This window comes from Physcomitrium patens, chromosome 26, assembly GCF_059467195.1.
Source record: "Physcomitrium patens ecotype Gransden chromosome 26, ASM5946719v1, whole genome shotgun sequence".
In the NCBI taxonomy this organism is placed as follows: Eukaryota; Viridiplantae; Streptophyta; class Bryopsida; order Funariales; family Funariaceae; genus Physcomitrium; species Physcomitrium patens.
In genome coordinates, this window is record NC_143435.1 from 11171955 (window position 1) to 11244043 (window position 72089).

General features: G+C 37.0%; 4 protein-coding genes across 13 annotated transcripts; 2 read left to right on the forward strand and 2 right to left on the reverse strand.

Annotated features, from left to right (window-relative positions):
• The first annotated feature begins 10635 nt into the window (after positions 1-10635).
• LOC112277674 (glutathione S-transferase T1) lies at positions 10636-13580 on the forward strand. Of its 6 annotated transcripts, none has more exons than XM_024510268.3 (8): positions 10636-10786; positions 11177-11345; positions 11477-11550; positions 11840-11900; positions 12157-12210; positions 12356-12435; positions 12679-12884; positions 13110-13580. In XM_024510268.3, exons 2-8 carry the CDS (start codon positions 11269-11271, stop codon positions 13329-13331), a joined length of 774 nt encoding a protein of 257 aa, XP_024366036.1. In that variant the 5' UTR covers positions 10636-10786; positions 11177-11268; the 3' UTR covers positions 13332-13580. The 6 variants fall into 6 exon arrangements, with proteins under 6 accessions (XP_024366036.1, XP_024366034.1, XP_024366038.1 ...); XM_024510266.3 differs by having other exon boundaries at positions 11209-11345; XM_024510270.3 differs by having other exon boundaries at positions 11282-11345.
• Positions 13581-26219: 12639 nt separating this feature from the next.
• LOC112278046 (uncharacterized) lies at positions 26220-29688 on the forward strand. Its single transcript, XM_024511056.3, has 4 exons — positions 26220-27217; positions 27478-27944; positions 28075-28512; positions 29184-29688. Exons 1-4 carry the CDS (start codon positions 26836-26838, stop codon positions 29265-29267), a joined length of 1371 nt encoding a protein of 456 aa, XP_024366824.1. The 5' UTR covers positions 26220-26835; the 3' UTR covers positions 29268-29688.
• Positions 29689-32033: 2345 nt separating this feature from the next.
• LOC112278050 (AP-1 complex subunit sigma-1) lies at positions 32034-36360 on the reverse strand. Of its 4 annotated transcripts, none has more exons than XM_024511059.3 (8): positions 36195-36360; positions 35346-35432; positions 34897-34988; positions 34529-34637; positions 34294-34329; positions 33993-34079; positions 33678-33786; positions 32034-33250 (listed from the first exon to the last, which is right to left on the reverse strand). In XM_024511059.3, the coding sequence occupies exons 1-7, from the start codon at positions 36195-36197 to the stop codon at positions 33715-33717; spliced, it is 486 nt and encodes a 161-aa protein (XP_024366827.1). In that variant the 5' UTR covers positions 36198-36360; the 3' UTR covers positions 32034-33250; positions 33678-33714. The 4 variants fall into 4 exon arrangements, with proteins under 4 accessions (XP_024366827.1, XP_024366828.1, XP_090104036.1 ...); XM_024511060.3 differs by having other exon boundaries at positions 32859-33247; XM_090247910.1 differs by lacking the exon at positions 32034-33250 and adding an exon at positions 35626-35688 and having other exon boundaries at positions 33607-33786.
• A 3467-nt stretch (positions 36361-39827) lies between these two features.
• LOC141045009 (uncharacterized) lies at positions 39828-42700 on the reverse strand. Of its 2 annotated transcripts, none has more exons than XM_073531790.2 (2): positions 41344-42700; positions 39828-41126 (listed from the first exon to the last, which is right to left on the reverse strand). In XM_073531790.2, exon 1 carries the CDS (start codon positions 41997-41999, stop codon positions 41391-41393), a length of 609 nt encoding a protein of 202 aa, XP_073387891.1. In that variant the 5' UTR covers positions 42000-42700; the 3' UTR covers positions 39828-41126; positions 41344-41390. The 2 variants fall into 2 exon arrangements, with proteins under 2 accessions (XP_073387891.1, XP_073387892.1); XM_073531791.2 differs by having other exon boundaries at positions 40596-41121; positions 41344-42699.
• Between the last annotated feature and the right edge of the window lie 29389 nt (positions 42701-72089).

Sequence of the window (72089 nt, forward strand, 5' to 3'; positions counted from 1 at the left end):
CCTCGTATTCCTCATGGTTTTCAATTTCGATACTTGGTGGCGGACTTTGTACTCTTTGGGGAAAAGCTGACTCTCGATAAGGTTCCAACAAAGACACGTGAAAGATTGGATGTACCTTCATAGTAGCTGGTAACTCCAAACGATATGCCACCGGATTGATCTGCTTCCCGATAACAAATGGCCCTAATCTCCGATAGTCCAATTTGTCACATGGCCGCTTGGTCTTGATATTCCGTCGAAGAAGCCATACTTTACTTCCAACTTTAAAAATAGGCGCCTCATTTCGATATTTATCTGCAGATGCCTTGTAACTCTCTTGAGCAGATTGCAATTGAAGCTTCAACGTCGCTTGAAGCTCCGATAGTTGCTTCACAAATCCTTCAGCTGCTGGGTTGTTATTTGCTGAAGAACTCAATAAATCGAGCTTGGGGTGGTATCCGTAGTTGGAGAAGAATGGTGTTTGTTGAGTTGACGCATGAAGAGTGTTGTTGTATGCGAACTCAGCAAGCGGTAGATATGCAGTCCAATCATCTTGTTGATAGTTGATGCTGCATCGTAAATATTGCTCCAAAACTTGATTCACCCGCTCCGTTTGACCGTCAGTTTGAGGATGAAAAGCCGAAGAGAGCTTAATATCCACCTTCAATATCTCAAAGAGGGACCTCCAAAACTTGGATACAAACTGAGTACCTCGATCCGACACGATATCATCTGGTAGGCCATGATAACGATATATGTTATCAAGAAAGAGTCTTGCGGTGTCTTCACTTGACGATGTTTTCTTGCAAGGCACGAAATGCGCCATCTTTGTAAATCGATCCACCATAACAAAGATGCTATCAAATGAATTCGATGGCGGTAGGTCCGTAATGAAGTCCATAGAAACTGAAGACCATGGTCGGTGCGGAATAGGCAATGGCTGGAGAAGTCCATATGGACGATGTCGAGGGATCTTGGATCTTGAACAAACATCACAAGAAAGGACGAATTCCTTCACATCCTTCCACATTTGGGGCCACCAAAAATCTCGTGAAATGAGCTCCAAAGTCTTGTTGAATCCAAAATGTCCCGCAGCTGGAAAGTCGTGGCGAGATTGAAGTACTCGGAGTCGAGTTGGTCCTTTTGGGATATACAACCGCTCCTCAAAATACAGAAGATCTCCCTCCACCTTAAACTTATCATTATCGACACGTTGTTTGATGTCAAGAGCTATAGAATCCTCAATGGTCGCAGTACGTACCTCGCTGAGGAAGCCGTCATCGATAGTTGCAACAGTAGCAAAAATCCTGAATTTTTCTGGTTTCAACAATGTTGTACATTGTTGATCAAACGCTGCTTCTCCAGCCTTTGGCGCAAGATACGATCTCCTCGATAATGCGTCAAATAATCCTTGTTGTTTTCCAGGGCGGTAGGTGATAATAAAGTCAAATCGTGATAGAGACATATTCCATTGAGCTTGACGACGATTCAAAATTCGAGCTGTCATGAAGTACTCCAAATTCTTGTGGTTCGTATAAACAGTCACTGGATGTGCAGCTCCTTCGAGGAAGTGACGCCACTCTTGGAAGGCATCCACTATAGCAAGCAGCTCTTTGTCGTGGATCTCGTAGTTGATCTCAGCAGCAGAGAACTTCCGTGAATAGAACGCAACTGGGTGAAGCTTCTTGTCTATGCCCATTTGTGAAAGCACAGCTCCCAAAGCAAAATCTGAAGCATCGGTCTCTAAATAGAAAGCCTTTGCAAAGTCAGGGTGTACCTAGATTGGAGCCGTAGTGAATGCCGTCTTGAGATCTTGAAATGCTTTTGCTGCTTGTGATCCCCATTCGAGCTTGTCTTTGCTTGTTAGACGCGTGAGTGGTGCAGCAACTTGAGAATAATTCTTGATGAAGATCCGATAGAAGTTAGCAAATCCAAGAAAACACTGAACATCTCTAACCGTCTTCGAAACTTTCCAAGATATAATTGCTTCTACCTTTTTTGGATCCATCTTCAAGCCCTCTGTAGTCGCAATGAAACCCAAAAATTCCATCTCATTCTGGTGAAATTGACACTTTTCCAACTTGGCGTAGAGTCCTCGTTCGCGTAGTTTTTCAAGAACCAAACAAACGTGCTTCTCATGTTCTTCTTCATTCTTGGAAAATATCAAAATATCATCCAGATAGATGACAACAAAGTCATCGAGGTACTCCCGAAAGATGTCGTTCATCATATGCTGAAAGACCGCTGGAGCATTGGTAAGACCAAAAGGCATGACATTGTACTCAAAATGGCCATACCTTGTACGAAAGGCTGTCTTCCATTCATCTCCTTCTTTGATTCGCACAAGGTTGTAGGCTCCTCTTAAATCAATCTTTGTAAAAATCCTTGCACGTCCAAGTTGATCTAAGAGGCCGGAGATCAAAGGTAAGGGATAGCGATTTTTCTTGGTCACCTTGTTGAGTCCTCAGTAGTCCACGCACATCCGCAGTGAGCCATCCTTTTTCTTCACGAATAGGATTGGTGCTCCAGCTGGCGACTTTGAATGTCGAATAAAATTCTTGGCTAGATTCTCATCGATGTACTTCCGCAATTCTGCCAACTCCGTCTGCGATAGGTTGTATATTGGACCAAAAGGTGGTTGCGCTCCTTCCTCCAAGTCTATGGCGCAATCATATGGTCGATGATCTGGCAGTATATCGGCGTTCTTCTTCTGAAACACGTCTTCAAAATCCCTATATTGCTCTGGTATATTCGATGTTGAGATATTCTCGCTGCTAGTTGGAGCTGCATAAATGAAAAATGGTGTGCCTTCCTTGGACGATCTTAGGAACGCTCTCGCTCCAATAAACATGGATTTCTTCATGTAGGTTCTACCAACAGGTTTATTATTATTTTTTTCAGGAAATGTTATCCTTCGTAGCCTCCAATCAATGGACGGATTATGATCTTCTAACCAAGAAAGACCAAGGATAACAGGGCTTGATAGGGTTCTAATAATATTAAAAACAACGTGACTACTATGGTCCTTAAACACCACTTCTATAGGTTCTGATTCGTGGGTAACGTTGCCTGACAATAAGGGTCGTCCATCTATCACCTCTACGTGAACAGGTTTGGACTTCTGTACTAAACGGATCTTGTGGCGTTTAGCAAACTCTTCATCTAAAAAACAAGTAGATGCCCCCGAATCCAATAAAGCTAAAGTTTTTTGTTTTTGAGGGCCTAAAAACAAAGAAATTGTAAAACAACGGGCAGGTTGGACAGAGAAGGAGGAACCTGATTGTTGTCGTGATATTAGATTGTCCAGCCGCACGGTTCCTACTGTGGCTGGGCGTCGTCGTTTTCCGGAATCATCGCACTTCTAGTCTTGACAGGGTGCCAATTTTGCTTCTTTGGGCAATTTCTAACCTTGTGACCTTCTTCTCCACAGTACAAACATAACCCTTCCTCCATACGCCGTTTCTTCTCTGTTGGAGTAAGAGATCGGACATGCGCCTTGTCGATTTGCATGTCTGTTGCCTCCGAATGTGAGTTTAAGCTATTTGCAGACATAGTCACGTCGTAACGAGTCATTTGGTGTCTTGGACGTTGGTCTTGGCGACGCTGGAATAGGCAGTTGTCACACTTTACAGCTTGGCTAATGGCTTCGTTGAGCGTTTGAGGATCAGGAAGAGATAACAGCAAGTCCTTCACATCATCCTTCAAGCCCCAATAAAACTGACTCACCAACGCCTCTTCACCCCAATTAATGTCACTTGCCAATTGTCTGAAATCCGAGGCATAGACTGATGTAGAGCGTGTTCCTTGTCGTAGCGATCGGATCTTTGTTGTAGCCCATCGAACTTTATCATGCTCGCCAAATGCTTCTGCAAACGCCTCCAAGAACGTTTCAAAGTTGCTCAGGATTGGCGATCGCTTCTCGAATAAGGGAGTAAACCAAGACAGAGCTTGTGCTGTAAGCAAGGTTCCAACAAGCCCAACACGCGCTTCCTCCGTCGGATAACGTTCGGGCTGTAAAATTGTTATCAACCTGATTTGGTTGACAAAACCTCGAAACTTGGAACGAGTTCCATCAAACTTATCCGGAAGACTAACTCGAGGCTCCTTTCGTTGTAGGACTACTCGATCTTGTTGAACTGAAGGTAGAACTGCTTCTTCTGGCGCAGAAGTTTGAGGCTGATATACTTTAGATGGCGCTATCCCAGATGCTCCATTGTTATGGAGTCCTACCATGACTCCTTCGATCTCTGTTGTCCTATGTGACAATGAGGCAAGAGCATTTATGATGGCGTCTAGTTTGGATTCCAAACTTTCAGCCATATTAACGTCTTAACCTTCGGCTAACCTTCAGAAAGAAGAAAAAAGAGTTTTGACAAGAGGACAATATTGGTTCAGAAGAGAGTACTCTGCAACCTCTAAAACGCCTTAAGACTCCAAGATGAGGGGTAATCCACTCTCTCTAAGAAGAATAAGGCTCCAATATTGAGAAAGAAGAGATATCAGTTTAGAGGAGGGTAATCCGCAACCTCTAAAACACTAGCACACCTTCAAGAAGAGGGGTAATCCACTCTCTAACAAGAAAGAACTAGCTTTGATACCAGTGAAAATGCAGTCTCGACAAACTGTCACGAATACAAAATACAGACAAGAAAACTAGACAAGAAGTTCAAGAAGAACTGGATTAATCAGATGAGTACAAGAACAACACCAGAAAGGTGAGCTAGAACTCCAAGAGATGTGTTGTCGAGACTGAAGAACCCTTCAGCCTCGACTCCTATATATACTACTGAATAGGAAGCTTCTCGAGCTACTTCCGCTAACTAGGACGCTTCTCCAACAACTTCTACTAATTAGGAAACTTCTCGTGCAACTTCCTAGAATCTATCAAAATATTCTAGAACCTTCTAAGAATATTCTAGAACCTTCTATGAGAATCTTTAGGGAATATTCTAAGAATCTTCTAGAACCTTCTAAAGGAATCTTTAGAGAATCTTTAGAGAATATTCTAAAAGAATATTCGAAGAATCTTCCAATGTATGTCCATGACACCGGCCGAAAATCTCGCGAATGCGCCACAAAAGGTACAAGAGTTTCAGCGACAATATCCTGAGAAACCCAAGCCGGTTCGACGATAGCTTCTTACTGAAGCTTGCTCATCCAGAAAACAGAAAAGAGGAGAGGGCACCACCAAAATCCATAGTTGATGTAGTCATTCTCTCCAAGATAGCGTAGAACTTTGTTAGTAGCTCAAGTTTGTTCTTATTGTTTTAGCCTTTGAATATGGATAGCCAAGATACTACACTTGTCATGTCATCTCAAGCAACTAGCTCACGAAGACGACCGCGAGATGAAGAACCGCTTGCACCACAACGATGTCGAAGGATTCCGAGCAACAGATCGCTGGTGATTGTATTTGAGGTCGAGCCTGCCTACAATGGTCAGCCAGAAGGAGTGTTTGCAGGACAATTTCACAATGAAGACATGGAGGTTCATGCTTGGTCAGAAGTTGAAGGCGTGGGCCACTACCGTTGGCTTCAAGGACCATTGAATCACTTGCCTCGTGAACAACAATTGGAGTTCATAGCAGAGGTTATGCGACAGATCTTCATTTTCTTGCGTTGGTATTGACTGACGATAACATTGCTTCTCGGAGACCTTGAAGCTAAAGGAGGAGGTGATGTTAGGGACATAGTCCTTAGACCTTTCTAGAGACAAGTTTCTAGAACCTTCTAGAAAGAAGTCTCTAGAAACTTCCAGAAGATTCCTTGAATATTCTCTTAGAATATTCTTTAAAGATTTTCTAAAGATTCTTTGAAGATTCCCTAAAGATTCCCTTAGAAGGCTCTAGAAGATTCTTAGAATATTCTAATAGATTCTAGGAAGTTACTTGAGAAGCTTCCTAGCTCTTGGGTAGTTGCTCGAGAAGCTTCATAGTTCTTGGGAAGCTTTTTGATGCGCTTCCTTAGAACCATAGGCCAGTAGTATATATAGGAGTCGAGGCTGAAGAGTTCTTCAGTCTCGACAACACACCTCTTGAAGCTCTAGCTCAATTCTCTTGGCGTTGCTCTTGTACTCATCTGATAATCTAGTTCTTGTCATTTCTTCTTGAACTTCTTGTTTAGATTTCTTGTTTGTATTTTTGGTCCGTGACAAAGACATATTCTATCATGTTTTTCATACATGGATCAAAATTTCAACAAAAAATCTTTTAAATTATCCAGTATTTGATCATGTTGTTTAAAAATAATAAAAACTATATTAAAGTAGAACGTGAAAGTAGTATTCTAATAAATATGACTTGTAATCTTTAAATAAGATAACTTTGAGATTGAAGCTCAATAACTAATTATTCATGATTAATAAAATTTTAAAACTTTAATCTTATACCATTAAATTTTTAAGCAAGATAATTTTTCTTTTTCTAATATTTAAGTAATTTCCTACTATAGAAGAAATAATATGATTTGGTATAGATATTCATGTAGTTCCAATTATCTGTATATTCCTATTTTTGCCAAATTTTATTACTTTTTGTAGTAGTAAATTCAATTGATTCATTACATTCATTAACTCCCTCACTTATTCTTACATTTAAATTATTGCAATCTTTATTTCAAGAAACTTTGCTATGATAATTCATTAAAAGAAGAGTTGTCTTTTGTCACTTAAGTCAAGTAAATAAGAAGACATAAGAATTTCTAAAATATTAAAAATAATATAAATTTAAAAATAAATAATCCACAATTTATAATATGTTTATGTCTTAAAAATAAAAAAGATTAATTTATTCTTAATTAGCAAAAAAGAATAATCTATTCTTAATTAACAAAATAAAAAAAGCTCTTATATTGTAAGTTTATCTTTGTCAATCCATGAAGAATAAAATCTCAAAGAATGTAAATAAATAAGTGAAATATATATCAAATAAAGACAATAAAATTGAAATAAATAAGTCTATGTATTCAAGAAGAAATTAGAGTAGCTATTGTCAAAGACTAAAGAACTAGAGACTCTTAAAATTAGACTAGAAGCAAGAAAGAAGTTGTTGAGAGAGAGAAAGGCCTTACTCTTGCATCTTTATATACTATCCAACCAAAAGCTATGTGATGATGTTTTATAGGACCTTCAACATGCGTCTAACTTAGAAGAAATATGTCTAACTTTGTAAAACAAATTTTCTATATATATGCCATATAGCCAATCTATTAGCTAAATTTTCAATCTATCAATCATCTACAAACATGTATAAAGTCAAATTGGGATCTATAAGGCTTCTAAGAAGCTACTCTATAAGATATTATATAATTTTCATAATTTTTTTTACTTCTATTTAATTATTTTTATCTAGATAATTACTAGTTTTTATTGTATTTATAACACTATTTGACATTGGTTATACAATCTTCTTATTTAAATGCCTTAAAAATAAAACTTTTATACAAACATCTATACTTCTCAAGTAAATAGAAGTAAATGGAAGTGAATTATGTGGATAAAATTTCCTTGTAAAACATTATAAAAGCATCTTAAGTGCAATTTGGATCAAGAAATATTGTATAGTTTATCATTTAATTGATGAGACATCTTCTAAATGTTTTATGAATCTAAAAACTATTATAGAAGCATTTGATAACTTAAACACTTGTCTTACAAGCTTTGTAATATTTAAAAAATAACTACATGGATTTTTTATAAATAAGACTCTAATTATTAATATCTTGTATTAAAATATTTAATTTAAAAAAAAATCAATATTTTATAAATATTTTTAATTTAATTATGATTTATATGAATTTAAAGAATCTAAATTATTTTATAATATCATATATTTTGATTTATTTTTAAGTTCAATAAACCATGTCTTTATCACAATTTATATTTAATATTATAAATTTTATAAATAAAAAAAAAATTGGATTTATATGACTTGATATTATTATCTTGTATCAAATAATAGAAGTGTAATTTATATTAAAAAATAAACTATTCTTTTGAAATCAAAGAAATTATATCTTAGAATAATAAAATAAATATGTATATTTTTATTTAATACATCATTTGAAAAAATGAATAAAGAGTACTAATTAATGATAAAATAACATATGATAAAGCTTTAAAAAATTAGTTTGATATTTAATATGCTATTTTTTAATTTTATAATAGTTTTTTATGGATCTTTATTTATCAAAATAAAAAACTAATAATCAATGGTTTCATTGTAAAAAAATCAATTTGAAATATTCTTAAATAAATTATATATGTTATTATGATCTTAAATATTAAAATTTTAATAGAAAATATAGATTATTAAAAAAAAATACATATATTTTATTAAAAAATTAATGATAAAAAAATAAATACTTATTAATACAACTTTAAATTAAATATGGTGCTTGGTAGTATTTCTAGAAGTAGATAGTACAAATAATAAAAAAATTTATTGTCTTATTTGAAAGTAGTCAAAGAAGAATTAACAATAAAAAAATATATTTGGGTATAATTTTTACAACATTGTTAATATTTCAAATGATCCATTAAACACCTTAATATAAAGCACAGAATAGAATTATTAGCAAACTATTTAAAGTATTTAGACTATGTCAAATTGTTAAACATCTTGATTTTTTTTTTTATTTTCTAATTTAATAGAGGCCATTTCTAAAAGAAAAGAGAAGAGAATGATATCAAAAATATCTCTATTACTAAAGAAAGTATAATTAAATAAAAATAGACTAATTAGATAAATTTTCTATTGAAAATAATGTTGAAATTATATAAACATAATTTCGAACTACAAATATTGTGTGGTTAAAGAAACTTCTTCTAATAGTTTTATAAATATAATATGAAATCACTCTATAACTTGTATAATTATATGGTAAATTTTTTCATTCTTCAAAAGATTCTATATGGTATTTTTATTTACTAGCTTATATAATAATAAGACTTAGATTAATAATAGTAGTGGTAAATAGAATTTTTATTTTAATCCACAAAACAAATATAATAGTTATCTTTTATAATTATAAGTACTATAATAAAAAAATATTTTATTTCAAAGTTGATAAATATATTTTTTAAAAAAATTGTATGAAAATATATATATATATATATATATATATATATATATATATATATATATATATTTTAAAGTGACACTTGCAAAACAATAAACACAAGACATAAACAAACATATATAAATGTTTATGAAGTTTTGACAACTAGAGCTTTGGTTAAAAATTGTGATATATTAATATTTTAAATTTGAATTCTACATATAAAAGCTATGAGCAAAAAAAAAAATAAACGAAAATTCTTAATTAAAACTATATTAAATTATAGCAAATAACATATCAAAAAAAATGATAATAATAATATATTAAATGATAGGATTAAAAAAAAAAAAAAAAAAAAAAAAAAAGAAGTAATAAAAGAGAAATGTGATTGAATTGAAAATTATATTAATAGGTTCATACATGCAAAAATATATGTAAAAGTGAGAAATATATATATATATGTATATATAATCCTTGTATTTAATTAAAATTATATTTAAAAAGATAGATAAATATTTTGATATTATTTAAATTTTACTATAGAAATTAAAATACACATAAAATTTGGCACTAAGATTAATAATCAAAATATTCATTTGTAAAAATATGTATAATTTTTCTTAAACTTTTTAAGTATGAAGACTTATTATTTCATAATGGATTTTGTTTTGTTGGAATATAATGCCTCAAAAACTCATTGAAGGTAGTGAAAACATTAATTTGAAAGTTTTATTTGCTTGTTAATCAAATTATAAAAAATAAAAATAAAGAAAATAATTACTATAATTTTTTTTAGAGTTAATTATAATGATTTTATAGTTTTGGAATAAATATTCCGAATCTTCAAGAAACTACTAGATTCTTTTATAAGTTTATTTAAATTTTAGTAAACATTTACAAAAATATTATAGGACATAAATCCATGAATCATATCAAAAGATTTGATACATATGTAAATATATTAAAAATTAAATAAAAGAAATTAAAATAATAATATGACTATAGTTGTAGATAATTTTATATCATGTAGTGATGCTTGTTTGTTCAAATCCCATTTCTGGTAGACTCATTTATCTTAAAAACATGAAGCAAGAATTAGTTTATTCTTATCACACTCACAAAATTAAAACATCTTTAAAATGACATTATAACTATATGTATATTTTATGGGATTTTTTTATCTAAAAGCCTATATTAAAAGGTTATACTATAAATACTTTTTAAAAGGTCCTTTCTTAGTAAAGAAAACTATCTTTTAAAAGCCTTGATCATTGCAGATAGTACAAAGTAAAAAGAGGCCAAATGATTATTTTATTATAAATATAAATATATTAGCTTATATCTTGATTCTAACAATCACAACAAACATTAATTTATTTATTTATTTTTTTTTTCTAGTAATTTTGGACATGATTTTATTAATTATTGTGAAATCGCCTCTTGAGGTGAGCGTATTGCACATTCTATGTAAAAAAAATCTTCATAACATGTAGAAAAAAAATTACAATCCACCTCATTTTGTCCTCTTAAAATTTTGAGCTAATTTTTGAAACGGTGCCTTCAAAACGTATTGGACGTGAGAGAGAGTGAGTGAGTGAGTGCCGGAGAGGAGCATTCCCCCGCGATGCGCCAGCTTTGTTTTATTTCGTGGCTTTCGATCCGGCGCTGGTGTTTCCGATCTGTATAGAAGAGCTTAGAAGGTGGGTTTTTGATTGTGAATTTTCATCTGCCGGGTTGCAGATTCCAACAAGGTTCGAAACACTTTCACCTCTAGTTGCTAATTGAATGGATAGTCAATTTGCCTGTTTCGTCGACGATTGATTTTGGTTTCCAACTTGCTGAAGCATTGGGCCATCATGTTACGCAATTGATGTAGAATTCTGTTGTTCTTGTCGGTTTTTGGGATCGCTGCGTATTATCGTGATACGGGCTTGTGTGTGAATCACGCAGCGAGATTGTAGATGGCCTTTGATAACCTAGGCTGTCTTAAACCCTAAACCCGTGTGGAAGTTAACGGGAGGCAACTACTTCTTGTATGAATTTTCGATGCGAATGTGTATACTTTCTTTTTGGAATTTTTTTGTAGTGTAGAGATTCCGGTTCTGTGAACGGTTTCTCGAATTGTTTTGAAATTGTTGCAGTGTTCCTTGATAATTCATATGTCCTGGAATAGCTATTGCTGGAGTTCTTGGTGAAGGGGCTAGAGAGTTGAAGGCAGTGTTTCGTTGTGGCCATGGCACCATCAGGCAATCTGAAGTTATATGCAGATCTTATGTCCCAGCCCAGTCGAGCTGTTCTCCTCTTCTGCAGGTTTGAGGTCCTTACCTGCAGGATAGTTACATGACGCTGGCATTGACTTGCTGGGTTTTTTTAATCGGTGGCGATGACTTAGCCATGGAGATAAGTTAGTTAAGATCCTCATTGAGTATGGATGATCGCAGGGTTAACAATATTGATGTGGACCAGCAACTGATTAATATCCAGAAAGGGGACCATAAAACGCCAGAGTTCAAAGGTTAGTGATTGTGCATTCTCTGATAACATTGCAGGTCCTTCTACACAATAGTTTTGATTTTGATTCTGATTTTGTTTTTAGGTTTTTTTTTCCAACATCAGACGTAGTTATTTGATTATTGTCACCTGACAGCTCGGTAACCATAAGGTTTCTTTGGTATCTGCAAGGATCACAGCATGTCCTGCAAGAGATAAGTTTCATGGTTTCATTAATAGCTCCTAGCTGTCTTCTCTTTCTTATGATCCTGGTGGCATCATTTCATGGTTTAGTTGATACTTGCAACGTGCAGCAATCAATCCCTTGGGAAAAGTTCCGTGTATTGTTGACGGCCGTTTCAAGCTTGCGGAAAGGTCAGTTGGATCTGATGTTTCCTGGATTTTGAACATCACATCCACTTGGAATGCAAAATTTAGTATGAAAATTATTTAATAGGAGAAGTTTTGTCGATTCATTTTCTTCTGCTGAGCTGGTTCATATTCTTAGAATCAAATTGAAACTTTATGAGTGTCGATTCCCGTCTTTGGTTATTTAACACCTTATCAGCAGTGCTCTTCTTTAGCAACGCATTATTAAAAGTTGTGGTGTCTGATGGCACTTTGCCTGCAGTCATGCTATTATGGAGTATTTGGCAGCAACACGTCCAGGCGTAGCTGACCACTGGTATAGTTTTTCCCGCTCCTTTATTTTTACCTTGGATTATTCTTCAGATAGGAGTGAGGGGAAATTTGTTGTTAGTTGCTTGAACTGCCTTGTGAAGTCTGACCAGGTTTCAATATTTTCCTCGTGCCTTTGTTCGGCTGTTAAGGTACCCAACTGACGTTCAAAGGAGATCAAAGATTAATTCTGTGCTGGATTGGCACCATTTAAATCTGCGACGTGGTTCCAGTACGTGTCCTCTGAGCGAGAACCTGCTCTATTGCAGTTTTTTGTATTGTCTTTGTGTACAATCACTCGAGAGTGAATCGGAAAGGGCTACAATCACTAACACTTTTCTGGAAGTGTTGGAAACACTGGAGCTCAGGCGCACTGACGTCAGTAATGTTCTTTCTATATTAGTAACATCACGAGCCTAGTTTCATTCTAGACCCCAATATTAACCAAGTATATTGGGCATGGGGAGTGTGGCAGTGACCCTGGTGTTCCACAAAGTATTAGCACCGATAGTAGGGGTCAAAGCAGACCCAAGGGCAGCAGCGGAAGGGCTTTCCATACTTCAGCAGTCATTGCAAGTCTTAGAGACAGTGTGGTTGCAAGAAGGTTATCCATTTCTAGCAGGCGGGAGGCAGCCATCTATTGCTGATTTGAGTCTTGTTTGTGAGATCATGCAGCTGCAGGTTTTGACCCACCAATATGTGTAACTTGCTTATTATTCATTTTCATCTTCTTCGTATAGAGTTTCTTTTTCCTGAATCCACGTAATAACTGCTCTTACAAAGAGTGCATGGTTCTTCTTGAAGGAATGCTTGGATGTACTTATCCTGAGTGTAATTAATTTTAGATTCAGAAAGCTTTGTTGTATACAATTATTAGTCCCTTGAGTGTTCAACTTATTTTTGCAGGTCTTAGGTGAGGAGGAAGTTGCGGCGCTGTTGAGCTCCAAGGAACGTGTTACTGCATGGATAGCCGCGGTAAAAAAAGCTACATCTCCACATTTTGATGAGGTTCACAAAATCATTTTCAGAGCTGCAGCAAATGTGTCGAAAGGAACACGGCAAGTTAAAGCAGGTACCGGACCTGATGTCCATAGACGCCAGTCAAAACCTCCGGTGTCTAAGTTATGAACGAAGGCCACATTTAGTTATACTCCCAATACAGCTGTTTTGTGAACTCGTAAATAATGCGCTCAACTCCTGGATTTAGTCCTTTTTGCGCATCCTATGTAATCAAGTCAGTTTGTTACATACTTTTTTTTAGTATGAGCAGTAGATGGCACGTTTTTCATGTTCTTAAAACAAAAAGAATTTCTGTAATGTGTTTGGGATTTTACCTTGCCAAGATGTGGGGTGTTTACCATCCTAGCAAGAAATCAACCATGTGGTAATCCAATGGTAATGCTCTACTCGTCCTAGAACAGCATTTCAATTCGCAAAATGTCCCGAGATTTGCCTTCTTTTTAAAAGCTTCTTGCTATGAAGTTGATAGAAATCCTCAGCAGCATCATATATCAGATCCTTAATTTGTTCGTTTGATAGGCATTCTCATGTAGGATCAGATCCTGTATTTAGGTGTGTTATTTACCATTCCAGTAATTAACTAAATGTGTGACAAAAAGCACCGCACTCTAGACTTGGAAGATTTGTTCTTTTGTGTCTTTTTCTATCGGAGGACGTCACCTTTTTCACTTGGACGGATGTTACAGACGAGCCGTTTCTTCACGCAGTGAAGACCAAATGGTTGAATGCTGTCTCGAAATCTTGCAAACTCTGATGAGTCCAAGCCTTATCTGTGTGCCATCAAGTCCACATGGTTAATGAATTGAGCAGTGTATTCTAGATAATTTAATTTTAATATAATTTCAATACATCAAATTAATCAGATTTCAGATGCATCATTATGGCGGTCTTCCGATCTGGTGTGTGGTCCCCGTCGAGGGCCCGAGTACTTGCACAATGTGAAATTATGGAATATCTACTTGCAGATGGATAGTGCCACAAGACATTTACTCCGCCATTTGCAAGCAATTGTGTTGATTAGCAGTGCAACAAATGCTGCAGAGAAGAGCAGAGGCAAGCGCTTTACATGCGATTATTGCAGGATTTCAGCCCTCTCCACATCTACAAATCTAATTGGTCTTGAAATGATGAAACAGTGGTGCAAGAGATAGATTTGAAGCGAAGCTACGGTGCATGAATATGCCTCAGTCGTGCATCAGTGAAGCCATGATTGGAATCCATGGGATTTGCAGGGTTATGTAATGGTATCGTTTATCGCGATATCCGTCTTGACACATGAGCTCAAGAGATCTTTTATTTTTTAACATCCTCAATTACCTGTTGAAGGATCCGGGTCCACGGTGTGCCTGAGGAAGCCACCAAGCTTGTAATCCCTTTAGCTGACATCACCGTTCTCACCTTAACCAAGAATAAACCTGCAGACGGACCAGTAGGAATGGTACAAATTTGTCCGTAGAACCCAATTGGTGCAACGCACTGTTGCAAATGATCAACATGATTCCAAGGGGAAGTGGGCCCCATCAATCGATCCAATGATTCAAGTGGAGCTATATAAATCCAGTCTACTTTAGTCTAGTTTGGGCTAATCCAATCTACCAGCCTGAGTTCGGAGCAAATCCGATACGCGGGTTGGAACTTGAGATGAAGGTTGCGTAACCCACCGTGAGGGCACATGTGCACATGCCACATCAACAGCCTAAGCAATCCAAACGCCATGGAAAGTCTGTGTAAGAGGAATCGAAACCTCGCGGTTAATAGTTTACTGTCCTGGAGCTGCTATGCAGTAAACTATTCTTGACGTTAGTGCACACTGCAGACATGGAATGGTTGCACATTTGCTACACAATCACAGTAAATAAATAAAAACTGTTCACGGTCGGGGACTGGAAGCCACATAAATGAGAGTATCCACAACTATAAAGTTTTATCTGGGTGAGGTTTGGGTTGGAGTCTCAACGGCAAAAAAAACAGTTCACAGGGTCGATTGGTGTGTATCATTGCGGACTTTTTCGACGATGGAGTACTGGTGGGCAGAGTTAGGGCCTCTCCGTAGTAGGGCAGGAGGCAGAAAGCACCGACAGCTGCTGGGAAGATCAAGTGGGATGGAGCCAACAACACTCCACCAAAACCCAAACCAGAGGAAACACAACCAAAAATACGAGGGTCGGTCTGCTAAAGCAACGGCAGACAAAATCAGGCGCTGATTGCCGTTGGAGGTGCGGAGGGAAGGCGCGAGGGCCCATCCTCGAGGAATCGGAGCCATGTGAAGCAGCAGCAGCAGCTATGGGGTGGTGCCACAGACAGGTCGCAGGGCGGGAGATCGCTGCATCTTCCTTCTGCTTTCAAGGGAGAAATATACGACAATTTTCCCGAAATTGAAGGCCATCCATCGCTGTGCAACCCCCGCCACGCAGCCTTGACCTGTAATTCTCTCCCGTCGTACAACTATGCGATTCCAGTCGGATCGCATGTTGACTTTCCCCAATTTTATACTACCCAATAACCCTCCGAAAGATTTCTCCATCTTCTATAATTGGCATTATCAGCGGAGCCCTACCAGGGGAATGATGCCTGATTCGGCTGCTTCTTCCTTGTTCGCAGCCCAGCCGTGCCGGGCTGTGGAGCAGAGCGGACGGGGGGGGGAAGACAAAATCTCTCGATTGCCGAATCCAACTTCATGAGAAAATGCCGTGTGTGCCAGTTCAGGCAAGTCCAGAGCACTGTGAACGATGCTGCGTGTCCCTGCCCATCGCTCTCTCTCTCTCTGGTTCACTCATGCCTGCTTGCCTGACTGACTGCCAGCAGTTAGATGTGCTCACAGTTCATTCAAAATTCTCTACTGCAGCCCCACAGACACTCTTACACATGCTAATATATATAGATATATATATATATTTTTTTTATTTTTATTTTTTTTTTCTCTGTGTGTGTGTGTATATAAAAGTGTAAGTGTGAATACAAATAAATAGAAGAAACCATAATTATAGATAACTCTATTTTCTGTCAGTGCCAGGGGTCAAGCCGAGTGGGGGAATTTACATGGATAGATAGTGGGTAAGAGTTTTGGCGGAGTCTCCTTTTGCATTTTGACTGACTGCGCAGGTGATGGTTGTTTTTTTCTTACTGCGACCATCGTCTATCCAAGTGTGTTACAGTTTTCACTGTAGATTTTTTTTGTTGAATGAAGTCCTTTACGGGGAATAAGCAAGCCAGGAAATCATCCCCAAATCAAGGGGTGGGAGAAGAAGGGAGAAAAAAAAAAAGGAAAAGTGGGGGGAATGGAATAAGGATGAAAGAATGGGTCTATTTTACTCAGGGTATCAGAAGTGTGCAGAGGTACAAGTGATGCCCAGCATCTACAATCTTCTTCCCATGTCAGCCCAGCGTCTAATTCCATTCTACTAGCAATCCCTATGGCAATCATTTAGATATTTATAAGTACCCTCCTCTCCCCCTTTCTCTGTGCTGGATATAAGAATGTTTTTTATGCGCTGGCTGTTCCTTTCACCCTCTCTCTCTCTCTCTCTTCTTCTTCTTCTCTTATTCTTCTAAATATATACATATATATAGAAAAACATATATATATATATATATATATATATACACACTTGGCCTAATTGTCCTCTTCTCCTTTAACTAGCTCTACCCAGCACAAGGAGGAGGGAGTGAGGGAGGTTGAGAGAAATGAATTGACAGGTACATCATTCTTACACATTCATCCCTGTAACAACACATGCATTCTAACAGCAGCAGTGGTCTAGCAGCAGTCAATGGAGCCCACTTACAGCTCCATTACACATTCCCCCAGACTCACCCACCTAGAAAGTCCTTCCCCCTCCTCCTTCACTTCCTCCTCTGAATGTGTGTATGAGTGTATGAGAGGGAGTGAGGGAGGAGGGCCAAGGAATGTGACTGCCATGAGGTGGGGTGGGGGTCCAATGCCACCCTCTGTTGCCAGCCTATGAATCCACACCAGGCACCATGCTCCTCATGAATTTTGGGTTCTACCCAGATCTTCACTACACAACTCCCCCATTTCCCTAAATAAAATGAAATAGTGGGGGGGGGGGGGCTGAAAGATTTGTTGCATGTAGTCTCCCACATGTTACACTGTTATTCTTCTCCTTTTTCCTTATATATATATATATATATATATAAATCTATTGGATAGAAATTTTTGGGCTATGATTGCATGCAATGGATATCACAAATTTGACCTAAACCACATTTTACATGTGATGAATAATGGATAAGTCACATGTTGGAGTTTCAGCTCTATTCAGGATGTTTCCAAGTGTGCATATAAATCTTAATGTTGGTAACTTTTTATTTGCAGGTTACCATAAAAGTTGAGGTTATTATTTCTTGGCAATTCTTTTCTACTGTAAAAAGCATGATGGAAAATAACAATAATAATAAATCCAGAGAAAGAGTCTTGTAAGAAATTATCAAGTATTAGAAGATAGGAGTGTGATAGACATGGGCACACTTGGATTTGAGTAGTGATAGAATGTGAAACCTTGTTGCAAAGGCAAGTGGGACAATGTCCATTGAGGTACCATCTCTTAGGAGTTACAAGTCAAGGAAGATCCAATTTGAGACATCAAATCTCTCTCTTTCTAAGTCTTTGCACTCTTTTTCTTTCATTTTATTCCACAGCTCCCTGGAACATCAGCCATCAGCTATCAGCCTTGACTCCAGGGTGCCATTGCAGATGAGGATTTGCAGGTCACCACAGAATGAGAGAAAAAAGCAAGAGAGAGAATGAAGCTGATCATTAATGGTCAACAGATGCAGGTCTTATTAAGCCATCAGCAATCAAAGTCTCGGTACTTCCCTATTAAGCATGGCAAGCATTCAGTATTTACCTAGTGATAATAAGCATCCACCATTCTGTGGACTTGGGTGGATAGGTTACCTCTTGTCTATGTCCTTGGGCTGGGGGTGGGGGTTTGTGAAGCCTGGGCCCTGCATGCTTGTCTGTGCTCCCCTTCAGTTGAGAAGTAAGGTTGGTGGTGCAAAGCAAAGAGAAAAAGAAAAGAAAAATAGTAGAGGGAGATGTTCATTTATCATTCATACAATTCTCTCCATTTCCTTACTTCAATTTATCTTTCAATCCATCAATGCATCATTTTCATCTCTGTGGGTTGCACCATCCAAGAAGGGGTGGGGGGGGGGGGTGGGATTCCAATGCAAAACGGCCGTTTGGTGGACAACACTGTAGTGTTGAGAAGTGGTGGTGGTGGTGGTGTTGGCAGTGTGTGTTTGGGTAGTGTTGGGTGGTGGAGTCGCTCAATATCTGTCTGTGGCTGAGCTTGGCTTGGCTTGGCTGATCCCAGGCCATGGTCCCATGAAGAATCTCTCCTTGTTACTCACTCCTCTTGCTTCTTCACAACATTCACTGGCTGTTTACAAGGGTCCCCTGTTCAATCAACTCTCCACTCCTTGCACTCTTGAGCAATCATCCAAGAAGAAAAGGAAGCATAGCTATGTGGTTTAGAAAGGGCTTGCACTTAGGAAGAGTCAGCGGATCTACTTGACTTACAAGTCATTTAATAATAATGCTTACTAAATTTCCATATATGGAACCTGTGGATGCATTGTTTTTCTATGATTGAGGTAAAATTATTGCTAAGAAAATATTTACATTCTAAAATAGATGAACACTATTCTGAATGTTTCAATTGTGACTGATATCTTAAACTATGATTTTAAATATACATAAGTGGGGTGTATAAGAATATGATGTTTAAAATTCAAGCGTACCAGTTACTGTAAATCACAAAGATACTATGGTGCATCTTTAGCTTGTAGACACATGAAATGCATATTCTATCATAGTTTTAGTTTTAGAAGTACAAAACTCATGATAGCCATGCAGTTTGAAAACAATTCAAAGGGACCTGTAAAGTTAGAGAATCATCAAATCTAAAGCATGAAATCAAGTGAAAACTTGGTTTTTATAAATTATTAAGGAGTAAAAGCTAATAATAATATCAAAATGGTTCAACAACTCTGTACTACAAGAACATATGCATTTATGGAATGAACCATACATTGTGAGAGATCTCAGCATCTTATTCATTGATGGTGTAAGAAAGCAAGAAAGAAAGAAAGAGAAAATCACAATAGAGCCACAATCACCCACATCATCCCAACTAATTTACCCTATACCAAGTCCTGATAATGAGGTGCTAATTGAAGGAAACCCACTTTCCTATGTTGAAAACTCTCCCTTCTCAAGTCAGTAAGAAGCCACTTCTTTCTTTCTTTCTTTCTGCCTGTTGGTACCCTTCACTAATAGTAAAGTCAGGCATTGTCATTGTCTCAGGCAGTTAGGTTGGATTGGGATTAGGGTTGGGAGGGGGGGATGAGAAGGGGAGAGAGGATCTTATCCTGGTGCTGTGCTGTGCTGTGATCGGATCTGGTATCTCGGATGTGCAGGGGATGTTTTCCTTGTAATCCTCCTGAGCTCTCTCTGTCTCTCTCACCCTGCTTCTTCTTCTACTGCCTGGGGATGAGATGGGTAGGGGAAGGAGGTGGGGCATGGAACAAGGGGATTGGGGGGAGGAAGACATGGCACAGGGGGTGTGCACGTGAAAGGAGTTGAGGATGAAGAAGATTTGCAGGAAAACATGAAGGATCCATTGCTACATTAATGTTACATTGCTCTCTTTCCATTGTGTCTCCTTCCTTCCCTCCTTCCTTTCTCTTCTCCACACTGGCTCTCCTTGCTTGCCCTGTTTTTATGGAGATTGCAATCTGCTGGGTTGACTCCTCCAGATGCTACTTTTCCAGTGGTTTAGGATTAGCTGCCTAGCTAGCTAGCTATCTAACTATGCTCAAGTTAGAGAGCCAGAATTGAGGGAGGTTTGAGCCAGTGGAGAAGGATATCTGGAAGTGAATCTTGAGGAACATTCTGCAGCAACTTCTGCAGCACTTTGGGAGGGGGGAGGAATTTTGTCATTCATTTTAATGGACACATTGTGTGTGTGCATGGGTGGGAGGTGTGCTTTGAATATCTTTATCAGGATGGGTGCTTGCAATAGTGTGGGGATCATGCAAGAGTTAACACTGTGTGGAGGATAAACTACAGAGATTACCACCAATATTAGAGTTTGAGAATATGCAGATTATAAAAAAATAATAAAAAATAAAAATAAAAACTTACTGTGAGCACCCATCCAGTGGAGATCTTCAAACTTTCAATATTTCTTATAGTTGAACGTGCAACTATTCAGACTTAAGAAGCTTCTTTGCATCCCTTCCATAGAGCTGTTGGTTGTGGCCTTATTTACTATTAAATGTGATATGATGAATATGTCAAGTTTTTGAGGAGTATTAATTTTCTTCGAGTATATATATATATATATGTATAATTTTTTTTAGCATAATTTTTGATTCATTTCTTGTAAAAATAGCTTTTTACATTACCAAATGAAGGAACATACCTTGCAATGGCAAGAGCAGTAGTATACAAATGGACATTAGAATGTAGTGATTTAATGAAATGCTTGATGAAATGTTTGAACCAATGTCATCTCTGTTACTGGACATCACATGAAAAATAAAATTAAACAAAATAATAAAATGGTCCTAAAATTAAATCTTTAAAAGGATCCATGTGGCCAAAAGGAAGTGGCATTAGTTTTTCACCTTCCTAACACCTTCTTAAATTTATAGCAATAGAAATGAGTGTACAACTTCAAAGTTGTTCAGTTGTGTACAATAAGTCCTTATATCCTCTTTGACATAGTCAATGTAGTTGATTGTCTTCACAATGGTGCTTTCATGCCGTCAAAGAGAGGCAAAGGAAGAGTTGAACAAGAAGATTTACAACCTTTGCAACATAGCATACTAGGATTATGGGAGGATTGTGAGAACTTTGAGGGTAGAAAAGCCAAGAGTTCAAGAGGTGGTGAAGAGAGGGGATTCACAAGGAGGACGAGGAGGGGAGGGGGGGAGATGAGGGTCATATTGAGGATGTTCATATTGATGATGCTCAATATTGAGGTCATATTGAGGATGCTCCTTGCAAAGGTCATCTACAAAAAATTACAAGAGTTATGATAAGAATAGAATATGAGATGATAGATGAAGATCTTAGGTTATCTTTACAAGAGATTATAAGAGAAGCAAATGTTAGGCTCTCTTTCTCAACTATTTGCAAGATTGTTTCTACTAGTAGCTTCTACTTGAAGATACTCCAATTGAAATCCTATTGGAGGTCAAGATATAAAGAAAAATGTAGAGAATTTTCTCATAGACATTGAGGGTAGAGTTTGTAGCAATAGATTAGGATTTGTTTCATTGACAAGGCCACTATAGTCTATGATTCATGTCATGCAAGGAAGAGGGTCCATATGTGTCAAGGTGAGAAATTACAAGAGAACAATTTGAGACCTAATTTTAAGTCAAGGAGGATAAATGTTGGGATTTTTGCATGCATTGCAAAAAGAGACCGTTTTAGGTTAAGACTAGTGAGAAGGAGGACAAAAAGGGAGTGTATTACTTCTTGTGATAGACTTAGTTAATGTTGTAGAATTCACTCAAGAATTGTATGAAGCTTATATTGTTCATTTCATTTGCATTCTAAGTCATGAACCATGTCACATCTACTTAGCTGCAGATGGAGTAACTTAGCACCAAGAGCATAAGAATGCAAGAATCTAGAGATAATATGACTATATACAATACCTTAGCTATCCAATTCTCTAGAGCTCAACCCAATTGAAAATTGTGGATTGATTTTAAAATGATGCCTTATAAAGTGTTTCTTGTAAAGAGAGAAGACACCTCATGAAGTCCAACAATTGATTCAAACAACACAAGAAGATTAAAATCTCATTGATAAGGGCATTATAGAAAAATAGATAGATGAGATACCTAAAAGATTGTAGGCAATTATTAATAGAGATCACACTAAGTGGTTGTAAAGCTTAGATAGTACTCTTGTGGTTTTGTAAATTTTGTAAATACTTGAACTTGAATGTAGTTGTGAGTCTCAACAAAGCAGACTTGCTTTTCATTGGCAGAGGTACAAAGACTTATTGCATATGATTGTACAACATGAAAAAATGACTTTTAAATTTATCATGTTTTTTGCTTTGTTGTTAGAAGATGTAGAAAAAAATTGGGTAAATATTTTAAATTAAAAAAAGGAGATCTTTAACATTATTATTCATTATGTCATGTCAATTGTTAATTTGAAGTTAAGACTTTTACCAATTAGATTAGTAGGTTTTATATATTTGATCTTCTTGTGGTAAATAAATATAAAATAAATTCTATATCAATAGCATGGATCATATGTTTTACTTACTAGTTTGTTGTATTTATTATTAATATTTTTATTAAGAATAAAAGCATAAAACATCACAAATAAATTGGGCAAAAGGAAAAGAAACAAAGTGAAAGAATATATTATACATGTTTCCATCTTTTAGAAATAGAAGTGATTACAGAAACAGATGTTGCATATACAAAGAATATTATTAGACACTATTCTATTTGACACTTAATTTTTTCAAAAAAAAAAAAAAAAAAAAAAAAAACTTCAATAGTTTGCAGAATATGCCTTTTTGGTAATTTATGACACTCCAAAAGAAAAGTAAATCTTTCAAGTTTTTCTCTATGGTTGGCATCTGTTCTACTTTTTACAACAATAACAAGTATTAAAAATCTACCCAATACAAGAAACAATGTAAAAAGATACCAATGTTCATTAATGTGGCACTTATGTAGAAGATAGGAGAAAAAAGATGAAAATTTAAAGATTAAAAAGAATACAAAGTTATTCATATTTGTAAAATTTAAGCCACAAACATTACGACTTGCTAATCCTAGTGTTGAAGTAGTTGCAGTGTCTTCTACTGTTTTAGTTCAAAGGTTTTGGTTTTTATATGTTTTTTTGTTTGCTGTTTTAGTAACGACCATCCCTTGGTAAGATGATCTAGTTGAGAATATCCTATCAATGTTCACACCAGGACGTATGAAAAACATTTCTATAGATTCTTTGCCCAAGATAAGCATTCTTTAATTATTTACTAACTCCATTTATTTCTCTAAATAAAAACTTTGACTTGAAATTGAAATTTGAATATAATATTGGAAAAGAGAGGAGTAAGGGAGAAGGGGGAGGTGCACAGTTTGATAACATGTTTCTATTATACATTTATAATAGAAACATAATAATAGACCCTAATGTATAATTACAACTAAAGAGTAAAAAAACATGAAGTGCATGCAATGCTATGAATAAACATGTGTTGCATATTGTACATCATTCTATTGCATGGTTATTACAATTGGTATTAGTATAATGTCAAAAAGTGTCATTATATATTTAGATGATGATACAAATTATGTGATTCTTTCTGAAGTATGTAAAGACTATAAAAAGAATTTAAAAAAAATTGAGAGTTTTTGTAAACTATTATTGTCAATTATTGTAGTTGTATATCACATGTATTAAATAACTTCAGTTTAGTAATTTTCATATATATATATATATATATATATATAGATATATATATTTTACATTCTAAACATTGTGTTATCATGTATTGTTTGATTTTTTTCTACATTGGTCACTTAATTTAATTGTAGGATGGTTTATACTTTCCTTGGTATTTAATAATATAAGACATATTCAAGCACTAGTAAAATTTCCCTATTGGCATTTGAATATTATATAATTAAATTGTATATATTCATGAAATTAAGAATTAAATCATACAATGGCAAATTATATTAAAATCTCCTTAGATACAATATCAATTATAATGCTTGCAATTTTTTCAATTGAGTTCATATCTATCTATATATATATATATATATATACACACATACATACATACAGTTAAATATTAAAAATGAATAGAAGATACATTACACATAAATATATCCAATTAATGGAATTAATAGTATTTTATAAGTATCTTATCATGAATTGATTGAAATTTTAAAATAGAGTGTATTTAAAGCATTACCATTATTTCTAATATATTTATATTCTTCTTAGTATTTAATTCTAAAAAAGTATATATGTAAAGCCAACTTAAAAATTGAAATACTTAAAGAAAATCATTCTAAAAACCTTTTGGAGATAAAACCAAAGTACAATATGATGGAAGATTAAGTTTTTTACAATAATGTTATATAATATATTAGTAGTGTTTTTAACAGTATAAAGTAAAGACTTTATTATCTTCATTGTTATCTAGATATTAATTAATGGTGAATGGTCTTGAGTTGTCCCACTTTCTTGTATTACAAATATTTTTCATCTATCCTTAACTACATACTTTCACTTTATTTGAGAACATTATCAACTATTGTAAAAAACAGTAAGAACGTTGAAAGTGGTGGGTTTCAATAGCAAAAGTAAAACAATAATTTATGACATAAAAATCTATAACAAACAAATAAAAATTCAAAACAAAAAAAAAAGGTTGTATAACACATTATTTATGTTACTTGATTTGTGAAGAATGAGATTGCCCAGCCATGTAAATTCATTAACGAAACACACAAAATTAGTGTGATCTGTAATACATTAAAACCTACTCCTGAGTATGAATGATTCTATTAATGTAGAAATATCAATTCATATTTTGTGCAAACACAAATTATGTACATCAATCACCACAATGTTTGATTCATTGACAATGTCAATGAAAAATTTTAAAAAATTTACTTCACACATGGTTGCACAGAAAAGTAGCACAAGTCAAGTACAATACCAACACCTAGCGTTGCAAAATCAAGAAGAAAGTAATGCGAAAAATAAGAACCCATTTACCATATGTAGATCCTTTTCTCTCAAATGATACCCCTGTTGAGGTACTATCTCTACCACCGTACTAATTCCATCTCTTTTACACCAATGGAAAGATCAACATTGCAAAATTTAATCGTGTGATTCTCAGTGTAACTTACTATTATTGCCACCCTAGAGTTCTCCCACGCTGTCTGTCACCTCTTTCTTCGTCTGTTTCCTCTTCGTTTTTCTTTCTTACTTCTGACTTTGCATTTAATTAGTTTCCTTTGATTCATTCGATTGGGGAGGTTTTCTTCCTCGTGCGCATGATGGGAAGAAGAAGCCACTGTAGAGCAATTCGTATCCATTCTTCATCTGATTGCTTGTGAACTAAGCCTCTTTCCCCAGCCAGCCATTGCAACACAACGGGCATGGACTCGTGTGGATACGGTAAGAATGAAACTCCACTTGGGCACAAGATTTTTGAATTCTTCTCGCCCACCTCAGAAGAGGAGGAGGAGAAAAAAGAGAAAGAAGAGGGAAAGGAAATGAAATGAAAGGGAACCAGAAGGAAAGGAAGGACAAAATGGAGAAGCCAAGCCGAGGAAAGAGCCATTCAATGTACCCAAAAAGGAGGAGAGAAGGGGGGGCTCCATGGCCTAATCAGATCAGCCGAGAGTGCTACGTAAAGGACACAAAGCGATAATGATGCAGTCGGCCGCCTCTACAAATGAGGAAAATCTCAATGCCTGGGCTTTTGTCTTGGGTGCAATGAGAGTAAACCTGAAACCATTCACGGTGTGCCTCAGAAATTTGCTTGTATCAGCCCGGAGAAGAAGAAGATAAAAACAAAATTTATATTTTTTATCATTGCGACCCACACTACGCGTGCTTACAGGATTGGAAGTGGAAGTGGAGAGAAGGGAAAAGGAGAAGGACCGTGGACACAAAACAATGAAGGGGATTGTGGGGATTGTACAGTAGTACAAAGTGACAAATGCAGGCGGGGGATGGGTAACTCCAGGCCAAGCCAGTTCAGGCATTCCAGAATTCCAGGATGTTGTCGGAAGCCCTTGTTTGCTGCCTGATTCCGGCCAGACCGATGCCGTTGCCTTCTGTGGAACTGACGGGATCGTGAGTTGGATCCTTACCAACGAGCGGGATCTGTAATCATCCTTGGCTTGATGCGCGCGGCGGCGATTATAGTTTGACGACTCCGGACGCCATAGTGAACTTGGTTACCCCACCCCACCCTCCTCCCGGACCTTTCGAACCTGAGGATGAATAATAATTTTATGGGCTGAATGCATGCCTCCTTCCTGCAAGCCCGCTCTGCTGATGTTAGTAACTGTGGGGGAGGGACCCTCCGGGTTTGCTTGATGGTCTCGCACCATGCACCACCGGGGTTCTTATATAATTCGCCCACATCGCCGTTGTTCTCTAATGTTGATTTCAGAACTCCTAGTCGGTTGAGTCGACGGAGAGAGAGCCCTAGCTAGCAGCAGCAGCTTCACAAGATTTAGGCGATTTGCTTCCACTGGGATACCTTCAGTCGCTTGCGTCCTTTTAATTTTTATTATTTTTCTTTTGTTTATTTTGTTTTCTCTTATTTTATTGTATTAGATGTTCAACGAGAATACGTTTTTCACTGAGGCGAAGCTTTGATCGGCAGCTGAGTTCTGATTCAGGTTGGGGTTTACGCGTCGAGTGAGATACAACTCATTTCTTGTCCCGAGAGTTAAAGCGGTTCCGAGGGATTTATGATCCATACAGTTGTTATTGCGCTTCGTAGAGAAGCAGAAGCAGCAACCTCGAAGTTCGAGCGTTACAGTCACTGTCGAGCATCGAACCATGCCTTCTCATCGCCATGAACTAGACGCAGGAGGACCAGCTCTGCAGTTACGCGCAGCTGCTTTGTTCCCTAATTACTTGTTGTCTTGCACACCTCAGGCGCACTGCAGATCCGACTCACTGAATTCATACCCTCTCGCGTCCCTCGTTGACATGGACACTTGGTTAACAGCGTCTGGATTAGAGACGACGACTCGCAACTGTGGATCTCCAACTGCCTTACACAATTATCAGCAGCAAGCCGAAAAGCCGATGGGTTCTGTTGACACCAACCCTGGGATCGGCACTGGAAATGTCTTCCCTCAGATCGGGGGCTATCAATCTGATACATGGTGGCCACCCATCAATGCGCAGATGTTTCCCAGGGATATATCGACCCAGCGTATGCACCAACCTTCTCTACATTCCAATTTCTTGATGCAGCAGCAGCTTTCCACCAAAGCGAACTTCCTGTTTGTCGTTTGGATTTTCAGTAGATTCGTTCAGCTGTAGATTAATTTACGTTGGCAGTTGCTGAATCTGTCCTTGACCGATCGCATGTTTGTGTCTAGGTACTGAACTTTTTTTTGCCAACATGAATTGATTTAAAACTAACCAGTGTTCGAACGTTACTGTGTTGGTTTATTTTTCTCTCTCTATCAGATGGAATCAGCGGCACCAAACCCGGAGCAGGTAATTCGATGACATTCACAACCAACAACTACACCATGGATTCATCGTGGTGCCACAATATCGCCAACACGGTAACTACAGTTGCCAACGCCGACATGTGCGATTTGAATGCACCCGGCGAGCCCCCATCCGCCATACCTGTGGCGAGCGTCGCCCCGTGCATGGCTATAGTTGCTGCTGCAGGAGCGGCATCGACACGCGCCACCAAAATCAGCAGGAAAGGGAATCAATCCAAAGGAGGGGCCGTCAGTGCACCCACAAGCCCCTCTGAGTTGAGACCCCCCAGGGAGAAGAGCTTAGGGGTGCAGAAGAAGTGGAACGGGAAGAGGCCCGTCTCGCAACGGGAGAATCACATCTGGTCCGAACGGCAACGCCGCAAGGGCATGAATTACCTTTTCTCCACCCTCCGCTCTCTCCTCCCTCATCCCACCTCTAAGGTACCAATCTCTCTTGTTACAAAAAAAATCCTGCTGTTGATCGCAGAGTTTTGTCCATGATCTGATGTTTAAATGCTTCGTTGAAATATTAAATTGGGTATTAATAGAGAATGCTATGTGGTGGGTGCAGACGGACAAATCCACGGTGGTCGGGGAGATCATTAAGTATATTGAATCGCTGCAGGTGAAACTGGATATGCTGACGAAGAAGCGGCAGCAAGTGATGGCAGCGCGGACACTGAGCGCGTTCCACAGCATTGACACACTGCCGAAGGCGTTTGTGTCGAACGGGCTGACGCTGGTAGACCACAGTAGCGACCCGATGTCCATGACGGCCATTACGGCGTTGCCTCCGCCCGGTAGTGAATCGTGTCTGCAGTCCTACTTGGGGTCCAACGTGGGCCTTCATGTGTGCGGCTTGAATGTGTTCATCACCACCAGCAGCCCTCGCGGGCAACGCGGGTTGTTGCAGCAGCTGCTGGTCACTATCCACAAGCACGCCCTGGACGTCATCAACGCCACCATCTCCACCAGCAACGCCTCTATTTTCCATTGCTTGCACTGCCAGGTGACTCCTCCTCTCCCCTTCCCAAAAATGAAATAAGTAAATCAATAAATCAATAAATCAACAGATTGATGTTTCGAATGTGTTAACATGAGGGATATCATTTTGTGTTTGTACTGTTCCACTGGAGATCCGCATCGGGTACAGAATAACCTGCCTTCCAAGTTTTACAACTTTTCAAAGATTAATGTACCCGAGCTTCAACATGATTGTCGCCGGAGATAAAGAGCACGTTTCTTCATCTAAGTCCTGATAAGAAGTTACACTATACCTTAAGTTACACAAACCCACTGTACTGGTAATCAAGTAGTACCCGGCCCTTCAGCCTGCTTGCCTGCCTTAGCTGATCTGTTGTGTGGTGATCGAATCGAGTGAATCAGCGGAGCTGGTACAGCGTGCAGCTCTCTTGATGATGGCATTTGGGAGAGAATTATGATTATAATTCAAGGAAAATAATTGTTCTGTAAATGTAACGTCTGCACATGGACTGCTATTCTTATGATTATCATCTAGTGTGTGTCCTTGTGAATGATTAGTCCCCTCTTTTACTTCAACGAATTATAATGGGGTACAACGTCTCTTCACCCCAACTTCGGTTGATCTGAGGTGCACGTAAGTGATGTGTTTTCCAAGCCTCTAATTCCTGTGTTGAATGTTGAAACATCGTGTCGCAGGCATCGCAGGATGCGGAGCTTCTGAACAACGACCTCCACAGCGCCTTGCAGAGTGTGATCACCAACTTTGAGCCACAATTTTAGACCTTCGGTGTCATAGCAACACCCGTGAGAAGTGAAGTAAACTTTCCTCCGAGTATTTCAAGCCAGCTTCGTTTCATTCTTGTGAGTGTGGTGAGCAGAGGCCAAGTAGACATACTTTGTAGGTAAGGTCAGGACAGATGAAACTGAAAAGAAGCATAGCATACTTTGGTGGTGGTGTTTTTTTTTTTTTTTTTTTTTTTTTGATTAACTAGGTTTTGTTCGTGATAGACAATTGTGTTTGGCCTGATTCGTTTGGGCGAGAGACATATCGAAGAAGAACATGAGTAGAAGTGTAGATTTACGGGACGATCGTGTTTTGTCAAGGTGCTCGGAGCTCCAACTGTTTCTGACAGACAATTTGTATATTTACTCAACCCCAAATTTTCTCAAATTTTATTTGATTTTTCGAGAAAATAGCAAAGCCCAAATCTGAAACATTATCATCATCCACGAGATTTTCATGGTTGCAGTCGCTGCTTTTCTAGCAGCTGAAACGAAACCTGTGAGAGCTCACATTCTTTTAAGCATGTTGTGTCAGCTTACAACATTGCTGCTGCATATACGTGTGAGACCAGTGAACCTGCTACGGCTGAATCACAAAAGCGGCTGGTAAACTTTATTGTAGTTCTTAGCACGAAAGTTTAAAAAGTCTCGAAGAAGGAACCATAAAGCACCAATGAATCTCAGTTTCGCTGCTACCCACCCATGAGAGTGACTACGCACACGTTCCTCTACAGTTGGATGCCCTGTGTGAGGTTTGAAGCAGAAGCAGGCTTCGCCAAGTAGGACGTAGTTGTTTCCACATCGCATGTTGTTGCGCCTTCCACGCTGCCGTTGCACAAGGATATTGTGCATTACAACAACATGATCATGTTACTATAGCCTAGGGCTGTAAGAATTTAGAGAGGTGAGACTTGCCACGATCATGAGACCAAACGTTCCTTGGGAGGGGTTGGCTGCTCTACAGGTTAAATAGAGTTGGTTGGCACCTGTTTTACAACGAACGATGATGAGTCCGTGAGGCAGGGCAGTTGGTCTACATAAATCCAACAGCATGTAATCAGGATGGTAGGAGGAGTTGAACGCACAAATGTAAATGAATGCTGCATGCCACTAGACTTCATGTTTAGAGGCAGTAATGTCCATCACCAGCTAACCTAACCCAATATGCCTGCACAGCAAGACTGAACATAATTGTTGCAACAGACGGGGTACTAATTCCGAGAACAACAACTACCTTCAGTCAGATCAGCAGTCAGAGTCTTTGTGAGTGACGGTATGCATATCTACCCCCGAGGTGACTCTGGTAAGCCCGACTTGCAGGAGGACGTTGAAGCATGCAAAAGTATCACTACTAGTTCAGAGGCTACCGCTATATTAGTTTTGATCTTCGCACTGATGCAGGGCTTGTCGGTGGTGGCAGTGGTTGATAAATTCAAGGGCTGGATATTAATGTCCTACAAGTCAGAAGTCCGTCAGAATTCAGCGACTAGCTTGTTTTGGATGGTTAAGAAGAAGGAGAAACCTGTACCGGCAATCGTGTGCCACCATTGTATTTCAAGTTGACAACAGATCGACTTGGCCTCTCATCGTCAACGTCGGTGAAGGGCTTGTTCTTCACTGAGTCCAATTTCCATCGAGTGATCCGGTTAGATTACAGCCTGGAACGGCGAAAGCGATTTAGCAATACGTGCCTCCACATTTTCAATTCGTTTGCGCAATTTGCCGGGATGGCCAGTAGAGTAGTCTTCGAAGGAGTGTGTCAATTTTTGTACAAGATGCCGGGTAAAAGAAACAAGAGGGTCTCGACCACCTTTTCTTCGCGTGCAGGAGAGTTGATCTCTGTTTTGCCAAATTCACGTCATTCGGAGAAACTGGACACCACAGCGAGTCGGAAACCTGGAGAACGTCCGCGGAGGAAGCTGAAAACCTTTAGAAGGGCTTCTCTGGCCAATATGGGACGAGACCTAGCTCTGGAGGAGCACGTGACCACGCGTCACTCTTGGAGGAGCGAAAGCAGACCAATGCTAGCCCCAGGCAGAACGCCACTGAAACAAATTAGGTCCGGAGTAAAGGTCATAGTTCGGAAATTGCGAAACTCATTGCGGCGCTTCAGGGAGATGGCGAAGGCTACAAACCTGCAGATTTGTGATCTGTTTCCTAATAACCGAATGCTCATGCATGTCACTGCCACTCCCCTTTGTCGAGCCAAGGTATCCTCGTCGTGGCAGATGAAGCACCAGCCCTCCCCAGGGCTTGGTCGATCCCTTCCTCATCGGTCCTCATGCTTCGAGTAACCATGCTTTCATTGACTTCCGTGTACATTGCACCCCTTCTAGCCGTCGCACTCTCTCGCTCTCTCTCTCTCTCTCTCTCTCAATTACTTCTCCAGCTCCCAGAAATGTGCAGCGATCGTATCTTAGAAAACCAGGTATTGCACAGTGTGAAGCCCCTTCAAACAACACAGTACACTATTTGGAAGTTGGCATTTCCGCCGAAGATAACTTAGTAGCCAGGTGTATGTCAATAAAAAAAAAAAATTGCTACACGTCACGGCAATTCCGAGAGAGGGTCGAAGCTCAATATTTCTACTATATTTCCTGTGTTTATTATGGGAGGGCACATTGGGTTGATATAACAGTGGTGCTCCTTCATATTTTCTGTACTCCGCACTTGTGTTCGGTTGATGCTGCTTGCACAAGCTAATTGAATTAGTTCTGCATCCTGAATTGATTTTGCCTGCCGGCACCCAGAGGAAAGCATCAGTTTTCTTTGCGTTCTGAATTGAATAGGATCAACTGTAAAATGTGACATCATAATGCCATGATTCCGGCTCCAGTGATCCTCGAATGACGTATGTGAAGATCAGCATATTCGTCACGTATTCATGGTCTTTGTCCAGTTCGTTTCGGCTTTGGAAGATTCAGTAAGGCCAATGTTCCATATTCAGTAAGGCATCGTGTTTGTTGTTGCACTCCCATGTGGCTCGAGCGTTAGAATGAACACCGATTTCGGCCTCGCCGAGAAGCAGTTAAGCTCTGCCATCCATGAATTAAAGCGCTTAGGTTGGAATAAGCGAGGTGGCAGAACATGGCAGTGAAGGTGTGCATCTTCACACATCCCCACAGCGGATTGCTGGTGCTACCTGTTCTTTTAAAAGACTACAATCTATGTTTTCGATGACTGCCACCAGATCATCTTTGCACGTTTAGTCGGCATGCTTCTACTGCTATGTACAAGGGCTCTGATGCACATCGGTCGTAATCGGTGAGAGAGACGGAAGTTGTCAAGGTCCGTTCTCTGTAATTGCTTTTGGGTTACGGCCCTCCTTTGACCATGAATCGCTGGGTACTCTTTGGATTCGTGGGAGCAATTCAGAGTGGTGGGAATGCCACGGGAGAGTAGCGCAATATTCAACGCCACACCTCCGCTGGGGTTGCCTGCAGAGCTCAGCCTTGCTAAGCCAATGTGTTTTGTGATAACTCCAGGTATCAATCACCCTCAACCTCTTTCCCAACGTTCCATACTTTTGTGCCTGAAGTATGATTCCCTCTTCTTAAACTGTCATGTTACTTCTAAAACAAAGCAATGTGACGGTGAATCGAGATTCATAGTTTATCTAATTTCCATCTCATGAGAAGCAATTCCAAGTCCCACACCTCAAATCACCCGTGGTTTCGACTTTGCGAACCAGACCAGTGACACATGCTACATTCCTGGATAATCTGGATTAGTACCTAACACTTCGAGATGAAGTCTTCCTCCATCTGACTGTTGTTCTCCAAGTTTCAGGGCACTCTGAACCAGACTTCTTGGACGGTTTACTAACACGTTAACTTACAGAGTCTTGCAGCACCACGAACTGTTATTTTCGCGCACTTCGTAGGTGAAAATACTGGTGAATAGATACGTCGGAAGTAACGGGAAGTATAGCACTAAATTGATGATGTGGCCACACGGTTTGTAACGTTCCACGGCAGCTACTGTGTGCATAGCAAAATTCGGAACATAATTAAAAACCAGAATCATTCTTTGAGATAATTTCCGTTGGCAACACTATCTTTATATTTATATTTATATAATTTCTTACTTAATTCATAGGGATGGAGCACACCAACAATAGATGCACACAGGGAACCCGTGTTGGCACGTAAAGAAGTGTAGATAAACAGTAATTTGCCACGTAATTTACTCCATCAACACTGCATAATTGATATGCGCACCCTAAAGCCTAGGACCACAAAAACAATCACAAAGGCAGAGCCAATCGCCATTCTCGAGCTCATTGCAATTCGGAGTCGTCATCATCTAGGGATAATGCAGTGGCTACACATTTAAATTGACTAGAAAATCATTCAGAATTACTGAATTAAAAGAAATGTTTACAGAACAGGGCATGTCACATCTTACATCTCGCATAACAAACAGCCTCACAAACAAAGTGCTTCTACTTGGTGGCTTGAGCAATGATGTTGGATAAAGAATTTGATTGCTCTTTCGCATGCTCGATCAACGTGTCCTGCAAAGCAATTGAACCAAATAAAGCTAGAGCGCCAAACAGCCCACAGTCATCCAAAAAATAAATACAAGTTTTTAACAAATTGATGATAAAAAAAAAAGTACCAAGCTGCTAGTTAAGGTCTCCATTCTGAATGCTAGGGTGCATTAAGACGAAGTGAAGAGCTCATCAGTTTTGAAAGACAATCATATGAAAGGCAACCATACCTGGGCAGCAATCACACGAGCCACAGATTTTTTACTTGTCTCTTGAAGCTCCCCAGCAATGAGCACTTCATCTAGTATGTAATACGCCTGCATGTGCAAAAGAATAAAAGGAAAAACTAATTAATACAGTCTACAACTTTTTGAATTCACAGATAAAATATGATTAAGCATGGCTTCAGGCGTTTGACAAGGTTAGCAATAAATCCATGATATCGACGATAAAGAATTATTGGACACTAAGGTGATTCTCAAGGAGAACCAGAACGATCTCCATGTTTATGACTGTTCAGGCAGAACAAACCTTGTGGAAGTTGAAGATGAGATCTAACTCGCAAACCTGCAAGGTGAAACCGAATTGAGCTTAGCTACCGAAGACATACAAGCAACCCTGAAACTTCCTAAAAAATTATGACTATAATATTTACTTGAACTCACTTTGTTACCTGATCCTGATAGATTAAGAATCGACTTCAATTATAATACAACGAAGGTGACTATATTAAAGCATTCGCCAGTAAAGAAATAAAGTAACTTACATTCCCAAAGTAGCGATCAAGAATTTCAACGAAGTGGTGGATTATCTCTAGAGTTTCCAACTCGTTATCGTCTGCATCGACACACATGCAAAAGTACAAGCTCGCATACCTGTTCGTTCAAACGTAACACGGTAGTTAATATACTCCTAAATGTTCCGTAAATCGATGACACTGAGAAATTGAACCAAGAATGGTGACCCCCATACTAAACAATATAAAACAAGATAATATAACACGTTAAATGTAATGACGGCAATTGTGCACCGAAAACTTGAATAAAAACACACCAAACAGATGGTACGGAAACAAATGTTTCACTAGCTAAAGCAAATGGCTGACGAAAGTTCCGAGAACAAGCAAGTAGATACCGTTTATAAACAACTTTGAGACCTCTCCATTCCAGGAAGTTGCAAAGTTTCGGGCCACGAGAAAGGATCATCCCACTCAGTTCACGGATAACCTGCGGCAACATGCTTTTGTAATCAATGCATACTCTCTAAGACTCTCGTTCATAAAGGACATGGAATTCTGTGATCATGATCAACATGAGCTACAGCTTTGCTGAGTTCAAAGCGACTTGTGCTAATATGAAAAAAAATAAGTATTTAGCCCCTACTTCTGCAAATTGCAGGTATACAAAAATACTACCGCGGGATCAACTAGCACCTGCTAAAAATCCACCTGCAGGTCCTTATCATACAATAGCTGAATTAAGAAAAAACTGAAAGTAAACACGATCTACTTAATAATTCTTACAACACATCAGAAGAAGAATCTAATTATTCCATAAGACGTTATATAGAACGTGAACACGTACCTTGGTGCGCTCCTTTTGAGTATATGGTGAGTACCATTTTGTAAGTCTTACTTTACCCTGACGGCTGATCAGCAATACGAAATGAATCTGCAAGGTATGCCATGGCATAGATTCAACAATGCATTAACAAAAAAAGAAAAAGCACATAGTGGCTTCAACCGAATCCTATTAGTGCTTACGGAATTCTCAGCAGTGTCAGTCTCGATTCGATTCGAACTGTCAAGAGAAAATAAATAAATAAATAAAAATAAAATAAAATAAAAGGTAATGGCATGGTTACATGAGAACGATTGTCTCGATTGTGATTCACTCAATTCATGCACCACTACCTACGTCATCCAAGCTGCAACCGCATTTCCTGCTCAGCTGAGCTCTTGCAAGGAAAGCTCATTATGTACAAAACCATTGCATCAAAGCTTCCACCGAATCACAGGTTACCATACAACTTCTAGGAGATATGGAGAGACATAACCCTAATGCCACGTCCACTCTCGTCGGCTAATACTTCAACGTCGACAAATTCAAACATGTCGCAACTCACTCCGTCATTAGTAATAGCTCATGAGATCGGCAGAACGCATCGCATGGCGAGATGCCAGCAATTAAGGGGAAGAAAGAAAAATAAAATAAAATAAAATAAAATAATAAAATAAAATCTCATAAGCTGATCATTGTAAGAAGCAAAATGTGACGAACTCCAAATCTCTGAGAAAAATCCGATAAGTCTAATTAATATCAGGGATCGTGGAATCGACTAGCATTTGCTCACGACACAGACAAACCCTCGTAGGCGAAGGACATGTGCAATAGGGCTACAAAATCCGGGATGAAATAGCAGGCACCGCGTACCATTGTGGCGACAGCGCAGAAGGCAGCGATCAAGCTCAGGAAAAAGCTATGGCGAGGTCAGTCAGGGTCGGAAGGATTAGATCTCCATCTCGAATGAGCGGCACCTCCAACGACGAGCTCGATCTGAAGAGCTCGGGCAATTTCGGTCATCTGCGACACACAAATCCCCTCTCGCAACACCGCGACACCCACGGGGGTCAGTGCGTATGATTATTCGCGCGCACCGCGTGGAACCCATCACCGCGGATGATGAGCCAGGCGCGGATGAAGAGACATATATATCATCCGTATCGTTCTTCATTCGTGGGTTTGTTGTCTGATATTTGTTGTTGAAATTTGTGGATCACCATTCAAAGAGTTGTTTCTAAACAATGATCACCAAACATTGATTTCATAGCAAAATTTATTGTGAGACTTGTATGGTGTTGAATGGCGTGACTTCAATGGTCACCAGGAATGAGATTGTGATTCCATCTTACTATCTTTTTTCGTCCTTTTAACAATTATTAAAGATAGCAATGGCACTACTTCATTTATTTATTTTGTAATTTTGAATTGTAAACTTTCCTTTAAAAATTGCTCACAATGCTCAATTTTTTTACAAAAAACAAAACAAACAAAACCCAAATAATGGGTAAGATTTGTGAAAATATGGTGAAGGGATGTTTAAGGAAAAACAACTAATTTACTTCCATATTTGGAGTTATATAAGTTATTCTTGCATAAATTCAAAATAAAAAGTTATAGTTACGAAATATAATTTTTAAAATGAATCAGAAACATCCCTCCACCTTATTTTCACAAATCTTTTGGATATATGAGAAGTTACGGATTTGTTCATTTATTTATTTTTATACAAATTATAAAAACATAAAACCTTTCAAATTTAATGAAAGAATGAGAAGAGATTATCTCACAATATCTACACAACACATATATGATTGCGTAGTAGCTAACTGATCTAATCAATACCATTCTAATGAGGATTAAAAAGCATTAACTAAGGTTTTAAAAATGATATTAACTATAGGCAAGTGGTTTAAAAAAAACAATATATATATATATATATATATATACATATACATGAAATCAATTGTTCTAGGTAGAGGATCTTCACTATCTCATTAAAAATAATGTAGGAAGAAAAGTGTGTTTGTTCATTCAAAAAGAGCTTCACAAAGCATTTAAAAAGTCAAGAAGGAAAGACTTTGCAACAAGACTTTGTACTCAATAATTGCTTTAAATTGATAGCGTGATGACATTGTCAATGTCCTTGAAAAATATAAGTTTGATCTTTAAAAAATATCACATTTTCCTACGGCACTGCAAGGATATTAGGCATTGAACAAGTCACACTTGAATTAATTTTTTAAATTATAGATTTGGGTTTATACTATTTTAATTAAATATCAATAAATTCTAATTAAAAATATGTTAAGAAGCAATGATGTCTTCTAAAGACTTGTTACTTCTAAAAGGATCATGTTGCTATAGTACTATTAATCACTATAACCTTTTCTACTTGTAATTTCTCATCAGCACCTCTAAACAAAATGAAGACCACAAAAAATCATGATCTTATTTTGTTACAAGTTACATACATACACATGCATATATATATATATATATATATGTATACACCAAAATCTCACAAGTTTTGCAAGTTGAAATTCCATAACCTTCTCAATGTCACAATAAGTTATGGAATTGCAACTTCCAAAACTTGATTTCTAAAAATTAAATATATACAATAGACACATTTTAATTATCCATATAAACTATTTAAAGACCTATAATGTAATAATAAAAATATTTAAAATTAAGAAATTAATCCATACAATTTAAAAATTTCCACATGGTATGTATCCATGTATATGTATTTTGTATTCATATTTTTATACGTGTTTATTTATGTACAAAATATTTTTATACATGTTTATTTCTGAAACCACAATTGATAACTTTCATTTGACCGTCTTTTGAAAAAATATTAGTGTGATGTTGAAGTTATTACTATTTCTTACAGAAATAATATACATGATTTATTTATTTTATTTATTTTTCATAAAAGGTTTTGATTCATTAATGCAGAGCTCTCTCTCATCTTATTGGATTGCTTTTCTCTTTATTCTTTTCTTTTCTGTTTTTTTATTTTTTATTTTTTATTTATTGTTATATTAAGAGTATATATATATATATATATATATATGTATGTGTGTGTGTGTGTGTGTGTGTGTTTTGTAAGGGGAGCACCCCACCCTTGACAAATGCGTGGATTTAGGGCTTTTAACATTATTTAGAAAATTAGTTGTAAAAAAAATATTTTTATTGTATTGGTTTTTCGAATTTAGGGCTATTGATAGATTAATCAACTATAAGAATTACTATTATACTGATTTTTTTTTGTTTCTATTTTTTAAACTCTTTAAATTTAAATAATCATATTCATTTTCATTTATTTGCATCACTTTATTTTTTTGTGAAAATAATTGTAGTTTTCTACTGTAATTATAGTGAAATGAGTGCACGTACAAATTGGTGCTTGATGTTCTGTGCTTTCATATTCTAACTTTTATGTGACTGTTGTGTTGGTATGTTGTAATACTGATCTTCTTAAACAAAATTGAATACAATAAGCAAATTGTTTTGAATCAATATCAGTGGAAAGCAAAATAAAATATTCTGTTTGTATATATAACAATAGGGTGTTTGTAATGCCACCCCAACTTGCCATTCACCACATGTCAACAAAGTTTTTGTCAATGCCATCATAAGTTGCTCTAAACTTGTGTTGCATATCACAATGCATTTTATAAAACATTGCTAATGCACATCACAATGGATAAAGTGCACATTCTTTATAAATGTGTATTTAAGTGTTCCAGAAAATGCAATGTAGAGTACAACACAAGTTTAAGTTTAAGGTAACTTGTGGTAGTATTAGCAAAAGCTCTAGTGATAATAATGACAATCATAAACATGATAAAGGAATTAAATATTTTAAATTTACACTAATCATCAATTAATATAATTTGGTCAAAATTAAGAGTCGTCATTTATAGGCTCTTCTTTTTTCTTTTTTTAGAATTTAGAATTTTTTAAAAATACAAACAAATAATATAGTTTTTGCAAATTAACTATTTGTTAATGTTTTCTTTCTAAACTCGTGCTTTTCAATTTTTCGGTTTTTTTTTTTTTTTTTTTTTTTTTTTTTTGTGCACAAAAATGGCGTGTACCCAGTGCATTGATAAATTCTCAACTTTATTTTTAATACAAGTTTAGTTTGCAACAAACACTATACATTTTTCAAAACCTCTCTCTACACATACATCCATACATACATACATAATGTGATTGCTGAAGTAATAACATTCACAAATGTTGATTCCAATACAATAACGAATCTATATTTGTTAAAAACAACTAAACAATCTTTCAGAATTCATACAAAAATCATTTTTGAAACATGTTACATGCAAAGTTTAGTCAACAAGAAGTATGGCTGGAATTGTACAAAACATGTAAAGAAGTCATTTCAAAACTTATAAAATACATGTTATGTTTAAAGCATATTCAATCAATAGAAAAGAGAGGTAAAAAAAATAAAATAAAAAAAAAAACACAAAAATCAAAGAAGAGCGAATAGGGTTCAACTGTTTTTATAAATTTGTCAATGTATGTTCAGCTTTTCCTTCCTTCTTCCAGGACACGCATTTATGATATACCAGAGCCACAAAAATGGCTTCGTTCGGTAAAAGGAGGGCGTGATCTTGGGTCCCAGTAGCCCAATTCTGTTTTAGAGTTACGGTGGTCTGCTTCTATCTCTGCTGCTTTATTGTATGTTGGTCGCTTACGAAGCTACATGAATGGGATCCTACTGCTTTCCAGTGCATCTTTCCAAATGGACGTACCTGCCTAGTGCATTGTACAGTTTGGTACAGTTTCCACGACCCAACTCTTACACTCAGGCTACCGGCACTGATGTTTTAAAAACCTTTGATTCCGTATGTAGCGATCGCCCACCTTTATCACGGCAGCGCATATACACGGTACAAATTTGGCATGCAGGCTGTTTGTCTTTGTCTGAAGACGTGAAGTTTGGCCAACTGACATATTTGTGTGATCGCTAAGTTGCTACAATATTAAATGCCAACTTGGGTCCCCCTCCCCCCTCCAATAGTACACGTTCATCAAAGTGGTGCCAAAATCTACCTCGCTCATTCGCAATCGGCAGTTGTAGACTAGGTTGACAGCATTCCTGATTGCCAATTTAGGTGCAGGTACCCCAATTTTCACACTGACTTGACTTGAATCCAACGCTCGTCATCGAGGGATGTGCCCTTGGTCATCCTACAGAAAATATGTAGTAACCCTATGAACTCAACGAAGAAAATCAGCACATTGAATCCAAATTTCTTCGTAAATCTAAAATCTCCCACTACATCATTCAGTTCACAGGAGCTCCACAAGTATCACGCTCCTCAATTGAATCACATCTCCAATGATAATATGAAGTAATCTTTCAAATATTCTAAACAGCTAGCGTTTAATCATTATCATGTCGGATCATGCCGATTCTCTGCTAGCCAAGAGAGACTTCTGCGCGTTCACACATCAGCCCTGGAATTGTGGAGAAGCTCTTTAGTGTGCGCTCTCATGTCCACGCTCAGAGAACCAATCACAAGTGTAGAGCCTCAGCAGTATTAAATTGCAGGCTTTCTTCAGTAGAAACAAAGGACGTCCAGAGCATAAATTTGCAGTGTTTTCAAGTCCGTAATTCCTGCTGGGAAATACATGTATACATGTAGAATTGCATGTTCCAGTGCTTTGAGGGTAAACAAAGAGGATGCGTCCAGATGTCGTGCACGGTACTTTTCAACGAGCTCCGCCAACTAATCTAACTCCTGCCGCAGTTCTTTCCAACTTCCTGCTCTACAAAACGATGCCTCAACTTAATACTCTGCCGCGCAAGCTGCACCGAGTGATCCAAATCCTCTATCTCAAGCTCTCAAATTAACCCACTGCATGGACTTGCTGCTCTAAAAACATCTATCCTTGCAGAAGCTGTGCACACAATCAGGGCTCCAATATTGGGCAGAACGTTACAGTCCACAAGCAGTCCAGTGCATTTTTCTGGCAGAATTCTTACCAAAAACTTCTAGTGTGTGCCGCGTAAAAGGGTATTCATTCCAATTCTCAATGTGATCTTCTTGAGGTGGGCCTCATTCTAGAGATAAAATGTCCGAATGCTTGCCGGAAACGACTACTTCGGAGGGCTTCCCGCATCTTGGAGAACCGCGATCGATGCTTTGGAGTAGTAAAGTCAGTATACTCGGATGGCAAAATTGGGCCAGACATGCTCACGCCACATCCTCCAGGAAGATAGTCCCCTTGCCCATGTCGATAGCTTGGTAATTTGTTCAGACATTGTAGGCCTTGGAAGCCATGACCCGTACCATGTTCCTTCGGAAACCTATTTTGCGAAGGGAGAGATTTCGAGCGCTGCAAAAAGTCCGGCTTTGCATTCTCAGGTTTGTCCTCCTCAATTGTCTCCAGAGTCAACTTCAACGGCGGTGCCCTATACGAGTCTATTCGAGTCATCCTCGGTGTTGGCTGATCAAATTGTTGCAAAGACAGACCGGCAGGCAACATTTTTTCCACAAGTTTCGTATTCATCTCTGGTGTCACGCGCTTCATATTCAAGTCTGCTGTGCACATGCTTAGGTCCACGTGATTTATACACGGGGACCTTTCCTTCCTCAAATCTGTCTGAAAGTACTCCCTGTGTGCCTTATTTTTACCCATACTACATCTAAATCAAAGCAACTTCTGCACAGACACCACACCAGGGGGGCAAACACCAACGGAAAACCTCTACATGCATGAGAAACCTTTACGCAGCACCACCCAATGCACCCATCTGATAAATTCTGCTAGTAGCACCAGATTCTCATCACGAGCTTCAAGAAGGTCCATTCCAACTTCGTTTAAAAACCCGACCCAACAATGATTTCGAATTCGATCGTTCGAATTTTGGCACATGCGGCCATGGTTTCGTGCTAGCAATCACTCCCGACCAGGAACTAACTCCTGTGCTGTCTACGAGAAAGATTCCGGAATCCGAATTTCCGTCACCAAAATCTCGAAAAAAGTAGCCGCTTCATCAACCACGGGATAAACTACGCAACTCCGGAGCCAGTTTTAAGGTTCACAAGTACTTCAATCGAATCAAACTAAGCATACTATCCAGTGACTCCAGGGCCACTTCAAGCCATGACAAACTCCCCCTCCCCCTCCTACCTCTATCTACCTGCAACCTTGGACGACGACGACACGACTGACGCCAAATATACACAATACGTGCTAATCTGATCACCGTGAACTACACTTGGAATCCCATTCGGAACACAGCAAAGTCACCATCATCAGGGGTCGACAAAAGTAAAGGGGTCTTCGACGATTTCTGAGGCGAGAAATCTGGAAAGAGCTCCAGTTCGCACAGCGAAGCGAGCGCGATGCCTAGATCCACGATTTTCATATCGGTTTTCAACCCAATTCAAGCATGACCCACCTCCAGTCCCAGTCAGCGAATTCAGCATCGAGGAAAAAACCTCGTCGAGAACAACCCCCCAGGGACACGCGCACAATACACACTCCCCCACCCACCCCATCCATCATCCTCATCATCATCCCAGCTGGCCTCAATTTTCTTCCTCTTCATCCTTATCTGGATGGATGTCGGACTAAATGTACTAATATTATATAGATATATATATATATATATATATATATATCCGCCCTTGCCCGTGGGCTGAGGCCAAGGAGGGGGGGAAGGCAAAGAGGGGGAGGGAGGGAGAGTTGGGGAGAATGCTGCGACCAGGTACTTCCTCATTTGCTTGCGAGAGAGAGATAGAGAGAGGGGCCTACAAGTAAGTCCATTCAGCGCAGGCACGCAGGCAGGCAACCAGGAAGGAAGGAAGGCTGGCCCACTGCCCTCCATGCAGATCATAATGTGGATGGATGGATGGATGGATGGATGGATAGAATCTATTATTTTACATGGATGGTCCGGTTGGGGGGGTTTTTCCTCCAAACCGCTCCCTCGCAGCCCTATTCACACCACCACCACCTTCACGGTGGCCTTCCTTCCCTTCCCTTCCTTGCAACGCTGCATGCCTTCCAAACCCACCCACGGCTGCGGCGACACTTCGTGTCCCACCCAGCCAGAGAATGAATGAATGAATCCTCTACTGCGGAGGACGGGAGTGGGGGTGGGTATTACCGCGCTTGCTTGCTTGCGTGGATGCAGTCGTCATAGGGCCCGGGTGCAACGCACACATGAGCGGATTCTACGCAGGAAAGGAAGGGAAGGGAAGGACGATGAGGTGACTGAGACTGGTCCCAGGAGGGAGGGGAGGGCACGGTGTAGCGGTGTCACGCATCCACGGTCATGGATGAGGGTGGTGGTAGGGAGGGAGTGAGACTGAGCTGAGCCTGGTGGGGGGAGGAAGGAGGCAGCAACGAAGGTTCAGTTGAAGTAAGTAGTAAAGGAGTCCATGGCATGTCAGTCCCCACGTTGCCATGGAAAGAGAGAGATTCTGTGGTCTACACACCCCACCCCCCCTCCACGGCGGCGGATTCTTTTCTGGATGGATGGATGGATGGTGACGTCAAGAACATGAGTCTCTGACTGCTGTCTGTGTAGTGGGGTTGTAATACCCATTTGGGGGGTGGGAGTGCACAGCATTGCTTTTCTAAGATTTCTCTCCCTCTAGAACAAAGAACAACAAAAAGGGCTCAAGGAAGGAGCAACATAGTAGGCTGAGATGGGCAAAGCAGGGAAGGGGGAGGGGATGATTGGGAGGTGTTCCATGCTCTGCATACAGAGTCCAATGGCAGGCAGTCTTTGGTGTTCAATCACTTTTTTCATTTGTGGGGGAGTCATTGGTCAAAAGCTAAAGAAGTGGATGTGGGGAAAAACCATACAGCCAACCACCTCCACAAAAACCTCAACACACACACACACACACATATTTCTTCTGCTTCTCTTTGACTTTCTGAAAGTGCTGTTGAATGGCACTTACTGAACCCATAGTGTTCCCCATTGGTGCCTCCCCTTCACACAAAACCTATTTTAATGTGTTGCCTTTCTTTCTATATCCACTTATCCCTCTTCTTCCCCAAATAACCCACCACTGTGCACTAAATTTGTGTCTTATATGTGGTTGTAATAAAAAAGATTATATATATATATATATATATATATGAAAGCACTTGCAACCTTTGTCATATCTGTTGGTGTACACCTAATTACTATTTTTGTTTTGGTGAATTAATGAATGTTCTTAAATGTTTAAAAGGTTGAAATTCCTGGATTTGAGGTAATGCAATGATCACAGAATAATGAATCTTACCAGGTGTTGCATCAGAATGAGAAAGCAGAGGAATGTCAACTCACTTCCATTTACAGACTAGCAAAGCCAACTGAAAAAACAAAACAAAACAAAAGAAAAAAACACAGAATATTTCCTTCCATGGCATTTTAAAAATACATTTGGGAATCCAGATGCTCAGTGTGCATGAGAGTGAGATCTCTCCTTTAAACCTTGGAAGAATTAATGGGGATATGTAATCCCAAGTGTTCTCCCCTGCATTCACTGGAAGGGGGACATTTTGTTCTTCTTTTTGAAGCCTTCTGTGATTTGGTGGAGGTGAGTTCCTATGTTAATTTTTTGAATTCCCAACTCACTGCTGCTCATCTGAGGATTCCTACAACCTAAACAAATATACCAAAATGTGGTAAGTTTAAAATTTTAAAAATTGGGGAGAAGGGAGGGGGTCTATGGTTCTCCTATGCATTCTCCCCATAAATGCTACCAAAACCTTAAAAACATACAAGCATACATACATTTACACACATGACTGCATGTATGAAAAAGGCTTTTTGTAAGGAGGATGGATTAAAGGAACAACATAGTGTTGTGTCCAATAATCAAAGTTGGCAGCATTGGATGCAAAGTGCACTACAATGAAACTAACATGGAAAGTCTTTGGAATGGAGCTATTTGCTTCAGTACTTGTGGGGTACTTTAAAAATAAAAAAATGCAATCCACATCATCTTTCCTTATTGGGGTCTTTGTATATATATATATATATATAGTTAAAATTTAAAATTTTAAATATTTTTTTTGGAAACCTTGTAGTGGATGGAGGAAGGGATTTGGAACAATAGAGTTCAGTGAAATGCAGTGAGAGGGAGAGACCCTAAAGAAAGATGACTATTGCTTGCATGTTTTGTTGTGTGGTCAACTTGATAATCTTAGTGTAGTTAGAATAACATCTTTTCTTGCCAAAAGTGAAGTTTGCTTCACATATATGATAGTTTTTAGGATTAGCCTTCATCATAGTACAAATCACATGAGGATGAATAATAATAAGATATAGTGGTTGGGGATAGGATTAAAATTAGGGCTTGTGAAATGCAACAGCTTCTACTAACTATGTTAGCATAGTTGGATTAAGGATAGACAATGAATTCATAGCCAAAGAAGTAGGAAAACACATATCAAGCTCTAATGTGCAAATGTAGGATGTAGAATATTTGGATCTTATTGAATCACTTCACAACCAAAGAACACAATTAGAGATCCATTCGACATGGCTTAGAGAAGGAAAATTCCTTCTGTTGAGATATTCTAGGAATTATATACAATTTTTAATTAAGAAACTACATAAACATATCTATGTATCTAAAGATGTTGTTGTAGCTGAAGTTCAATATATAAGAGGGCATAAAGTCATCATTTTTTTCATTGGTAACAAATCGACTCTAACGATCTTTCCAAAGTGGCTAACAAATCTCAATTCATGATTACAAAATAAAAAAATCACATCTAATAACAAGGTGGATCTCAAGTTTATTGTCTTTGAACACCAAATCAAGATGTAGATCAATAGATCCTAATTTACACATCCTATTAAGATTGTAGTCTCTTTTGTATTTTTCAACCCTATATACTACAATTTGACCTTAAGAACATCAAAGGTATGATGATTCATATTTAGATAATATTTAAATATTTACCTTGGCAATTCAATATAATTGCCATAAATATTACAAGAATTCTTTAGAAAGTTTTAAGATTGGATATGAATAACAACATATTCACCAAACCTTGATTTTGTGTGGCCCTTGATATCAATAATAGATGAGAAACAAAAGTGGAAATCAAAGACAAAATCTTTGAGAAACTTGCAACAATATTAGTTGTGAAACATGATCAGTCTATCTCAAGTATCAAAGATCCTTCTAATCGACAACAACATAAAACCTCATCACAACATAAGACAAATTAGATCAAAATAAAATTGAACAAAACTAAATAAAGTCGAACACAAAAGACAAAAGTGAATAATCAAAATTAGAACAAAATAGAATAAAATAAAAAGTTATAAAACCTAATTATATAAATAAATAGGATTTGAAGCCATATTTGACCAGATATTCTAAAAGGCCTTGGCTAATCCTATTTATACTTTTTTCTACCACCTTAGAGTTTCTAGAATGTTCCTAGATGATGGGCCCTACTTAAATAATTATCCTAAAATCCTTCTAAAAGGTTCTATAGTAGGTCCTATATAAATAACAATCTTAAGTCTTTTTTATAAGGTTCTATGATGGACCCTACTTATATAGCCACCCTAAATTTTTTCTAGAATATTCCACAATGGGTCCTATTTGGTCTAATAATTTAATCTCAATTCTTGAAACTTCCATAACTTCTCAAATATGGTTATAATTATTTATGATTATGTGTCAATAATACAAATATCTTATCTATATCTTGTTATAATTAATCCTCCTCAACTAATATAGAACGTCGTCATTTTGCTCCCGATGGTATCTTCAAATCATCTCTTGGTAATAAATAAGGTTTTGTGTAGGTTTCTACGTTGCATTGTGGATGGGATAATCTTTTCAAAGAATTTTGTACTGAAGTTATGAACGTTGACTACTACATCAAAGGTAGCGATGCTATAAATGTTGTCTATATCATATTCTTGTTGGTCATCAACTACAACTAGTGGTGGTGGTAGTTGGTATCAATCTAAAAAGGGCTTTGGCTTGATATGAAATTCTTTCAGTTGCAAAACATGAAAAAATAGAGAGATCCAAATATGTAGGGGAAGCTTGAGGAGGTATGCAGTATCAAAAATCATTGCAGATATGTGGAATGGACCAAGCCATTGAGATGCTAGTTTATGGATTTGGGTTCATGTAATAAGTGGCAAGTTGATTTTGGAGAGTAATATTTGATCACCATTTTGGAAGATCTTGTATTGCCGATGGTTATCTGCATACTACTTCTGTCAATTTTATGTAGTAAAGAGGTAGTGCCAGGCGTCTTATAAGGCCATTATAAGCCATTGTATAAATTCTTTTGTTGTTGGGTCGTTATTGTCAATGAAACAATAGAAAATTATTAGTATAATTGAATGTTGATTGATGTTAAAGAAGAATAATGAATGATTGGAACTTGCTTAAATACTATCATTGTAAGTAAATTCCAAGGGCTTCAAGTATTCATCTCAATCATTATGATGAACCATCATAAATGCCTACAGTATATCTTCCAAGGTCTGATTTGCACACTTTGTTTGTGTCAAGGACAAGAACATAATAAAGAAAAATAAACAAGTGAGACTTTTTTCAAAGAAAGATGAAAAAATAGAAATAACTTGATATATATATTAAAAAAGAAACTGGAATGGCTATTGCTAGAAGATAAAAAAATTAGAGACCCTTGAAACTAGATTGGAAGAAAGAAAGGAGTTGACAAGAGTGAAGAAGGCTTTACTCTTGTCTCTATATATACTATCTAACTAAGGGCTATATGGAGACGTTCTATAGGACCTTCAATATGTGTTGACTTTATAGGACATATGCCTTGACTTATAAGGCAAGTTTTTCTACGTGTGGGCTACATAGTTAGCTTGGCCTTCAAGTTAACAACATGTGTGACACATGGCCAACTTGTTGACCACATTTTTAATCCAAAAAGTCAATTAAAGACACCTATAAAGTCAAAGCAGCGTCTATGAAGCTTCTAAGAAGCTTTCATATTAAATACTATAGAATTAACTTACTTTTACCTATTTATACATGTAATTATTGGCTTATATGTATATGTCCATGATATTACCTGCCTTCTAGGGACGAGTTCTACGAAGAGCGGTAATCATATGTTAAGAAAATATATGATGCGACGAATTATATTCGCCACATACTCTGATCTTTGTTCTCTTTGAAGATGATTGATAGGGCCTCTCAACCATCGATAGTGTCCCATACCAAGGCGGGAAGACCACCCAGTTATCTGATCATTGTTGAAGCCTTCATAACTTCCTTCGAATAAAACATTTGGAATACCATCAGAAGTTGTTTCCACCTCTAGTAAAATCACCAAACATCGGGAGTTCCTTCCAAGGTCGTGATACCAAACGCATTGTATTTTGCCATCTATTCAAGGAAGAATATGTCGTTCTTGAAGATCTTCATCTCAATTTTGTCGTCTTGAAGGTTGAGACAATTATAATGTCTCGTCTAGCAAGTCAGCAAACGAAGGCTCTTGAATCAAATCTGTTGGTTCTTGGTTCTCCATCTCATAAGCATCACAACTACAAAGAAGCTACAAACAAGGATTGAAAGTAGAATGATATCTTGCCTAAATCTTGTTTCTTTTATAAAGAAGGTTTTCATCTTGATTTTGATGGATGTCGTCAATGAAAAGGCTCTACCGTCTTAGCTGTATTTGTAAGATTCTTTACTGGCTCCCATGTGCATTCACTAATATCATATCCGCACCAATGAATAAGATATTTCAATTTATTTTGGCGCTGCCTTGAATCTAAGACTTCTTCTACTTCAAACTCTTCATTATTTTCCACTTCTATAAGAGGAGGTGGAGCTTGTCTTCTTCTTGGTATGTCTACTGTCTTGTATGGTTCAAGAAGAGACACATGGAATACTAGATGGATTTTCATTGACTTCGGTAGATGTAAATGATATGCAATTGAATTGATTTGTGAAGAAATAGAAAATGGTCCCAACCTTCGATAGTCCAACTTGTCACAAGGACGAGTGGTCTTGATATTGTGACGAAGTAACCATACCTTATCATCCAAGTGAAATGGTGGTTGTTCCTTTCAATAGATATTTACATTGACCTTTTGTTGTTCTTGAGTTTCTTTTAATTGCGCCTTCATCGTTGCATGTAGCTCCGAAAAATGAATTGCTAAATCTTTTGCAACAAGATTATTAACTTTTGAAAAGTCAAAAATATCAAATTATGGATGATAATCATAATTAGAAAAGAAAGGTGTTTGTTTTGTAGAAGAATGTACTATATTATTGTAAGCAAACTCTGCCAATGGCAAAAGAGTTGTCCAATCATCTTTTTGGTAATTAATGGTATATCTTAAATATTGCTCTAAAACTTGATTAATATGCTCCATTTGTCCATCAGTTTGAGGATGGAATATCGAAGATAGTTTTATATCCACTTTTAGAATCTTGAAAAGAGTCCGCTAAAATCTTGATACAAATTAAGTTTTTCTATCTGATATAATATCCTTGGATAATCCATGATAGCGATAAATATTGTCAAGAAAGAACTTAACTATTTCTTCACCTATGATAGATTTTATACATGATACAAAATGTGCCATCTTGGTAAAATGATCCACTATCATGAATATAGAGTCATAAGAACCTGAGATTAGAAGATCCATGATGAAATCCATAGAAATAGAAGACCATGGTTGTTTTGGAATGGGTAATGGCTGAAGAAGTCCATAAGGTCGATGACGAGGAGTTTTTGATCTCGAGCAAACATCACAAGATTGTACAAAATCTTTGATTGCTTTCCACATTTTTCGCCACCAAAAGTCCCTGGATATTAGTTCCAAAGTTTTATTGTATCCAAAATGTCTTCTTGCTGGAAAGCCATGACGAGCTTGAAGGACATGTAATCGAGCTTCACCTTCTGGAAGATATGGCATTGTTCAAAATATAGTAGATTGTTCTTGAATTCAAACTTAGAAATATCATGAGACTTTGAAGGATTTTCCTTAATATCACGAATAAGAGGATCAGAAGATATACTTGACTGAACTTGCTTAATGAAAGTTGAATCAACAGTTAGTGTTGATTTCATTACTCAAAGATGAAGATGCTCTGGCTTTAAGAGAATTATCTATTGTTGATCAAAAGTAGCATCTCCTTCCTTTGGTACAAGATAAGATCGTCTAGAGAGTGCATCTCACAAATCTTCTTGTTTTCCTAGTCGATAAGTAATCTTGAATTCGAATCTTGACAAAGACATACTCTAATGAGCTTGGCGACGATTCAAAACACGTGTTGACATAAAATATTCAAGGTTCTTGTGATCCGTATACACTTTGACTAGGCTAAAAGCACCTTCTAGATAATGGCACCATTCTTAAAACAAATCCACGATTGCAAGAAGTTCTTTGTCATGGATCTCGTAGTTGATCTCAACTACTGAAAAATTTCTGGAATAAAAAGCTATTTGGTGAAGTTTATCATTTGTTTCCATTTGTGACAATATGGCATCGAAAGCAAAGTCTCATGCATTTGTTTTCATAAAAAATGACTCAAAAAAATCGACAAGATACAAGATTGGTGAGAAAGCAAAGGCTGTCTTGAAAGCTTCAAATACTACTTCTGCTTCTTGATTCCATTAAAGTTTGTCTTTACAAGTCAAACGTGTAAGTAGAGCTGCAACTTGAGAGAAGTCTTTGATGGAAATTCGATAACAGTTGGAAAATCCCAAAAAACATTGGACATCTCTTACCATTTTTGGGATCTTCCAATCTATAATAGTTTGTACTTTCTTAGGATCCATCATAAGTCCATTATTTGAAATGATGCATCCTAAGAAATCGACTTGAGTAGTGTGGAATACATACTTTTCTATCTTGGCATAGAGTCCTGTATCTCTTAATTTTTGTAACACATGACGAACATGAAGTTCATGTTCTTCTAGATTCTTAGAATAGATTAAGATGTCGTCTAGATAACCAACCACAAAATCATCCAAAAACTCTCAAAAAACATCATTCATAAGATGTTGAAAAGCTGCTGGTGCATTTGTAAGTCCAAAAGGCATGACGTTGTATTCAAAATGTCCATACTTAGTATTAGGGACATAGTCCTTAGAACCTTCTAGAGACAAGTTTTTAGAACCTTTTAGAGACAAGTTTCTAGAACCTTCTAGAGACAAGCTTCTAGAACCTTCTAGAAGCAAGTCTCTGGAACCTTCTAGAAGCTTCTTAGTTAGTAGAAGATGTTAGGGACATAGTCCTTAGAACCTTCTAGAGATAAGTTTTTAGAACCTTCTAGAAGCAAGTCTCTGAAACCTTCTAGAAGCTTCATAGTTGGTAGAAGTTACTTGAGAAGCTTCCTAAATAGGAGTATATATTGAAATCGAGGCTGAAGAGTTCTTCAGTCTCGACAACACATCTCTTGGAGCTCTAGCTCACCTCTCTGGTGTTGTTCTTGTATTCATCTGATTAATCTAGTTCTTGCCAGTTCTTCTTGAACTTCTTGGTAGATATCAAGTCTGTATTCTGTGTCCGTGATAGTTGGTTGAGACTTCACTCACCTCAGATATCAGAGCTAGTTTCTTCTTTGTTAGAGTGTGGATTACCCCTCTGCTTGGAAGTGTATTAGCACTTTAGAGGTTGCGGATTACCCTCCTCCAAAGTGATACTTCTTTTGTTACAATATTGTAATCTTATTCTTCTTGGAGAGAGTGGATTATCCATTTTCTTGAAGCTCTTAAGGCATTTTAGAGGTTGCGAAGTACCCTCCTCTAAACCAATATTGTCTTCTTATAGAGTCATTTTTGTCCTTCTCTTAGAATGGTCGGGGGCCAAGATATTACTATGACGGAAAGTTCAGAGTCTAAGTTAGATGCTATCATGAATACCCTCGCTACGTTATCGCAAAGAACTGCAGAGATTGAAGGAGTCGTGGCAAGGCTTCATAATGATGGAGCATCTGGGATGGCACAATCTAGGTTGCACCAACCTCAAACTTCTACACTTGGAGAAACAACTTTACCTCAGGTTCGACAAGCACCGCTGGTTCTACAACATAAGGAACCCCGAGTTAGCCTTCCGGACAAGTTCGATGGTATGCGTTCCAAGTTTCAAGGATTCGTCAACCAAGTCAGGTTAATAACAGCTTTACAGCCCGAACGCTATCCAACGGAGGAGTCACGTGTTGGGCTTGTTGGAACCTTACTTACAAGACAAGCTCTATCATGGTTTGCTCCTTTGTTTGAGAAACGATCGTCCATACTAAATAACTTTGAAACCTTTTTGGAGGCATTTGCGGAAGCATTTGGTGAACACGACAAGGTTTGATGGGCTACAACAAAGATCCGATGACTACGACAAGGGATGCGTTCTACATCAGTCTATGCATCAAACTTTAGGTAATTAGCATGCGACATCAATTGGGACGAAGAAGCGTTGATGAGTCAATTCTATTGGGGTTTGAGGAACGATGTGAAGGATTTGCTGTTAACTCTTCCTGATCCGCAAATGCTCAACGAAGCTATTAGCGAAGCTGTGAAGTACGATAACCGCCTATTCCAACGTTGCCAAGATCAACGTTCAAGACAACATACAGTTTGCCACACCCCAACTATATCAGCAAGCAGCGTAAATTCACATTCAGAGGTAGAAGACATGTAAATTGATGCGATACGTGTCAAATCTCTTACTCTAGAAGAAAAAAAGCGACGTATGGAGGAAGGTCTATGCTTGTATTGCGGTGAAGAAGGCCACAAAGTTGAAAACTACCGCAAGAAGCAAAATCGATGTATTATCAAGACTAGGGGCACGTTTATTCAGGAAAACGAGGATGCCCAGCCACAATAGGAACCGTGCGGCTGGACAGTGAAATATCGCAATAACAACCTGGTTCCTTTCTTTCCACTCAACTTGTCCTTTGTTTTACAATCCCTTTGCTTATTGGCGCTCAAAAATTGAGAACCTTAGCATTATTAAATTCAGGAGCATCTGCTTGTTTCTTAGACGAAGAATTTACGAAGCATCATAAGATCCCTTTAGTACAAAAATCCCAACCTGTTCACGTTGAGGTCATAGATGGACGACCTTTATTGTCTGGTAGTGTCACCCATGAATCAGAACCTATAGAAGTGACGTTTAAGGACCATAGTAGTCATATTATTTTCAATATTATTAGAACCCCATCAAATCCTGTTATTCTTGGTCTTTCCTGGTTGGAAAAGCATAATCCATCCATAGATTGGAAGTTGCGGAAGATGACCTTTCCCACAAAACCACCCAAGAGCAAGCCTAGTAGAAAACCCCGAATAGAGAAATCCTTATTTATTGGAGCAAGAGCGTTTATAAGATTGTCTAAGGGAGGCACACCGTTTGTTATCTGTGCGGCTTCAACTACCGGGGAGAAGATCTAGACAACAAGTATACCAGAGCAACATAAGGATTTTAAAGACGTATTTCAAAAGAAAAATGCCGACATGCTACGGAAACACAGACCATATGATTGCGCCATAGACTTACAGGAAGGAACACAACCGCCTTTTGGCCTAATGTACAATCTATCTCAGATGGAGTTGGCAGAGTTGCGGAAGTACATCGACGAGAATCTAGCCAAGAACTTCATCCGTCATTCAAAATCGTCAGTTGGAGCACCCATCTTATTTGTGAAGAAGAAAGATGGCTCGTTGCGGATATGCATGGACTATCGAGGCCTCAACAAGGTAACAAAGAAGAATCGTTACCCGTTACCCTTGATTTCTTGCCTCTTAAAACAACTTGGACGTGCAAGGATCTTTACAAAAATTGATCTTATGGGAGCTTACAACCTCGTACGAATCAAGGAAGGAGATGAGTAGAAGACAGCATTCCGTAAAAGGTATGGCCATTTTGAATATAATGTCATGCCCTTTGGTCTTACCAATGCTCCAGCGGTCTTTCAACATATGATGAATGACATTTTTCGAGAGTACCTTGACGATTTTGTTGTCATCTATTTGGATGATATTTTGATATTCTCCAAAAATGAGGAAGAGCATGAAAAATATGTTCGTTTGGTATTGGAGAAACTATGCGAGCGAGGACTATATGCCAAGTTGGAGAAGTGTTTATTTCACCACATAGAGATGGAGTTTCTAGGGTTCGTTGCGACTACGAAAGGCTTGAAGATGGACCCCAAGAAGGTAGAAGCAATCGTGTCCTGGAAGGTTCCGAAGACGGTTAGAGACGTACAATGCTTTCTTGGTTTTGCCAACTTCTATCGGATCTTTATCAAGAATTACTCTCAAGTTGCTGCTCTTCTCACTCGGTTGACATGCAAGGATAAGCTGGAATGGGGACCTCTAGCAGAGAAGGCGTTTCAAAACCTGAAGACTGCTTTTAGTATGGCTCCAATCTTGGTACATCCAGACTTTACAAAGGCCTTCTATTTAGAAACTGATGGTTCGGATTTTGCTTTGGGAGCTATACTTTCAGAAATGGGAGAAGACCAGAAGCTCCATCCGATTGCATTCTATTCTTGAAAGTTCTCTACTGTTGAAATCAATTATGAGATCCACGATAAGGAACTTCTTACTATAGTGGATTCTTTCGAAGAATGGCATCACTTTCTTGAAAGAGCTGCACATCCAGTGACCATATACACAGATCACAAGAATTTGGAGTATTTCATGTCGACTCGAGTTCTAAATCGACGTCAAGCTCGATGGAGTATGTTGCTATCTAGGTTCAATTTTATTATCACTTATCGACCTGGAAAGCAGCAAGGACTATCTGATGCCTTATCGTGGAGATCGTATCTTATACCAAAGGCTAGAGAAGCAACGTTTGATTAACAATGTACGATATTGTTGAAGCCAGAGCAATTTCAGCTTTGCGCTACTATTATGCCAATTGATGCTGACTTCCTGAATCAGGTATGTGCCGTAACGATTGAAGATTTAGTGGCCATTAATATTAAGCAGCATGCCAATGATGACAAGTTTAAGGTGGAGGGAGATCTTTTATATTTTGAAGAGCGGTTTTATATCCTAAAGGGACCAACATGACTCCAAGTTCTTCAATCTCGCCACAATTTTCCAGCAGCGGGACATTTTTGATTCAACAAGACGTTGGAGCTTATTTCTCGAGATTTTTGGTGGCCCCAAATGTGGAAGGATGTGATAGATTTTTTCCTCTCCTGCGACATCTGTTCAAGATCCAAGAATCCTCGGCATCGCCCTTATGGCCTCCTACAGCCATTGCCGATTCCACGTCGACTATGGTCTTCAATTTCCATGGACTTCATCACAGACCTGCCATCATTGAACTCATTTGACAGCATCTTTGTCGTGGTAGATCGGCTTAAAAAAATGGTGCACTTTGTCCCTTGCAAGAAGACATCGTCTAGTGAAGTTACAGTAAGACTCTTTCTCGATAATGTATATCGATATGATGGACTACCAGATGATATCGTATCAGATCGAGGAACCCAATTCGTATCAAAGTTTTGGAGATCTCTCTTTGAGATACTGAAGGTGGGTAACAAGCTTTCTTCAGCTTTTCATCCTCAAACTGATGGTCAAACGGAACGGGTGAACGAAGTCTAGGAACAATACTTATGATGCAGCATCAACTATCAGCAAGATGATTGGACCACATATCTGCCGCTAGCCAAGTTTGCATATAACAACACCCTCCATGCGTCGACTCAATACACACCATTCTTTTCCAATTATGGGTATCATCCAAAGCTTGTTTTATTGAGTCCATCAACAAATAACAATCCAGCAGCTGAAGGATTTGCGAAACAACTATCAGAGCTTCAAAATACATTGAAGCTTCAATTACAATCCGCTCAAGAATCCTACAAAGCGTCTGCAGATAGATTTCGGAATCAAGCATCTACTTTCAAAATTGGAGATAAAGCATGGCTTCTTCGACGAAATATTAAGACCAAGCGACCATGTGATAAGTTGGACTATTTAAGATTGGGACCATTTATCATCTAAAAGCAAATCAATCCAGTGGCGTACCGTCTAGAATTACCAGCTTCTATGAAGATACATCCGGTCTCTCATGTTTCTTTGTTGGAGCCTTATCGAGAGTCATCTTTTCCTGGAAGAGTGCAATGTCCGCCACCTAGTATTGAGATCGAGAACCACGAGGAATATGAGGTTAAAAAGGTACTAGATTCTCGGCGAAGGTGGGGCAAGTTGGAGTATCTTGTTCATTGGTGCGGCTACGACAGTAATGAGCGAACGTGGGAGCCAGTTGAAAATCTCACCAATGTGCCACAAAAGATACAAGAGTTTCATCAACAACATTCTCATAAACCTAAGTCGGTTCGACAATAGCTTCTTTCTGAAGCTTGCTCACCCAAGAATATAAGAAAGGGGGAGAGCACCGCCAAAATTCGTAGTTGATGTAGTTATTTTCTCCAAGATAAAATAGAATTTTTTCAGTAGCCATAGTTTGGTCTTCTGATATGGATAGCCAAGAGATAGATACTATGCTAGTCAGATTATCTCAACCAACTAGTTCACGAAGGCGACCCCGAGATGAAGAACCACCTGCACCATGACGACGATGGAGGATACCAAGTAACCGATCACTAGTGATTGTATTTGAGTCCGAGTCTGCTTACGATGGTGAACCAGAAGGCATATTTGTAGGACAATTTCACAATGAAGACACGAAAGTTCATGCTTGGTCAGAAGTTGAAGGAGTGGGCCACTACCGTTGGCTTCAAGGACCAATGAACCACTTACCTCGTGAACAACAGTTGGAGTTCATAGCAGACGTTATGCAACAAATCTTCATTTTCTTGTGTTAGTACTGATTGACAACAACATTGCTTCTCAGAGACCTCGAAGCTAAAGGAGGGGGTGATGTTAGGGACATAGTCTTTAGAACCTTGTAGAGACAAGTTTCTAGAACCTTCTAGAGACAAGCTTCTAGAACCTTCTAGAAGCAAGTCTTTGGAACCTTCTAGAAGCTTCTTAGTTGGTAGAAGTTTCTTGAGAAGCTTCCTAAATTGGAGTATATATTGAAATCGAGGCTGAAGAGTTCTTTAGTCTCGACAATACATCTCTTGGAGTTCTAGCTCACCTTTCTGGTGTTGTTCTTGTATTCATCTGATTAATCTAGTTCTTGCCAGTTCTTCTTGAACTTCTTGGTAGATATCAAGTCTGTATTCTGTGTCCATGACACCTAGTTCGAAATGCAATCTTCCATTCATCTCCTTTTTTGATGTGTAGTAGATTGTATGCTCCCCAAAGATCTATTTTTGTATAGATCTTAGCTTGATTCAACTGATTTAGAAGTCAAGATATCAAAGGTAGTAGGTATTTGTTTTTGATAGTGATTTTGTTGAGTCCTCAATAATCAACACACATCCACAATGATCCATCTTTTTTCTTCACAAATAAAATTGAAGCTCCTACTGAAGATTTGGAATAGCATATGAAGTTCTTGGCCAAATTTTCTTCAATATATTCCTTGAGTTCAGTCAACTCATTTTGTAATAAACTATAGATTGATCCGAATGGCAGTTATGCTTGTTCTTGAAGATCAATTGAGCAATCATAGGGACGATGTTCCAGGAGTGTATCCGCATTCTTTTTTTTGAATACATCTTAAAATTCTTGATATTGGCTTGTAATGCTACTTAAAGTCTTTCCACTAATAGAAATAGATGTGGCATAAATGACACAAGGTGATCCTTCTTTTGTATCATGCAAGAAAGCACTTGTACCTACAAATATAGGTTTAATTATATTAGACTTATGACTTTTTACTTAATTAACTACACTCTTAGTTATACTTTCAGAAAAATCAAGACTACGAGAAGTCTAATCTATTTTAAGATTATATTTTTTTAGCCATGATAAACCTAAAACGACTGGATTAAAAAGAGATCTAATGATATTAAATACTACAAAGCTATTATGACCATTGATTATTACTTCTATGGGAAGGATTTCATGAGTAATATCTCCAGAAGATAATAGATGACTATTTATGACTTCTACATGAATAGGTTTAGTTTTCTTTACTAAAGATATGCTATGTCTTTTGATAAATTCTTCATCTAAGAAACACACTAAGGCTCCTGAATTTAACAAGGTAGAGGCTTTGTAATATTTAAGTCTTAAAATAACATTTAATGTAAAACAAGGAGAGGGCTTTGAGGAGAGAATAAGACCTTTACTAGATGTTGTACAAGGTTCCAACCGCACGGTCCATATTATAGCTGGACAAACTCGTTTTTTGACATATTGTCTTCTTTCACAACCATACTCCTCATTTTGTGGTTGCGTCATTTCTTTAGACAATGTTGAGCAGTGTGTTTTAGTTCTCCACAATATAAACATAATCCTTCTTGATGACAACAAGTCTTTTCTTGCTGAGTAAGAGGTTTAAAACATACTGCATCAATTTACATGTCCTCTACTTCCGAATGTATGTATTGGAGAGATGTTGGTATTGCTATTGAATTATAGTTACGTTGAGGTCCACTTGTACGATTCTCAAATTCAAATTTGAAAAGGCGATTGTCGTACTTTATAACAAAGTTAATTGCTTGATTCAATGTTTGAAGATCATGTAAGTTAAGCATTATTTTTTTTCCTTATATTGTAATCCATAGAAAAATTGGCTAATTAGTGCAATATCATCCCACTTGATATCAGTTGCAAGTTGTCAAAATTGTGAAGCATACATCATTACTGATCAATTGTCTTGTTGTAAAATACGGATCTTATTGGTTGCAACAAAAATTGCATCATATTCTCTATACATGGATCAAAACTCTACCAAAAAAGCCTCTAGATTATCTAATATTGGATTTCATCGTTCAACAAAAAATGAAAACCACGATAGTGCTGAACCTAAAAGAAGTATAGCAATGAATCTAACTTACGATCTTGGAGTTAGATAGCTTTGGAGTTGAAGTTCAATCATAAGTTGTACTTGATGGATAAATCTTTTAAACTTTGATCTGGTGCCATCAAACTTCTCGGGTAGGATAATTCTTGGTTCTCTAACAATTGAAGGGCATTCCACCAAAAGAGAAAGGATATGATTTGGTGCAGATGTTGAAGTAGCTACAACCATTTCTATATCTTCACTTCTTGCCAATCTTGTTGTTTCTTGTGGTGGTAAATTGAATTGATGCATCGCAAGCATTAACTCCCTCAATTGCTCTTACATTTGTGCCATTGCACTCTTCATTTCAGTAAGTTCTACCATGATAACACTTAAAAAAGAGAAGATGTTTAATATCGCTTAAGACAAATAGAAGAGAGGACTTGAGAATAAAAAAAATACTAACGACAATATCAGTTCAAAAGAGAGTAATCCGTAACTTCTAATATGCTTATGTCTTATCAAGAAAAAGGGATAATCCACTCTTAATGAAGATTATACAGAGCTCTGATATTATAGGTGTACTCTTGTCAATCTATCAAGGATAAGAATATAATAAAGATAAATAAACAAGTGAGATTTCTTTCAAATAAAGATAAAAAAATAGAAATAACTTGATATATATATTAAAAAAGAAGCTGGAATGGCTATTGCCAAAAGACAAAGAAACTAAAGACCCTTGAAACTAGACTGGAAGCAAAAAAGGAGTTGACAAGAGTGAAGAAGGCTTCACTCTTGTCTCTATATATACTATCTAACTAAGGGCTATGTGGCGACGTTCTATAGGACCTTCAATATGTGTTGATTTTGTAGGACACATGCCTTGACTTACAAGGCAAGTTTTTCTACGTGTAGGCCACATAGTTAGCTTGGTCTTTATGCTAATAACATGTGTGGCACATGGCCAACTTTTTGACCACGTTTCTAATCCAAAAAGTCAATTAAAGACACCTATGAAGTCAAAGCAGTGTCTATACACCTATGAAGTCAAAGCAGTGTCCATACAGCTTCCATATCAAATACTATAGAATTAACTTATCTTTACTTACTTTTACTTACTTCCATCTATTTGTATATATAATTATGTGTATGTTTGTGATAAGAAGTCCGTAGAATCTAGCATTGTGTAAAGTAGACTACTAGAAATGACAATTAATTTTAGAGAATTTCAATGATTAGATTATAGAATATTTTATGCAATCTTTTAAAATAGTGTAGTATTATATATTATTGTTATAAGTTTGGAGAGGAGAAGAAAGAGTAAATGCATAAGATAAGATTATCATTTGAAATATTTTATTTGTTAGAAGAAGAATTGATACAATATGGAAGGCATTGTAGCATTCTTGGGTGTATTTAGCAGATCATAAGATGATTAATTGTGTGATCTTAATGTGTAACTCATGCAGATAGTCTTTCCTTGTTTTCAAACTCCTCTTTATAGATTTATTTTGAGAAGATATTTGAAGAATAAGTAAAACGACAATTGAGCATCAATCTCTATTGGTATTGATTGTTATGCTATAGTATTAGATAGTGGCATAAGTATTTTTGCTACAGGTCATTATAATTCTCGTTTTACTTATTCTTCAAATATCTTCTCAAAATAAATCTATAAAGAGGAGTTTGAAAACAAGGAAAGACTATCTGCATGAGTTACACATTAAGATCACACAATTAATCATCTTATGATCTGCTAAATACACCCAAGAATGCTACAATGCCTTCCATATTGTATCAATTCTTCTTCTAACAAATAAAATATTTCAAATGATAATCTTATCTTATGCATTTACTCTTTCTTCTCCTCTCCAAACTTATAACAATAATATATAATACTACACTATTTTAAAAGATTGCATAAAATATTCTATAATCTAATCATTGAAATTCTCTAAAATTAATTGTCATTTCTAGTAGTCTACTTTACACAATGCTAGATTCTACGGACTTCTTATCACAAACATACACATAATTATATATACAAATAGATGGAAGTAAGTAAAAGTAAGTAAAGATAAGTTAATTCTATAGTATTTGATATGGAAGCTGTATGGACACTGCTTTGACTTCATAGGTGTATAGACACTGCTTTGACTTCATAGGTGTCTTTAATTGACTTTTTGGATTAGAAACGTGGTCAAAAAGTTGGCCATGTGCCACACATGTTATTAGCATAAAGACCAAGCTAACTATGTGGCCTACACGTAGAAAAACTTGCCTTGTAAGTCAAGGCATGTGTCCTACAAAATCAACACATATTGAAGGTCCTATAGAACGTCGCCACATAGCCCTTAGTTAGATAGTATATATAGAGACAAGAGTGAAGCCTTCTTCACTCTTGTCAACTCCTTTTTTGCTTCCAGTCTAGTTTCAAGGGTCTTTAGTTTCTTTGTCTTTTGGCAATAGCCATTCCAGCTTCTTTTTTAATATATATATCAAGTTATTTCTATTTTTTTATCTTTATTTGAAAGAAATCTCACTTGTTTATTTATCTTTATTATATTCTTATCCTTGATAGATTGACAAGAGTACACCTATAATATCAGAGCTCTGTATAATCTTCATTAAGAGTGGATTATCCCTTTTTCTTGATAAGACATAAGCATATTAGAAGTTACGGATTACTCTCTTTTGAACTGATATTGTCGTTAGTATTTTTTTTATTCTCAAGTCCTCTCTTCTATTTGTCTTAAGCGATATTAAACATCTTCTCTTTTTTAAGTGTTATCATGGTAGAACTTACTGAAATGAAGAGTGCAATGGCACAAATGTAAGAGCAATTGAGGGAGTTAATGCTTGCGATGCATCAATTCAATTTACCACCACAAGAAACAACAAGATTGGCAAGAAGTGAAGATATAGAAATGGTTGTAGCTACTTCAACATCTGCACCAAATCATATCCTTTCTCTTTTGGTGGAATGCCCTTCAATTGTTAGAGAACCAAGAATTATCCTACCCGAGAAGTTTGATGGCACCAGATCAAAGTTTAAAAGATTTATCCATCAAGTACAACTTATGATTGAACTTCAACTCCAAAGCTATCTAACTCCAAGATCGTAAGTTAGATTCATTGCTATACTTCTTTTAGGTTCAGCACTATCGTGGTTTTCATTTTTTGTTGAACGATGAAATCCAATATTAGATAATCTAGAGGCTTTTTTGGTAGAGTTTTGATCCATGTATAGAGAATATGATGCAATTTTTGTTGCAACCAATAAGATCCGTATTTTACAACAAGACAATTGATCAGTAATGATGTATGCTTCACAATTTTGACAACTTGCAACTGATATCAAGTGGGATGATATTGCACTAATTAGCCAATTTTTCTATGGATTACAATATAAGGTAAAAAAAATAATGCTTAACTTACATGATCTTCAAACATTGAATCAAGCAATTGACTTTGTTATAAAGTACGACAATCGCCTTTTCAAATTTGAATTTGAGAATCGTACAAGTGGACCTCAACGTAACTATAATTCAATAGCAATACCAACATCTCTCCAATACATACATTCGGAAGTAGAGGACATGTAAATTGATGCAGTATGTTTTAAACCTCTTACTCAGCAAGAAAAGACTTGTTGTCATCAAGAAGGATTATGTTTATATTGTGGAGAACTAAAACACACTGCTCAACATTGTCTAAAGAAATGACGCAACCACAAAATGAGGAGTATGGTTGTGAAAGAAGACAATATGTCAAAAAACGAGTTTGTCCAGCTATAATATGGACCGTGCGGTTGGAACCTTGTACAACATCTAGTAAAGGTCTTATTCTCTCCTCAAAGCCCTCTCCTTGTTTTACATTAAATGTTATTTTAAGACTTAAATATTACAAAGCCTCTACCTTGTTAAATTCAGGAGCCTTAGTGTGTTTCTTAGATGAAGAATTTATCAAAAGACATAGCATATCTTTAGTAAAGAAAACTAAACCTATTCATGTAGAAGTCATAAATAGTCATCTATTATCTTCTGGAGATATTACTCATGAAATCCTTCCCATAGAAGTAATAATCAATGGTCATAATAGCTTTGTAGTATTTAATATCATTAGATCTCTTTTTAATCCAGTCGTTTTAGGTTTATCATGGCTAAAAAAATATAATCTTAAAATAGATTAGACTTCTCGTAGTCTTGATTTTTCTGAAAGTATAACTAAGAGTGTAGTTAATTAAGTAAAAAGTCATAAGTCTAATATAATTAAACCTATATTTGTAGGTACAAGTGCTTTCTTGCATGATACAAAAGAAGGATCACCTTGTGTCATTTATGCCACACCTATTTCTATTAGTGGAAAGACTTTAAGTGGCATTACAAGCCAATATCAAGAATTTTAAGATGTATTCAAAAAAAAGAATGCGGATACACTCCTGGAACATCGTCCCTATGATTGCTCAATTGATCTTCAAGAACAAGCATAACTGCCATTCGGATCAATCTATAGTTTATTACAAAATGAGTTGACTGAACTCAAGGAATATATTGAAGAAAATTTGGCCAAGAACTTCATATGCTATTCCAAATCTTCAGTAGGAGCTTCAATTTTATTTGTGAAGAAAAAAGATGGATCATTGTGGATGTGTGTTGATTATCGAGGACTCAACAAAATCACTATCAAAAACAAATACCTACTACCTTTGATATCTGGACTTCTAAATCAGTTGAATCAAGCTAAGATCTATACAAAAATAGATCTTTGGGGAGCATACAATCTACTACACATCAAAGAAGGAGATGAATGGAAGACTGCATTTCGAACTAGGTATGGACATTTTGAATACAACGTCATGCCTTTTGGACTTACAAATGCACTAGCAGCTTTTCAACATCTAATGAATGATGTTTTTTGAGAGTTTTTGGATGATTTTGTGGTTGGTTATCTAGACGAAATCTTGAAATATTCTAAGAATCTAGAAGGACATGAACTTCATGTTTGTCATGTGTTACAAAAATTAAGAGATATAGGACTCTATGCCAAGATAGAAAAGTGTGTATTCCACACTACTCTAGTCGATTTCTTAGGATGCATCATTTCAAATAATGGACTTATGATGGATGTTAAGAAAGTCAAACTATTATAGATTGGAAGATCCCAAAAATGGTAAGAGATGTCCAATGCTTTTTGGGATTTCTCAATTATTTTCGGAGCTTCATCAAAGACTTATCTTGTTTGACTTGTAAAGACAAACTCCAATGGAATCAAGAAGCAAAAGTTGGTTTTGAATCTTTGAAGACAGCATTTGTTTTTGCACCAATTTTATATTGTGTTGATTTTTCCAAAGCATTTTTTATGGAATCAGATGCATCAGATTTTGCTACGGGTGTAGTTTTGTCAAAAATGGGAACATATGACAAACTTCATCTAATAGGATTTCATTCAAGAAAATTCTCAGCAGTAGAAATCAATTATGAGATCCATGACAAAGAACTTCTTGCTATTGTGGATTCTTTTCAAGAATAGCATCAGTATATAGAAGGCACTTTCAATCCAGTCATCATGTATACGGATCACAAGAACCTCGAGTATTTCATGTCAACACGCATATTAAATTATTGTCAAGGTCGTTGGAGCATGTCTTTATCAAGATTCGAGTTCATGATCACTTATCGTCCAAAAAAACAACAAGGTTTATCCAATGTCTTGTGTAGATGTTCTTATCTTGTACTAAAAGAAGGAGATGCAGCTTTTGATCAACAATAAATGGTTCTCGTTAAGCCGAAGCAATTTTATCTTCGAGCAATAAAATTAACATTGATTGTTGATTCAATTTTTATCAAGCAAGTCCAGTTAAGTATGTCTTCAGACCCTCTTGTTCATGATAGCAAGAATAATTCTTCTAAATCTTTTGATCCCTTGAAATTCGAGTTCAAAAAAAACCTACTCTATTTCGAAGGATGCCTATATGTTCTAAAAGAAGAAGCACATTTATGTATTCTTCAAGCTTGTTACGACTTCCTAATAGCAGGACATTTTGGATATATATAAAGACTTTGGAGCTGATATCTAGGGATTTTTGGTGGCCTCAAATGAAGAAAGTAGTCAAAGATTTTGTACAATCATGTGATATTTGTTCAAGATCAAAAACTCCTCGTTATTGACCTTTTGGACTTCTTCAGCCATTACTCATTCCAAAACAACCATGGTCTTCTGTTTCTATGGACTTCATCACGGATCTTCCAATCTCAGGTTCTTATGACTCTACATTCGTGATAGTAGATCGTTTTATCAAGACGGTACATTTTGTACCATGTACAAAATCTATCACAGGTGAAGAAACAGCTAAGCTCTTTCTTGACAATATCTATCGCTATCATGGATTATCCAAGGATATTATATCAGATAAGGGAACTCAATTTGTATCAAGATTTTGGCAAACTCTTTTTAAGATTCTAAAAGTAGATATAAAACTATCTTTGACATTCCATCCTCAAACTGATGGACAAATGGAGCGTGTTAATCAAGTTTTGGAGCAGTATTTAAGATGTACCATTAATTACCAACAAGATGATTGGACAACTCTTTTGCCATTGGCAATGTTTGCTTACAATAATATAGTACATTTTTCTAAAAAATAAATACCTTTCTTTGTTAATTATGGTTATCATCCACGACTTGATACTTCTGACTTTTCAAAAGTTGATAATCCTGTTGCAAAAGATTTGGCGATTCATTTTTCATAGCTACATGGAATAATGAAGGCGTAGTTAAAAGTGGCTCAAGAACAACAAAAGGTCAATGCGGATGTCTATCAAAAATAACAACCACCATTCCACTTGGGTGATAAGGTATGGTTACTTCGTTGTAATATCAAGACTACTCGTCTTTGTGACAAGTTGGACTATCGAAGGTTGGGACCATTTTCTATTTCTTCACTAATCAATTCAATTGCATATCATTTACATCTATCGAAGTCAATGAAAATCCATCCAGTATTCCATGTATCTCTTCTTGAACCATACAAGATAGTGGACATACCAAGAAGAAGATAAGCTCTACCTCTTCTTATAGAAGTGTACAATAATGAAGAGTTTGAAGTAGGAGAAGTCTTAGATTCAAGGCGGCACCAAAATAAATTGGAATATCTTATATATTGGCTCGGATACGATATTAGTGAATGCACATGGGAGCCAGTAAAGAATCTTGCTAATACAACAAAGGCGGTGGAGGCTTTTTATCGACGACATCCATCAAAATCAAGATGAAAACCTTCTTTATAAAAGAAAAAAGATCTAGGCAAGATAACATTCTACTTTCAATCCTTGTTTGTAGTTTCTTTGTAGTTGTGACACCCAGGAGATGGAGAACCAATAACCAATGGATTTGACTCAAGAGCCTTCATTTGCTGACCTGTCAGACGAGACATTACAATTGTCACAACCTTGAAGACTACGTAATTGAGTTGAAGATCTTCAAAAATGACATATTCTTCGTGGAATAGATGACGAGATACAACGCGTTTGGTATTACGGTTTGGGAAGGGACTCCCAATGTTTGGTGATTTTACTAGAGGTAGGAACAATTCCTATTGGTGTTTCAAATGTTCTATTCGAAGGAAGTTATGAAGGCCTTAACAATGATGAAATAACTGGATGGTCTTTCTCCCCTGGTATGGAACACTACCGATGGTTGAAAGGCCCTATCAATCATCTTCGAAGAGAACAAAGATCAGAGTATGTGGCAAATACAATTCGTCGCATCATAGATTTCTTGAACATATGATGACTGCTCCACGTGGAACTCGTCCCTCGAAGGAAGGGTAATGTCACAAATGTACTCATAATTACATATACAAATAGATGGAAGTAAGTAAAAGTAGGTAAAAATAAGTTAATTCTAAAGTATTTGATATGAAAGCTTTCTAGAAGCTTCATAGACACTGCTTTGACTTCATAGGTGTCTTTAATTGACTTTTTGGATTAAAAACGTAGTCAACAAGTTGGCCATGTGCAACAGATGTTGTTAGCTTGAAGACCAAGCTAACTATGTGGCCCATACGTAGAAAAACTTGCCTTGTAAGTCAAAGCATGTATCCTACAAAGTCAACACATATTGGAGGTCATATAGAATGTCACCACGTAGCCCCTAGTTAGATAGTATATATAAAGACAAGAATGAAGCCTTCTTCACTCTTATCAATTCTTTTTTTGCTTCTAGTCTAGTTTCAAGGGTCTCTAATTTCTTTGTCTTTTGGCAATAGCCATTCCAATTTCTCTTTCAATATACATACTTGTTTATTTATATTTTGTTACCTTTCTTTGAGTGATGGCTCACTTATCTGAATTGCTTTTTCATCGAGTTCTTGTCCTTGACACTTCTTTTTGTGGAATACTGTCAATAATCAATGTATTATAATTCTTCCTTTCATATCCATACTTCATAAATATCTTCAATTATTGACTTTCTAATTCTCCACTTATAATTGAGCACACAATCAATTTAATTTTTTATTTGACATCGTATAAATCAAATCTTTCTTTCATTACAAATTTTACTTCACATTATTCAAAATCTATCTATTATTCTTTTTCTTTTAAAATAAATAAAATCAAGAGATAGCATCAAGCTTACCCTGAGTCATGACTATCATAGTCTGGTATTTTCTACTTCTTCTTTAGCTGATTTATACTTACTCAAAAATAGAGATTTTGACCAATATTTCTTACTTAATTGCTTTTCTCAACTAAATCATCCATCTTACCTCTTGAATTGATTGTTCAATGGATGATTAATCAATTTTATCAATTTCTAACTAATGTCCTACAAAAACTAATTTCTACCCATTCTACATAGCCTTGCTCCTAAATGTGCAGCGTCCTTGCGAATATAAAACTTGATAAAAAAAACTTCTTCAACAAATCTTTACAAAGTTTCTATCCTACTTACTCGTTGGATTGATTAATTCTTATATTCTCTGGAGGTGGTTCCATTAATTCTAGTTCTAATGAAAAGTCCTCATCTTTCTTTAATATTTCTATCAGCTCTTTCCTCAATTGGGCTGATAAGTCTTCATTTTACACTCCCAATTCACAAACTTAAGCCTCTAATTGCAAAATCTTGACATCTTTTGCTTCCAAATGGTGTTGTTGTTGCCTCATCTTCTCTTCCAATTTATCAATTATTAAAACTGGTGGGACAAACATTTGTGATCGACCATTATTGGTTAAATCATCCTTTAACTTTGGTACTACAGCTTTCAAGGTTCAAATTTTTGCTTGTAACTTTTTTGTTTCAGTTCTATAGTAGCCACTTAATTTCTTATTTTTCTTGTTCCAGTAACACTGCCTTCTCTTGTTTTATTTTCAATTGATACTTCACCTTCTTTCATTCCAAATGTCATGTCCTGCAATTCTATAGTAGTTCTTACTTTTGGCCTTCTAGGAGACATTGAGTGTGTTCTTTTTTGTTTGCCCAAGCTTTCTGTTTCTCTCAAAATTTATTCTCCAATAGTAACTTGGATTTCATATTTTTTTAGATAATTTGATTTTATTCTTTAATTTGGTGGCTTTACTTCAATATATATTTTTTTTTTTGACTCTAATTTCTACCCTAAATTTCCCTCGCCATCCAATTTACTCACCGTGAGCTGTAATTAAAAAATTTGAGCCAATATAACTTCCTTGAAATTTATTCCTTTTGGTATTCTATCTTGTAAAATTGCTAATTGGTTGATATCCATCAAAATTGAAACTTCAGTCTCCACCTCAATTGTCACATGAATTAGAACCTGTCCTAGTATAATCACTCATATAGCCTCCCAATCCAATGAGTTACTTGATTCTCTAATTTTGTACACTACTACCTCTGAACTAGCTATCAATGCCGTTAAATTCCATATACATTGTTGAGGCCCTAAGGAGGGTATATTTTTCTCCTTTACAAGTGATGTTTGATTCAACATATATCGAATCACGAAGTGTACATAATTAGAGCAGAGCAAAGATACAAATTTACTCGTCTTCTGCTTGGCTTCCATCTCTGCATGAATTCTAATTGCTATAAAAGTTATCTAATTAAACATCATACTTCAAGTTTTCCTATTACAACAAATAGTAACCATTTAGATATGTATGTGGTATGTTGATTCAAGTCTAACCACTTTTGAATGAAATACATCTATTCCATAAGCTCTAGTGTAAGTACCTTTGCCGTTCATCAACCTTGACTCTTCTCAAATGACAATATTCTACCTTTGAAATAGCTTCCGAGTCTAAAATCAATAGATACTTCAACACTGACTACAAATTCATCAATTGATAGGTGCAGTACCTTTTGTAAGGTAGTCTCATCGATTCAAATAATGCTCTCCTTGATAATACTCAAACCATCGTCCGAGTCATAATTTGCTATATACTCTTCCATCAATTCCACATCAATTGGCAACAAGTTATCTAACCCTCACAAAAATTGATATAACTAAGCATTTCTAAAATGTCTTTGCCTTTGTCGACACCAACACATTTCCAACTTCATTGGTTCCATATTAGTAAAAACCACTAGGGATGTTGATTCCAAATTACTCTTAGCTTTTATATTTTAGCAACTTTCTTCTCTGTCTGTAGTTCTCTTCACTCTTTCCATTGCTATTGTGGAATACTTGCTTCTCACTCCTTGCTCACACTAATACTACTTTTTTATTTACTGAAATAAATCCTACACTCTAATAGTTACAACCCAAACAACAATGTTCAAAATGATGAAGAAAACTTCTATGAAGTGTCCCACTCCTAACCTTTTACTCACGGTCTAAGTCAACAATCTTTAATCTAGTTTATCTTAATTTGATTAATGAGTATTAGGATCCAAAACCAACCATCAACCCTCTTTAGTTTCCATCCTACACCTATAATTATAGGAAAATTATCATTCATAGGTCTACCTCTTTCTTCCAATTTTTGAAATACGTCTCGGATTTTTGTATAATAAAGTCGTAATTGATTTTCGTTGATACGTGTGATAAATTGGGTATCCATAAAATCTTCCAATTGAATTGAATCATTAAGAAAACCTTTTAATATATAATACAGTCCATGTCAACGAACTTGAAATTTTTCCAAAAAATTGTAAAATCGACCATTATAAAGAAACACTAGATTACTGGGCAAAAAAGATTTGGGACGTAATTTACTATCATAATAATTCTTATGGCAATGCTGTGTAGCTTCTATAGTCAAAAGAGCCATAGCCAAATTTTTTCAATTGTACAAATCAATATTAGAAGAATTCTTTGTTGCTAAGACGTTCATCCAATGTAATTTTCAAACTTTGAACTTTTAATTCAATTAGTAATATTGCCTCTTGTCCATATACCAATTACAATGGTATGGAATTGATAGTCACTTTATACGTAGTACAATATGCTCACAAAGCTGTAAACAATTTCACATTCTAATCCGATCTTTTACCAAACATGGTCTTAGTTAAAACTTTGTACAAAATACCATTGGTCTTTTCAATCTGTCTATTGGCCAAAGTGTGATATGTGATTATTTACCGATATTTGATCTCATATTTATCCATTAATACTGCAATTGTAGAATAAATAAAATAGGTACCTCGATCACTAATCAATTCTTTGAGACATCCAAATCGAGTGATAATATTTTTTTTATAAAAATGTGGCTATTGTATTGATAGTATCAATTTTTGTTGCCACTTCTTGAGTCCATTGTGTTACATAATCAGTCGGTACTAAAATATATCTTTTTTGTCTATTTTGTGATGCTAGTGCAATTGGTCCTATAAAATTTATACTCCATTTTTCAAATGGTGCTTGTATCAAAATTGGTATCAATGGCATTGCAGAAGTTCTAGTAGGTCGACCAATTTGTTGACAAGGTTGACAACGTTGGACATATTGGTGTGCATTCAAAAACATTGTTGGCCACAAATATCTAGCCATTAAAGCTTTATGAGCAATATTGTCATCGACAAAATATCCACCACAACTATCTAAATGACAACCTTCCAATATGGTCCGCACTTCACTTTGAAAGATACAACAACATAAAATTCCATCTTATCCTTGCTTATATAAGGCATCATCAATCATCGTTCATTAAACACTTTTTATAATCAATTATTTCTTAAGTTTCTTACAATACGTAGTTGAAAATGTTTGAAATGTCAAATACTGAATAAATTTATTATATTTGGATGTAATCATATTGACAACAAATAATTTTGCATTAGGTAGGGCATCATTAATAGGCTCATTATCCAATATATTAGATAAACGAGATATGTAGTCCACATTGGCATATTTTTTTTCTTATCTAATATTGATAGTAAAGATAAATTTTTGAAGTAATAACACTCATCGAGCAATACGTCTACTCAATTGAGATTTATTAACCATATACTTAAGAGCATCGTAGTTGACATGAAATACAAATTCATAAATAAGCAAATAATATCAAAATTTTTGAACAGAATAAATCATTTCCAAAGCTTTCCGTTCAGTCGTAGTATAATTTGGTTTAACTACAATCAATTGTTGACTAACATAATATATTGGATGATCCAAACCCTTTTCATCTTTCTAACTTAATATAGATCTAATAGCAATATTGAATGTATCAACATAAACATAAAATAATTTCGTCTAACAAGGTGCAACCAGTATTAGTGCACAGACCAATTTTTGTTTCAATTCCTTGAACGCAATTGTACATTCTTCAGTCCAAATTGGACTAGACCCATTCGACAATGATTTCTTTAAGAGATTAGTTAAAAGTTGATATATGATTACAAATGAATGAATAAATCATCAATAATAACTAACATGGTCAACAAAATCATGAACACTTCACATTATTTTTGGCTTTGGTAAAGCCAATATATGAGTAACTTTATCTGGATCA

Excerpts from the sequence above, each read along its gene's own strand:
- LOC112278046 (XM_024511056.3), top strand. The coding sequence starts at position 26,836 with ATGCCTTCTCATCGCCATGAACTAGACGCAGGAGGACCAGCTCTGCAG. Across the intron at positions 27,218-27,477 it reads CAGGGATATATCGACCCAGC|ATGGAATCAGCGGCACCAAA; the intron begins GTATGCACCAAC and ends TCTCTCTATCAG. Across the intron at positions 27,945-28,074 it reads TCCCTCATCCCACCTCTAAG|ACGGACAAATCCACGGTGGT; the intron begins GTACCAATCTCT and ends TGGTGGGTGCAG.
- LOC112278050 (XM_024511059.3), bottom strand. Across the intron at positions 34,989-35,345 it reads CTCAAAAGGAGCGCACCAAG|GTTATCCGTGAACTGAGTGG; the intron begins GTACGTGTTCAC and ends ATGTTGCCGCAG. Across the intron at positions 34,080-34,293 it reads TCATCTTCAACTTCCACAAG|GCGTATTACATACTAGATGA; the intron begins GTTTGTTCTGCC and ends TTGCACATGCAG.
- LOC141045009 (XM_073531790.2), bottom strand. The coding sequence starts at position 41,999 with ATGGGTAAAAATAAGGCACACAGGGAGTACTTTCAGACAGATTTGAGG.
- LOC112277674 (XM_024510268.3), top strand. The coding sequence starts at position 11,269 with ATGGCACCATCAGGCAATCTGAAGTTATATGCAGATCTTATGTCCCAG. Across the intron at positions 11,551-11,839 it reads TAAAACGCCAGAGTTCAAAG|CAATCAATCCCTTGGGAAAA; the intron begins GTTAGTGATTGT and ends TGCAACGTGCAG. Across the intron at positions 11,901-12,156 it reads CGTTTCAAGCTTGCGGAAAG|TCATGCTATTATGGAGTATT; the intron begins GTCAGTTGGATC and ends CTTTGCCTGCAG.